The sequence below is a fragment of the Dermacentor silvarum genome, chromosome 9 (genome assembly GCF_013339745.2).
Source record: "Dermacentor silvarum isolate Dsil-2018 chromosome 9, BIME_Dsil_1.4, whole genome shotgun sequence".
NCBI lineage: Eukaryota > Metazoa > Arthropoda > Arachnida > Ixodida > Ixodidae > Dermacentor > Dermacentor silvarum.
Window position 1 is genome coordinate 128,070,760 of NC_051162.1, and position 72,089 is coordinate 128,142,848.

A 72,089-nucleotide genomic window follows, 5' to 3' on the forward strand; every position below is an offset into this window, starting at 1 on the left:
CCCCCATATCCAGGCAAGCATTTTTTTTAAGCACTTGCATTGAGAACTTCAGTTGCCTGTAATTCAGGCACACACTTGAAGACCTTGCCCTCGTATGACTCACGCTTTAAACGCTGCCTGCTTACAAAACTTTCCAGTACTTGTTTCAGAAATGCTTACAAACGCCCCAACTTCACCCACCGCGGTGGCTCAGTCAGCTAAGGCACGTACTGCTGAGCACGAGGTTGCGGGTTCGAATCCCGGCCGCGGCGGCCGCATTTCGTTGGCGGCGCAATGCAAAAACGCCCGTGTGCTTGCGTTGTAGTGCACGTTAAAGAACCCCAGGTGGTCAAAATTAATCCGGAGCCCTGCACTACGGCGTGCCTGTTAATCAGAACTGGTTTTGGAACTTGAAACCTCAGAAAGAAGACGGAGAACACCCACAGACTTCCAACTTTGCATGTACATCAACCGTATGGTAGCCAACGTGCGTGTCGGCGTGTTGATGATGATAATTTCCGCACAATGCCGGCCACGGGACATATGCTGCCAACGTCAACTGTATCTTTGAGGTGATCGTCGCGTGTTAATGATTATTTTTGTTTTCATACTATGACAGATACCCACAATGCGGCATTGGTCAGGAAGTAGCCGGTACATTTAAAATAAATAATAACTTAGCTCAACAGTGTTAGACATCGGGCTAGTTGGTATTCCATGATGTAATTTGGTGGCGCAGAAACAAAGGACGAGAGAGAAATGAGACTGATTTAGTTTGTTCTTTCGCTTCTGTGTCGTCCTTTTTTTCCCTGCTACGAAATTATATCCTCAAATAAAAATTGGTTTACGCTTAAGCTTCCCATTTAAGAGTGGAACGCGATAGCGTTATTGGACGCCGTTGACGACGACACCGACACCGTATTTTCTGCGACATGGGGCCCGATCAAAATTTAGAAAGCCTCGGTTTTCAACATTCCCCTCAATGTTGCCTAGAGCCAAAGTACAGCGAAACACCATCACAATTGGAGGACGCTTAAGCTTCGCCTTTAAGAGTGCAACGCTACTGCATTCAAAGATCCCTGGCTGCTTGTCAGGCTTTTCTCTCGTATATTCAAATTGCAATCCGACGCTACCACGCCTGTAAGTTGTGGTTAAGTCGTATTTTACGATTTTTTGGCGAATTTTACTTTGCGGAATTGAATTTTTGATCAGTAACGCCTTGCGCCACGCGAAGGGCTCGCCCTGTAGCGGTGATACGGGAAGATGTGGTTCGGCATGATTATTTCCGTCAGACGCCGATGCTTACGCCGACGGCGACACCGACGCCGACGCCGGATTTTCTGTGACACGGGACTCTTGACGCTACCGAGTTAATTAATGAAGAAAGACCAGCCAACAGAAGATTTGTCAGATTTGCGTAGCACGGGTACGCGAGAGCACATGCGCGCGCCAGTTTCCTTCACTCTAAAGACGCACGAATGAAAGCGGCAAATTTATAACGTTTCATTAACGGCATCTCGAAAGCATCACTTCACATAGATTCCAGCATGCGCGTTGAAACTGCATAGCTTTTATGGAATATTTCCTTGGCAAACTGTAAAGAAAGTCATCAGAGGACGCAACACTTGCACCAAGACACGCTTAAAGCCAAGCATCGAACCTGTTGCACGTGAACGAGTACGCCGATCTGATCCCTTTCAAGTAGTTGGCAATCGATTTTGCTGGACCTCTATATATGAGGTCTATATATATGTTCGTCAAAGGCCTACATTGTGTTATTTACTTGTGCCGTCACCAGAGCAGTACATCTTGAATTAGCCACCGGTCTGTCAGCAGAATGCTTTCTGCTCACGTTTCGGCGATATATATGGCGTCGTTGATTGCTTTACGTAATATACAAAGAAAATGCACAGGCTTTCAAGAAATGATCAAAGGAAATTGCCTCTTTGGTAAGAGTATTGTTCTGTGGAGCATTTTCTTTCACTTTTCTTTAACTTCGTGTCGACACAACTGCTCCGTCCAGTCAGTTTAACGTCAAGGATTTCAAACTAGTTTCATCGTATTTGCGCCGTTTAGCTTAGTAAATGTTTTGCAGATTTTCTAAGTTGAATCATCGCCTCAGTTAGGATGCAATGCAGACAAGCTTCGCCGATAAAAACATAAGTAGGCCTGAGCAAACGGCCTTAAAATCTGCGAGGTCACTGCGAGCTGGTGCGGGAACTTTTAGACAGCGTTGCCATCTGTCTATCACTTTTTGTGTCTTTTCTAGCCTACGAGAGATTTTCTCATGATAGGAGCACGTTTTTATTTTTTTTTTATTGGGAAGGGCTATTATATAGATAGAGGCGGTATAGTTCTTTCCATCTGGCGTCTTTTAAGTTTTCTTGTTCTAGAAAAGAGATGCGTCATACCGCGACTTCTTTCTGTAATGCGGTTGGGCAATACTAATTATAGTCGCAGAATTTGTTTTGATTATACTGATATGTTTCTACCTTTGACTTTGCAGCATAAAATGGGAAACCAACATGACACCAGTAAAAACTGGACAACATACTGAACCAAATGCCGTACGCTACGCATTCCTGCTGGGTAACATTTTTATCTCACTAAATTTCCTTTGTAAGCGCATGTCGGCAGTTATAGTGAAACAACAAATGAGTAGGAAATTTTCCGTCCGACGATACTGCTTCTGCAGAGTCAATCTCTAAGCAGGCAGTGAATAACAAAGTAGATTTTAAAAAACAAAGAAATGTTTGTCGTTCACAACACGATATAATTCCATCCTTGTTAGTCAATATACCTATATAAGCGAGTGCATCAATCATCTTTTTTGATACATTCACACATAAAACAGGTCCCCATGACAAAGCAAAGCGCCTACAAAAATATAAGATGAAGATGTGCTTACATAATTCATACAGTACGTATATGGGGCAAGTATACCCGCTCATTTTGAAAACAAAGCATGTTTATCGCACTGAAGGATCCGAGCCTTCAACTAAGGAGATGCAATCGACCAACGAGTATACTTTTAGCCACAACACATAAAACTCTTTTATTCAAGCAGCTGAACATTCAAATGAGGTCACGAGAACTTTGCCACAATGGCGAGAAATGGCTTTACACGGCAAAATCACAGCATAATGTTCTCGGCCGTCCGAGCAGCCGAGTTGTGCCAATATGTACACGTGACAAACAGTTAAATCCCAAGCCTTACCCGCACAAAAATGTCCTTCTTTATTAAGCAGTTCGTGGCAAACACTACATGGTCCCACGACAGGAATCTAGGGCATAAATAATCGCGCGGCTTCCACCTAGAGACCAGCTACAGTTGACGAAGCATTAAGGACCGCTGCCGCTCAAAAGTCATCTTCTTGAGTCCCTGTGGACTCTGCCGCGCGAGCCTTGCTCGACTCACATAGTGCGTCACCGTCAGTGAGCATGAATCAACCGAGATCCTAGCTCAATTGAACTCTCGCTTGATGCCCGCCCACCTGTCACTGTGAGTCATAAGCAAGTACGTTACTTATTAGCATGCAAAGAACGTGCCAGTTGCGCTCTTCAGCAGTTCACTATCGCTTTTCTCTGTGCAATGCACCGGAATTCGTACGCAGTGAAAACTAGCAACGTTAAATTCTTGCATTTCTGGAAACGGTTCTGGGCTCCTTGGATGGCGAGCTTCAAGTTTTGCGTCGAGATAAATTGCATGGCTATGTTGTTTCAAAAGCTAATTAATCTTACTTGCACAACAATTTTTCTAAATACTACATCGAGTCATCTTCAAATTTATGATTATATTGGTAAAAACGATGAAGATGAACTGAATTTGATATCTCACAGTATCTATTTTGCCTCAGAAAGGCTGGCCAACGTTTCGATAGGAGGACATATCTTCGTCAAAGGCCTTTGACGAAGATAGGTCCTCCTATCGAAATGTTGGCCAGCCTTTCTGAGGCACCTTATCCCTGTTTATAATCCTTATTCCTCGTGTGCTACTCCATTAGTCAGCCTTCATTTTTGATTTTGGATTATCTATTTTAAGGAATTTCGGACGCATTTCGTGAAACGCCCGCTGTGTATACCTCTATATATGGTATATATACAGAGTGATCAACGTTAAGTCGATTGGGCTGCTGAGCACGAGGTCGCGGGATCGAATCCCGGCCGCGGCGGCAGCATTTCAATGGGGGTGAAATGCGAAAACACCCGTGTACTTAGATTTAGGTGCACGGTGAAGAACTCCAGGTGGTCTAAATTATTCCAGAGTCCCCCACTACGGTATGCCTCATAATCAAATCGTGGTTTTGGCCCTTGAAACCCCATAATCTTTAAAGTAAAGTCGACACGGTTTTCTTTTTTAAGTTAGGCGCTTAGATGTACGTGAAGACCACCTCGACAGTAAGGTTATGAACCCAGAGAGACAAAGAATGAGGTGGTAATTATTGATGTCGGTGGCTTAATTAGCTAAAATTGAATAATTAACTTTTTAGTCGCTGCAGTAAACAGTTGTGTTTCTATTGAAAAGTTAGACGCAGTCGTGTTTCTGCACAGTTTCATTTGGCAGAATTCTTATAGCTCATTCGTACTCCGAGATATCGAACTGCAAAATTTAATTGCTGTTCGCAAGATTACGCATGCAACACAGTGAGGAACGGCGCAGAGCTCCTCATGTTGTGACGCTGCTCTTGCGTGCGGCGTTCGCGCTGTCATATCTTGATTTTGCCAGCAAAAAGGGGAAGGGAGACAGTTATCATGTTTGCTAATGTCTCCGCCTCGCTGTCAGACTAAACGCCGCACGCAACAGCCACCTCACATCAGGGAGGAGCTTTGCGCCGATCCTAACTCTCTTGCATCTCCGACTTCAAATTAAAATTTGAAGTCGGAGATCTCGGACCACTGACACGCATGAAGAATTCTTCCAACTGATACTGTGTAGAAACACGACTGCCTCTAACTTTTCAATACAAAGAGGCCTGCTTGCTGCAGCCACTAAAGAAGTTACTTATTCAATTTTAGTTAATTAAGTCACTGACATCAATAATTACCACCTCATTCTCTGTCCCCCTGGGCGCATAACCAGTAATTACTGTAGAGGTGGTCTTCACGCACATCTAAGTGACTTAACTTTGCTCACCCTATATATATATATATATATATATATATATATATATATATGTTTTACAACTAGAACTCACCCTGGGAGTGTAAGTACCACAGAAAGTGGATGGGAAAACGGCTCTGCGGTAGCTCAATGGTGAGAGCATCGCACGCGTAATGCGAAGACGTGGGTTCGTTCCCCACCTGCGGACAGTTGTTTTTTCATCCATTTTAATTTCTGTTAATTTATCATTTTCTTTATTTAAATTAGTAAGTACAAGTGATTTCCCCTATGTTGTTCTTGGTGTCAATGTTTGTTGGCTTCTTATGATATGATTTATAAAGATCGGGCCCCTCGGTTCCCTTTTTCTCGTTCATATATATATATATATATATATATATATATGTGTGTGTGTGTGTGTGTGTGTGTGTGTGTGTGTGTGTGTGTGTGTGTGTGTGTGTGTGTGTGTGTGTGTGTGTGCGTGCGTGTGTGTGTGTGTGTAAAAACATACCTGTTCTTTGCGTTTGAAAATGTACAAATCATAAGAAAAGGGCAATGAATGGCTGTGGGCTATGGCCCCATTCAACTACGCCTATCCCATCCATGGGATCCATCGCTGGACAGGCCATGTAATGCGTAGGATGGATAACCTGTGGACCATTAGAGCTACCGAATGGGTACCAAGAGAATGTAAGCGCAGTCGAAGACGGAAGAAAACTAGGTGGGGTGGTGAAGTTGGGAAATTCGCAGGCGCGAGTTGAAATCAGCTAGCGCAAAACAGGGGCAATTGGAGATCGCAGGGATCGAGAGGCCTTCGTCCTGCAGTGGACATAAATATAGGCTGATGATGATGAGTATTATTATTATTATGATCCCATCTATGGTACCCTGAGGTTATTTTTATGTCTATTTTAGGGGGACCTGCAGTGGAAAGCAAGCTTATGACCGTCCAGCCTAAAGATGGTTGTGCTGTGGTGGTTACCACCATGTATACCATGAGAGGTAAGAAATTAACAATCTTAACTCATTCGATATTTGCTAGATAACCCGTCTTAACGCAGCTATTGCAACGTAGGTCCAATGGCAGAGGCACAGGAAGTTAAGTACGTTACGGGTAGAAAACAAAAAGAAGCTAACCTGATACCTTTGGACGTGCTAATATCAGTATGAACCAAAGAATACAGCGAATTTTTTCGTAGCTTACTGCACAGTGTTTTTCATATGGTTCAATGTGCCGAGAATGCTGCATGCGAGGTAATAAGGCAAGGGAACGTGTAAGAGGAGATTCTCTGGCGAAAGGTGAATCCCCGACAATGTGCTTCCTCCTTTTTTTATTCTTTATCTTCGGTTTTTCTTTTTCGATGGCTTGTAAAATAATTCACGGACTGTTAGCAGACAACCCTATGACGTCGGCTTTGTGCGTTGCGGTCACAACAGCGCAACAGTATTAGCATGTGGGGATTGCTAGATGCGGCTACCAGGCCCGTACAATCTTTCGCCACAACAGACAACCTCCATATTGATCAATAGCGCCGCCGAAGGCCAATCGAGAGTGCAACCAAATGTCTAAGCTGCAGTCTCGTCTGCTGATCTTTTCTATTGATTGCGTCTTTCACCGATTCAATATCGCGCTCTCAAGCTTGCCTGCGATGTAACATTTAGCCTCAATAAGGCGCAGTTACGCTATGTTTCGAGAGCAGAAGTTCACTCCGCAACCACTTTGCATTTCTAATCTTGGCCCGCTTTCACGATCGAGTGACCATGGGAACAGGCTCAAGACGACTCTTATATAAAATGTAGCATAAGATGAGGCGGTTGGCCAACGACCGATGGTTCATACGACAAAAAGCTTTCTGAAGTAGGTTCCTCTTATGTAGCCGTCAGCAGAAGTAGAATGCTTCGTATGTACCAGGCAAAATAGTGCGCGACTGCCCCCGCATAACTTCAGATCCTGTACTTTCACAGCCGATATACGCGAGAGAAAAAAAAAAACGTGTTTTACGTATACAATATATTCCAGCGTACACGTTTGTTGATCCATTGAGATGTAAGAAGAAAAGCGCCTTATTCTGTGAGCTGCGTTTCTTGTCTGCGTTAGCTTTTATAAGTTGTCCTCTCTTAATGCTGAAGTATTCTATATATGCTCGGATATATATGTTCAGATCATGCCGTATATGACGCTGGCTAGTCTCAATAAAAGATAATGCCACAGCCAGGACAAGGCATATCACAAGCCGCAATGAAATGCGCATTGTGCTCGGAGACCCTGATTCAAGTTCTACCATGGCCCACGTAATTTATTTAATAAACGACAGCTTGAGTAAGACTTCGTGCTGCGTCGAGTCGACAAGACTGTCGCAGTCAGCGCCCGCAGATTGGGGGCAAGAGCCAAAGAAAGTTTCGTTTTAAAACTTCTGTTGACGCCGGCCATCAATTGCGTAAACGGGAACTTGCCTATTGGCAAAAGATGTGCATGTCTTAATGTCGACTGTCTAAAGTGATCCCATTTCCACAGTCCTTAAATTTATTTTCAGGGACGCATTTGTTTAGGATAAAACAAATTTATGGGAAGAGATAATTATTTCATTTTCTTTGAGGAGCAACATTTGCTTTTGCGATAGTATGTTTTGCTTACACAGCGGTTTCTTTAGTTACACTACCAAGCCTAAGAAATTATTTATTTATTTATTTATTTATTTATTTATTTATTTATTTATTTATTTATTTATTTATTTATTTATTTATTTATTTATTTATTTATTTATTTATTTACAAAGTACTGCAGGCCCAAGCTAGGGTCCATGCAGGAGGGGTATCAAAAGGTTCACACAAGCAAAAAAAAAAAAAAAACATCGAACAAAATTCATTACAGATCATGAAGAGAGGAAAAGAAATAATATATACATAAACGTTACACATCAATGAGCACCCTATGGCCGTGAAAACAATTATAAAGATTGCAACTTTAGGGAAAACAGTCCTATGGTTCACGACAAGGAAGAAAGAAAAAGGAAAGAAAAAAAGCAAGAAGAAAACAAAAGAAAGCGCGTCACATTATGACGTTAATGCGTCGAATAAGTCACTGTGCTGTAGCAAAGATAGCGGCAAAGCGTTCCAGTCTGTAATGGTTTGCGGAAAAAATGAAAACTTGAATGTATTAGTACGTGTTCTAAATGGTGTTAGCGATTCAGCATGACGATTTCGAGTCAGTCGTGGCATCAGAGGTTGGATGTACGGAGCAGGGTCTAATGCGAGATGGTTGTTTTTCAAGTGAAAAACAAACTTTAGTCTCAGAATTTTGCGACGGAGCTTAAGTTCCTGGGTATTATTTTGTTGCATCATAACAGTTGGGGAGTCCGTCATGCGGTATTTAGAAAAGATAAACAGAATGGATTTACGCTGAATCATTTCTAGAGCATCAATGTTTTTCTTAGTGTGTGGGTCCCAAATAATACATGCATATTCGAGGGCAGGTCTAATGATTGAATTATAGGCCAACAGCTTGACGGATGGAGAGGCTTGTCGAAGTTTATATCTGAGGAAGCATAGCTTGCGGAAGGCGGATGCGCATATGTTAGATACGTGGTTATTCCAACTGAGATTCTTTGTTATTGTTACGCCAAGGTACCTATATTCGCTTACTTTGAGTAGGTGAGATGATAGCATATATGGAAACGAGAAGTAATTTTTCTTTCTCGTTACATTCATGTACACTGTTTTTTCAGAGTTTAGCTTCATACCCCATTCGTTGCACCATTGATAAACGTTACTCACGCAGTTGTTTAGAAGCACCTGATCGTCTACGCTATCAATTTTTTTAAACATAAAGCAATCGTCAGCGAATAGCCTTATTTCGACAGGTTCAGGGATAACATTAACAATGTCATTAATATATATTAAAAAAGCAATGGTCCTAAAACACTTCCCTGAGGAACACCTGATGTAACCGGAAGTTTGGATGAGGAGTAACCGTTTATATTGACGAACTGTGTGCGATTAGATAAGTAAGCGGAAACCCAATCCACAATAAAACTTGGAAGACCGATATGTTTAAGTTTGAAAATGAGTTTAGCATGAGGAACTAAATCAAAGGCTTTCTTGAAGTCCAAAAAAATAACATCAATTTGCCCGGATTTATCTAGAATAGATGCGAAAGTATGTATGACTGAGACCAATTGAGCAAGAGTGGAAAAATCCTTCCTAAAACCATGTTGAAAAGGGGTTAGTATATTCCTATTGTTTAGAAAGTCAGTGATATAGTTGGCTACGATATGCTCAAGAATTTTGCAACAGGACGAAGTGAGAGATATGGGGCGATAATTTGAGGGGCGATAATTAGGCTTCTCTGTTGTTTCTTTTTGATCTAATAACGCCCAATGTGAAACATTTGCGATGAGTATGCACAATTCATGAAATAAATTTGGTGAAGAGTCATATTTGATAGAAATTATAATCTCTCACTATTCACTTTCCACAGTGTGTATGCTCCTACAGACAGCATCAACGGTTACACGAGCAACAATCCCCCCAAAGTGCTTGGAGGTCTACAACCACCACTGCCCGCACCTCGGAGATGACGTTCAAATGTGGGAGTCAGGGTGCGAATAGTGGCCGTAGAAAAATTGTAGATGTAGACTTATGAGAAAAGAAATAAACGCATAATGCACAATAACAGTTTCATGTCAGTATTTAAACTGATACCCGCCAACCAGTCAACACATCTAAACAAAGCTGCGAAGAAAAGGTGACTTGTTTTCCGAGAGTTTCGGGCAAAGGCGTCCGTTGTCTAAACAGGGGGGACAGTATTGCAGAAGGGTTGAGGGAGGGAGGGAGGGAGGGAGGGAGGGAGGAGGGAGGGAGGGAGGGGGGAGGAGTACGAGGTGAGACGGCACGCAAGCTTGTATGCGAAAGCTTGCAGGGAACAGAAGCATCGCGCCAGCGTCAATACGCATCACAACTTAGAGAAGGGCTTTTTCAAATATGCGTCCGAGTCGCCGACGGCGACAGAAGCAAAAACAAAGAAGTGAAATGGGGGGGGGGGGGGGGGAGAGACAGCAAGGGAAGGGGAACGGGGGCGAAGGCGCCGCCGAGGTAATAAAAAATCACAAGGCATAAGGGGGGAGTGATTCCGCCGCCGTATTTCCGCACGACGGATACCAGCGGCATAGAACCGCAGTTAAGCGAAGAAGCGAGACAAACTTCCGAGCAACTCAGTCTTTTAAGGACAGAATTGTGGTAGGCGCGTTGCTTCTAAATGTACCGTACTTGCAATCAGCGAAGTCATTTTCAAAATACTGCTTTATTGTTAAATTCGAGGCTCTGACTTACTAATTTTTGAACGTGGGCTGGTTGGTTCTTCGGCATATTTTGACAAAAAAGAGCCCTTAGACGAAAAATCGCTCTATTTTGGAAAAAAAAACACGTAATTCCATTCCCATTATAATTCCAGGCAAAAGGCGCTTAATTTCATTCCCATTCCATTCCGCCAAGCGTTGATTCCCATTCCATTCCGGGGTCATGAAAATGTGGAATGATTCCGGAGTCATTCCAGTTCCGGAGGGGTTACTCCGCAACACTGGTGTGAAGTAAGCACAACCGGTGGACGTTGCTATTTCTTTCTTTTTTTTTTTTTGTCCCACCACAGATATTTTATTCGTGCCACTGCAGGGAGTCTCTGCAACCTGCACGCTGCTCTTTATACACTGCAGACTTCGGAAAACCACGTGCAGCACCTTTCGCACCAAGCATATCCACCGAGCACGTGCACCTAAGTGCACGTGTCCCTCTAAGCGACTAACTATATCACAAATACATAAACTCTCTTGTGTCGAGATGCACATTTACTTTCAGTCACACTGTTCTGTTTTACTGCGCTGTACTGTTACACAAAGAACAAAAGAGAGACTAACACACATGTGCCTATCCTTTTTTTCTTTGTCCTATCTGTAGCAGTATAGCGCTATAAAAGAGCACACTGTCATACCAACTAGCCCCAGTGGAAGCCTTATTGTGGTCTGACGTTTAACACCGGCACGTGAACACAAGCTCGAATACGTATATTTACTCTAGAGCACGTATAAGCACTGAGTCCGTTGAAATAGTTTTGCTTCGGGCACTCAACGTGTTTGACAGTCGTTTTCAACGCGCGCCACTTCCGCGAAGGAACACAAAACCAAGTGAAAAACCTGGAGACGTTTCGTCTGTGGTTCTTTGCTGCGAAGTTTCACAACGAAGCGGTGACTCAGCAACACCATGCACAAACTCACATGAGTTTGCTAGTAAGATAAGTCTAGTTTGCTAGTAAGATAAATGTAGACTGTCAGCCCACGTACACCTTGGCGTTGTGCAGGGTAAGATAGATGCACATCAGATTGAGCAATAACATTTTGGGATAAATTATACAGAAAATAATCCGTCCCAAAATTAGAAACAATAAAGGAATGCTACACGTTCGAAAGTAAAACTCGCTCGAAATATTGTTTTTAATTTGCCTTTTTTAATTTATTTCCTTTGATAAAAATCATTCCAGTCATCTAGCAATACTTTTAGACTAAAGTGCGCATAGCATCACCCTGAGGCGCCATCTGAAACTGCGCCCATTTAGTAAGCATAACAATTTCCTGATAATTCCGATTGATTCGTATATAAGCTGTGATCCCATGCTCATTAGATAATATCCAATAAGTTCAAGTTGCTAATCCTTGTTTCAGACTAACAGCTAATCTGTATGTATTGACATGCATGCATTAAAGCGATACCTGTAAGAAATCATTATAAGTATTTGAAAAATAACCCTAATCAAATAAATTAATACCAGTGCAGTCCTTGTACTTTATTGTTTATATACCCAAGGTTTAGGTAGCTAAATTCAAGATATACCAGGAATTGAAGTGGCAACTTTGTCCCAACAATCACCATTCATGGCTTTCCGCATTCTCCTCTCCTGCACGTCTGAAAAAGAAGAACGTGAAACTTTAGTGGCTTGAGGCGGTGCTTCAATGACGTCACTTATTCACTTTCTCATGGGCACACTTTCCAGACATTACGAATTCCCATGCATTTACGCTACCTTGCACTGAAAATAGGCGCTGAAACGCCATCCTTCGCGAGTATTCAATCGTGCCAGCAGCAAAGCTTATTTATGCAACTGAAATGATTCCGTTTATATAGCTGGACAATACTCTTCGTTGCGCTCTTTATTTCTTGGAGTCAAACTTTTTTCAGAATCATTTTGGAAAAGAAATCTATCGGAGTCATTTGAAGTAGCGAATTTTTTCACATATATGAGGATTTCAGCAGGGCTCATTGGCGTGAAATTCACAATGGGTGTGCTGACTGTGCTCTGTGCTAATGCTTAGAATTTTTTTTTCGAACACCTCAGTCCGAAGCCGATAATCGCTGTCCGTGATCTGTAGTTTTCAGAATGATGCCACAAAATATCGAGAGAGTGTAGATTGAAAGCACTCGTGCCACTGGCCCTGTTGTTTTGGCAGGCGACAGATGTAGCTCATTATTTAAGCAGTCACAAAGAAGCCTGAGCACAAGAGAGGCATTAAAGGATCATACGAGAGCTAATAGCCCAAATATTGCACTATCGTTAAATATGAAGAAAACATAAAAAATATCGGCGCATGGAATAAGAAGGCAGAGTGAATCCTTCAATCGTAGACATACATATTTATTCTCGAACATTGCGGTTCAAGCATGGCAGTTCTTCATGGAAATTATCCGAAATTAATTGCTGGTACAAGCGCATACGGTCGCTGTTATTGATATCTCATGTCTCTCATAAAACACACGCATTTCTACTAGTGTCTGGAAAGAAACTCAGTACAGACGAAGTTGAGCTCACGACATTGTAAGGCAAAGTCAGACGGAAGTTCGCCAGTGAACGACGGTTTGTGCTCATTCAAGACATGATTGAGGCAATGGCCTGTCTACATAAAACTGAATCACTACGGCATTCTCAAACCCTTTAGTCGGTGGTTTGGTACGGACCAGTAGCGCACCCAGGATCTCTGCCTCTCTGCCAAAGGGGGGGGGGGGGGGGGGCACTTTGCATAATATGCAATTTCCTTGCTTTAGCCAGAGGAATCCAACAGCAAATAAAATGTCTAATAACTATAATAGTATAATGACACCAAGGGGTATGCCGATGTGTATTTCTTCAGCGTTTTACTCAAAGTAATTTAAGAGTGAATGAATAAATACAAGTCAATCAGAAAAATTCGACCTCAACCCACCTCTTGAATTGTAATGACAATGTGAGCAAAGCACTGAAGGTGCACGTTGGACTGGTGGGGCTGGTCGCGTGGGGTGGGGGGGGGGGGGGATTAACTCGGCCGCAGGGGGGGTTACAACACCCGAACTCCCCCCCGTCGGTGCGCCACTGGTATGCCCTTCTCATTGATCTTGCGAGCGTCTTTTTACGCCCGATTATTAAAGCCATTATTCAGTGCCAATTCGCCCAGCTTTCTGTCATTTAGCGCAACATGAGAACTGTCACAATACTACCGTGAGCTCTCTGGTAAATTGGTGACGTCGCCAGGCTACTTTTCTGGCGATAGTAAATATATGGACACTCCAGTGCATTTTGCCATAGGTGTCAGTGTCAGCGTTGTCGTCGCCGTGATGTTCCGTTAAACTCCAATGGCGATAATGACACGTACACACTAGCGCAAAGCGCGCGCGGTGCGCCGCCGGCGGCAAAACGCAGCTGCGGCAGAGCGGCCACACCAACCGGCGGCGCGCCGCTGCGGCACTCACGTGACAGCATAGACTCCTCTCCCCTTCTCGAACTATTCATCAGCTCCGTCCGGGACCAGACACGTACAGACTATAGTGCGAAACGAGTTTTCGGCTTACACCAGACGCGAGTACGAAACGAGCGGTCGGGCGGGTTCGCATGACACCAGTTTACCGCGCGCACATCACGGAAGCGGGCCGCTCTCATTGGTCTCCTTCATCCGCGGCACGCGGCAGACCGCAAAAAATCGGTCCAAGAGCGATACCTCCCGCGGTAAGAAAAACCTGCTTCGCGTCTGCTATTGCAGCACGCGTCTTGCCGCCGGCGGCGCGCCGCGCGTGTTTTGCCGCTAGTGTGTACGTGCCATAACGCCGTTACCACGAAACGTATGCAGTATGTGCGAGTGAAAGCGTGCGAGGGGAACCGACGATCACGGCTCAATCTGGCGCGCGCGAGGAAGCGGCAAGCAAGCGCGCCGTCTTCCATCGCGCGCTAGGTTCCGGGGGGCGCTGTACTGCTGCAGCAACGGCCTATTCCGCGGCCGCGCGTGCCATGTCTTGAAAGCGATCTGCGTTGAAGGCAGAGTCTAGGCGCTTTGACGGCTCATATCTTTGTGCGTGCTGCATTCTTGCCGCTCAGTTTGCGTTGAAGCGATAGACAGCACGAAGGTCACTTCGCTCACTGCTGCAGCCACGCTTCCTCACGCCAGCGTTTCGACAGCGAGTGTCCGCTGTCATCGAGTGTGCTGTGTTCATGTTTGCCTGTGCGCGCTGACACCATGCTTGGTAATTCAGTTAGTAAGCTAATGTTTGCAAGTTTATACGGCCCATAATACTATTATCCTTATTTTGTACAACTGTCTAACAATTTGCTATTGCAATCGATGTTTTCCATTTCGGCCGAAATTGCGCCTTTTTTCTCACTGTTGCTGAATAATTCCCCTTTGGTCAGTCGCAGTGATCTAAGTGACTTGTTGTCTCATTATGGAAATCTCAAATCTCGGAGTTTTAGTTGAGTGGAGGTGAAGGAAATTACGGCCCTCGTGGCAGTAGAGTGAACGAGGTCATAGACAGATAGAGATTAATGGGGTTTTACGATTATGATCTGATTATGAGGCACAACATGGTGTGGGAGTCCGGAATAATTTGGACCACCTGGAGTTCTTTAACGTGCACCTAAATCTAAGTACACGGGCGTTTTCGCATTTCGTCCCCATCGAAATGCGGCCGCCGTGGCCGGGATTTGATCTCGCGACTTCGTGCTTAGCAGCCCAACCCCATAGCCGCTAAGCAACCACGACAGGCATGTGAACGAGGTCATCTAGGTGTGCAAGATTCTGACTGGTGCTAGTTACAGCAACATTCAGTTTCATGTACTAGAAACATGCTTTAAAAGTATACGCACCTTTCCCTTAGTGCATTCCATGCCTTCTAGTATAGCTGCACCCCAGCAAGTTCTCATATTTCCTTTCCAATAGCAGCATTGCATTTTGCACTTCTTGGCTTGGTCCGTAGGCTGTAATTAAAAGCATAGAATAGGTAAATAGGGTCTGCTGGATGGGCAATATGGTGTAACAGTGTTTCGTTGGCTCTTCCAATAGGGGCCCGTTTAAACACATGAATTCGTTTTCGCTACTGAATTCGCTACTGCATTAAATTCCTTCTTTTGTTCCGTTCTTACAAGTGAACATCCTGTTCCCGCCAATATTGACTTGGGTTCCGTTATCACCATCATGAATTATATCGTAATGATTCAGAAGGGCATAGAAGCTGCTATTGATCGTCTTTCTAACAGCTCGGCTCCCGGTCCAGACAGAATCTGTCCAAAACTGCTAAAAATAACTAAACCAGTGATATCTCGCATTTTCGCCTGTCTTTTTAAACAATGTATTGATTTAGGGTGTGTTCCTGACGGATGAAAAATAGCTCAAGTAATTCCAACCTTCCAGTCCGGTGACGCATCGTCTGTTTCTAACTACAGACCTATTTCACTGACCAGCATTGCATGTAAACTACTAGAACACATTATTTAATCAGCAATTATGACATACCTAACAGAGCACAATCTTCTTTTCATTAACCAACATGGGTTCCAGCCGGGTCATTCATGCTAGACGTAGTTATTCGAGCTAGTCTCCGACCTATATCACGCTATTAATGACTCATCACAAATAGACGCCATGTTCATTGATTTTGCGAAGGTGTTCGACAAGGTAGCTCATAACCGTTTAATAATGAAAGTTCGCTATTTTAATCTAAATAGTAGGACTACTAAATGGATTAGCAACTTTTTAACTAACCGGTACAAATTTGTAACTGCTAATGAATTTTCTTCTCCGCGATCCCTAGTTAAAGCAGCGGTGCCGCAGGGCTCTGTATTGGGACCTATTTTATTCCTTCTATACGTCAACGATATCAGCCGTAACATTAGATCCACAGTTGGACTATTTGCAGATGATTGCGCTATTTAGAGACGAATAATTAGCCGTTCCGACGCTGACACTTTGCAATCTGGCCTCGAGAAAATTATGGACTGGTGTCGACAGTGGCAAATGGAAATAAATGTTTCAAACACTAATACTACAGCTTTCACCAGAGCTTCTAACCCGCAGCTTACCCATTACTCGATGAACGGCATTGCCATTGCACATGCTCACACAGTAAAATGCTTAGGAATTCATTTATCTTCAAACGTTTCATAGAATCAATACACCGATGCGATTACTAGCAGCGCGTGCGAAACCCTTGGCTACATCAGGCGGAACCTAAACTCGGCAAATCAGTCCACTAATTTATTAGGCTATATGACACTGGTTCGTTCAGAAATGGAGTACGCGTCTTTTATTTGGAACCCGCATCGGTCATACGTCATAAACAAGCTCGAGTCAGTGCAGAAAAAAGCAGCCCGTTTCATTACGAAAAATTACTCACGAACGTCCAGCATCACCAACATTACAAATTCTCTAAATCTTCCCTCTCTAGAAAGTCGTAGACACATAGCACTTCTTTCCCATTTTCACAGGCTTTATCACTGCAAGTCGTCTTTCAGCGCATGCCACATCAGGCCCGCCCATCGTATCTTCCCGCGCCTTGGTCATCCGTTTAAAGTGCAGCCCGTTCTGGCGCGCACTAACTTCTTGAGCCATTCGCCTCTCTTTCTCGCAATATATCACTGTAATAAGTTATTAAATGAAATCTTATCCGCTTTAAGTCATGATAATTTCCTAGCAAAACTAAAACACTATTTTAAAGTAAACACATATGATTTTCTTGCTCAATCACTCAAGACGTCATTGTGGACTAGTGCTCTTTTTTTCGTGTCACATTATTGAAATTTTTTTCATCGACATACTTTGATGTCCCTTGTGCAATTGGCTTTGTTGTAGGTGATCATTTTATACTGGTTATTTGTTATTATTATTATTTTTTGTTACATGCTGTATCTGCTGTTATGTATACCTATTTTAACAAGCATTTTTCTTTTGAACTACTCTAAGTAAACTTGATATTGTGTAACACCCCTTTTAATGGCTATAGCTGCCTTCAAGGTTTAGGATGTGTCGTTTTAACTGCGTTTATGGCTTGTCTTTCCTTGTGTTGTTTTTTATTTTAACACGCATTACCTGTTTGAATGCGTCTACTGTCACTATTATTCATTTATTGTAACACCCCTATGCAATGAGCCTTTAAAGTACTTGAATAAAAAAAATGTGATGGCCCGTATCACCGCCAGAGATCTATCTGGAGGAGGAAAGAAAGCCGTAATTACCTTCGGTGACCACGAACCCTGTCTTGAATGGCAACACCATTACAGCGGCGGTGCTTGCCGTTTCCACTTCCGGCCGTAACGGTAACGATCATCTAACCCTCAGTGCTGGGCGCCGCGGGACGATGCTCTAGACTGCAATCTGCTACGTTTCATCTGTACTACTTCCTTTGCTCAGTGAAATGCGTGGAACCCATGTGCTTCTATCATGCATCAGTTTAATATCCGCATAGGCCACAGGTTTCACACTCCGGATGTTGTAATTGGTGAAAGTCATTGGGGCGCTGGTTCTGATGATCGTCGTCTCACCTATGGACTACAAAGCTAGCTATAAAGCGTTGCTTTTTCTCCCACAAACCCGCAATACTAGACGCGGTATATACTTGCACTACCTGTGGGTGTTATCGTTCGAGTAATTTTATAGATATTCGAAGAAACACGAATTGCACGATTTTTCACAATCATACATTATAATAGTCACTTCGTTTTTCCGAGACTGCGCTGTTATTAAGTGTTGTACATCCAACTCAGAAATACACGGTAACGCAATACTTCTTAAACAAGAAGTTACGTTTATTCACTGACAAATGTGTTAATCACTAATCAACGTTTACTCATTGATCCAGTAGTGAACACACCCTCTGGAGTCCACGAGACTCTGAGTAATTGTGAAACATTGCCACATTATCAACATAGTACTGTCAAACTTAGCAGAATGCCAGTTTAATTCGTTGTCACGAACAATGCAAACGAGCACGTAATCACGCTTAACAATATCATGGTTTTAGCTCACCTTCATGGGGAAGACCTTCAGTCCCTTGCCTTTGTCACCAACCACCTTCCTGCAATAGTACTTCTCACGCACTGTCTGTCCCGGATATTCCTTGTGTTTTTTCATTAAGTTCGTGTTCGTGAGCAAGCTTTTGCACGCTTTCGTTAGCCTCCTGCGTGGAACAGAAGCGAAATGCATAAATTATATTGTAGTACTTATAGAAAATTTCTTGGTATGATGATTCGCGCGCTTCAACAGCCTCAGTTATGGAGCAGCTGATGAGTTCATCAGCTGTTCCATCATAATTACAGGCGAACGCGAACCGCAGTGGAAGTTCTAATAGCATTTTGTGAGCCTCAGTCTTCCAGACGCGTATATGGACATTACTTAGGGGCAGGAAAAGTAGCCGCAATGGAGGGGCTTGATGGTGCTCTTCTCCGTCGGTATCATATGCGGCTCTGTTTGTTATCAAGAGCAACTGCCTGAATTTATTTCTGCCATGATTGGATGTCTCCTTCGTTACCAAACAAAATTCGCATTGCAAATCTTGATACTCAACATTAAACAGCCTGCTCTTCAGATTCATTGATTGCATAGTGCTCTTTTACTGGCATGAACATTAACCAGCGGCTTTATATAACATTGCTCATATACGGTTCGTTGACTCATAAAATATGTGATTAGAGAATCTTTAAATGTGTAATATGACGATTTATTACAAGACACTAACGTTCTCACACAATCGAGGTCACACCGGTAGTCCACGAACGCTGATCGCGCGCACAGCTAGTGACAGACGCAAGAGCGTTTCTTCGTCCTCTTCTTCATTACAATGGGCCCCGGGAGAGAAGATGAGCCATCCTGGCGACTTACGGCGTAGGTAGGATCAGGGGGTCATAATATGGCCTTAGTCGCTGGCATGAACCGTGTCACGCCCGCGATGTCTAAGGTGGTATCATGGCATCACAGGTTACGAAACAATGGAACCAGTCGGAAAACGTGGTGTAGGCACGCCAATGTCATGCCGCAGCTTTTGGCGGCCTTGAGCGGTGGTCGTAACGGAACGAACGAGCTGCCTACAGTCGTGTGAGTATTTGGTGGCTTCAGACACGGGCGTACATTCAGAAGCGTAGGGTCAGTATGGGAACAGTGTGTCCATTGTACGCGAGGGTTCTCAGCCGTATTGCAGAAAGAATGGCGAAAAGCCAATGGTAGCTTGTGTGGCCGTATTATAGGCATACGTTACGAACGGCAAAATAGTGCCCCAGTTACGGTTGACCCACTCGTGACTACCGTAACTGGTTGTCCCAGTTACGGTAGTGTGCGGTTGAACCTGTCGGTCAAGCCGTTCGTTTGCGGGTGATAGGCGGCAGACTTGCGGTGAACGATGCTGCTTGCAGCGAGAAAGGCTTGTATTACTGTCGAACAGGAACACACGCCCCTGATCGATGAGTAGTTCGCGTGGTGATACATGTCGAAGAACGAAATTTCGCAAGGTGAAAAATGCAACTCCGTGCGCAGAGGCCGCCGGGAGTGCGGCAGTCTCGGCGTAGCGCGTCAAGTGGTGAACACCTACAATTATCCATCGGTTACCCGAGGAGCTGCAGGGAAGTGGTGCGTATAGTTCTATGCCGACGCGATCAAAGGCCGGGTCGGACAGGGCAGTGGCTGTAACTCGCCAGGAGGGCGCTGTTGAATTTTACGCCGTTGGCACGCCGTGCAAGCGCGTACGTACTGGCGCACGAAGTGATACATGCCATATCAGTAGGAACACTGCCTGAGCCGAGTATACGTTTTCAGAGCGCCGGCGGGACCATTATGAGGAAAAAAAGGCATGAAAATAAGTGCATATGTCAGTACGCATGTGTCGTGGTATCACAAGCAGCCATTTGCGACCACCTGGCAAATAATTTCTGCGGTAAAGAACCTTGTCGCATACAGCAAAGTGAGCGGCTTGGTGACGAAGTGTTCGAGAAGAGGGTGTGACGAAATGACTTCCGCGAATGCTGCCTTGAAAGCGGGCCAGGTTTGCAGTTCGCGCTCATGGTTGTGGAACCAGAGGTTCGCAACGTCAGCAAGATAGAAGGTGAGGGTACGTAACTTCGTCGGGTCATCTCACTTCTGATCACTGACCTGCTCATAGGTAGAGAGCCAATCTTCCACCTCAGTCTCACTTGTACCGCTAAAAACAGGAGGGTCCCGTTACCGCTGGACGGCGCCGCAAATGATGGGAGCGGCGGATACGCCAGGCTGAGTGTCGGTAGTCTCGAGCATGGTAGCGGCTGAAGTAGTTGGCAACGTTTGGCTGCAAAGTTTCAGAGTGAGGTCTGGGATTGCAGCACCTCCAGCAAATGTAATATGACGGTTTATTACAAGACGCTAACGTCTCACACAATCGAGGTCGCACCGGTAGTCCAGGAACGCTGATCGCGCTCACTGCGACAGGCACAAGAGCATTTCTTCGTCCTCGTCTTCACTACAAATAAAATATAAGTAGCTATAGGTCGCTCCCCACCCCCTTTCTCTCCTCTAGGAATCCGGAGCTGCGCGCACGACAGGTGGTGCGACAGCTGCATACTCCGCTGGGGGCGCCACCGTAGTTCCGCGGTATGAAAATGACGGAGCGCGCGAGCCTCATTCTCTCTCCTGTGCAACGCCGCGATTAGCGCTCGAGCCGCTGCCGTGAAACCATCTCCCGGCTGCTTCGCATCCACACATGGTTCCCTTTAGCTGAAGATGGAGTAATTTTTTTTATTGCGATAGCAATTATATGGACACTTCAACCGGATTTCTGCCGTCGCCGTTGCCGTCGCCGTCGCAGTCGTCGTCGCCGTCGTCGTCGCCGTCGCCGTGAGGTTCCCTATAGATAAAATCTTCACCGCGCGCCGTATGCCCGAGCGTAAGCGTGCGGGGACGCGCGCTATCACGGAGAGCGAACGCACTCAATCTCCCACGCGCACGCAAGGAAGCAGGAAGCCAGCGCCGGAGGAAGCGGGGGGGGGGGGGGGGGGGCGCACTTCTACTCTGCCAACAACCGCGCTCGTCGCTCGCTCGCACCGTCGCTTATCTCCACACGGCTCTGACCTTTATGCGCCGTGCATTCGCCGCTCAGTTTCCGTTGAAGCGCTAGACCGCACCTTCGCCGCCTGCTGCGGCGTATGCGCTTGCTGCCAGCGTTTTGACAGTCGTTGTCTGCAGTCATTCAGTGTGATCTATTCATGTTTGTTTGTGCGCGCTCACACCACGCTTGTTCAATCAGTTAGTAATAGTCGGGCCACATTTTCTAACGCACGCTACACATGCAATGCTGCCCGGGTTGGCAGTGCAGCGCTACAGGTGTGTCCCTTCGCACGCGCTGCCCACGGGAAGCGCTTCTCATCAACACCACCGTTTCACACGCGCCTTCTCGTGGTCATCGAGTCTCTCTTCATGTCGGTCTACTTACGCCGTAGCACACCTGCTTACTTAATCAGCTCATGTTTACTACAATTCATATTGCTACGAAAGCCGCTCACCTTGCTTCGTATGACATTGCTGTGTTGCTATCGCATTCATTGCTTCGCCCTTAAGGCGAAACTGTGGCATTTTTTTTTCTCTCGCTCTTACTCCCGCCCGTACTCATTCCTTTGGCTGAAGGATCACCGGCCTAACGCTACCCGAGTCTAAAAAGTACCCACGTCAGAACCCATTTCTGTGGCTTTTGAGTGTTAATCTTTTTTCGCTGAGTCATTGACATTTTTGCTGAGTCATGCTCATGACTATGACTTCTACCACCATCCGTTAGTGTTTCCTTCACTTAGTACCCACGTCCGAACTCATTTCAGTGGTTTCTGAGTGTTAATTTTTTTGGCTGAGTCAATGTCATTTTTGCTCAGTCATTGACTATGACTTCTACCATCATCCTTTAGTGCTTCCTTCACTTAGCACCCACGTCAGAACCCATTTCTGTGGTTCCCGAGTGTTAATCATTTTCGCTGGGTCGTTGTCATCACATACATGACATGCGTCTCATGGCATAAATGACCAAGGTCATGACATTTATGTCATGACCTATCACTTATGTTCGTCATACACTCCTGTCATACTATGCCAATTTTGGTATCTACCAAGTTAACGAAGTGACCATGAGAGCACAAACAAAGATGTAGGCGGCTAGATAGATAGATAGATAGATAGATAGATAGATAGATAGATAGATAGATAGATAGATAGATAGATAGATAGATAGATAGATAGATAGATAGATAGATAGATAGATAGATAGATAGATAGATAGATAGATAGATAGATAGATAGATAGATAGATAGATAGATAGATAGATAGATAGATAGATAGATAGATAGATAGATAGATAGATAGATAGATAGATAGATAGATAGATAGATAGATAGATAGATAGATAGATAGATAGATAGATAGATAGATAGATAGATAGATAGATAGATACTGTCAAAGTAACAAACCCTTGCCATGAACTGCTTCGCATTTAACACTCATCTGCAACCATATTTACATTCACGGGGGTATTTGTCAGCGCAGGTCAAACTAAGTTTTGAGACCTTGTTTAAAGTACTTTCCGCACTGGTAAACGCCGAATAAAAGTGAACAGTTTCTGCAACAGATAACCGAATCCCGCGTTATTCATAATGCGAGCTTCTAAGCCCGATTCAATATAACGTTTGAAATTCCAGTGTCAGAACCACTATTTGATTGTGAGGCACAAATTAAGTAGGCGAACTCCGGAATAAGACTGACTCCTTAGGCCAATTTAGAGTGCGCCTAATTCTAAGCACGCGAGCCTTTTTGTGATTTCGCCGACATCGAAGTGCCGCTGCCGCGATCAGATCCACGACATCGAGCTCAGTGGCGCAACGCCATAACAACTAAGCTACTGCGGCGGTTTGAGCCTGATTACGATCGAATGCGATTGTATGTAATCAAGTGTCGTCAAATCAAGCGCAAGTACAGGAATAGGTTGGCGTACTCACTCGCGAATGCAATGACGCCTACTTGCTCTTTAGTCCTTTCACAGGCGTGAGTTGACCTGAGTATAAACCCGAGTGAGTGCCGAATAATTTGAGTGGAAGTGAGTGCTGACGAATCTCACTGACGGTGATTTTGAGTGGAAGTGGCTATAAACTTTGGTGACATGTTGGCGACTGCGAGTGGAGGTATGTGTTCGTCTTCTTTCGGGAGTTTTACGTGCCAAAACCAGTTCTCATTATGAGGCACGCCGTAGTGGAGGGCTCCGGCTGAATTTCGACCACCTGGGGTTCTTTAACGGTATGTGTGTGAGTGAATGCCGGTGAGAGGGATTGGACGCGAGGGCGTGAGTGAAGTGATTGCCAGTAAGTGGGAATGGAAGTGACTATAAACGCCAGTGAGTGTTGGTGAACATGAATGAGCATGAGTAGGAACTTGAGCGAGTACCAACGCGTGTGAGTGCACATGAGCGTGAGTGCATACAGAGCCTGCGAAAAATATTGGGGAGTGAGTATGATTCAGGGCTCGTTTATCCCGCCGAGCTATGATAAAGGTAAGGCCCAGAAAAAACCCAGGCCTATAGTTGAAGATGGCTGAAGCGCTGCGGCTCACCCGTAGACTTGTCGGATGCTGTCTTCAGTGCATGGAGAAAGTCGGTATTTCTTCAATCCTCCGTCCACATAACTCATGAGATAACCCTCGCTCCACGGACACCTCGCGCTAGTGTCGTGATCCGATCCCATTCTGCGCCATAGAACCACGTGTCAATTTGTAAACAATGTTTGTGCTAATGGCGCACAAAATGCACTTACAAATGGCCTAGCTCGTGTGCCATGGTATTGACTCCACTGTAAGCGGTAGCTTTGTCTTCACCGACGCCGACGCCGTGCTTGCTGCATACCGCACCAATGTATGCGCGCCCTGAAAGTAGAAAAAAAATTATTATGCGAAAGCATTATAGTATGCCTCACGAGGCAGAAAGTCCGGCGTTGTCCGCATCAAGTGGTATCAAAAATCCATGTGACGTCATCAGCGTCTTGTATGACGTCAGTAGTAATACATAAGATATTAAATGGTGTAAGAACGTTAAATGGTAGTAATTATGGGTATCTCATGTGAAATAAAGAGAATTAAGGTAGATTAAAGTCATGTAAAGTGATTAAAGTTAGAACAAGCGAGAATAAGGTGATTTAAGGTGGAGTAAAGTGGGTATTAAGGTGAAATAAGGTTAATGAAAGTGAATGAAAGTGGATTAAGGTGGATTATAGTGGATTAAGGTTGGTAAAAATTATAGACAGGTGGATTAAGGGGATTAAGAGGTGGATTAAGATGAATTAAGATTGGTACAAATTAGAGCAAGGTGAATTAAGGTGGACTAAAAGTGGATTAAGGTTGGTATAAATTAGAGCAAGAGGGATTAAGGTGAATTAAGGTTGGTACAAATTTGCATAAGAGGCATTAAGGTGGAGTAAACTAAAGTTGTGTAGGACACACGACAATGTATGACATCACGTATCATGTACTTTAGCAATATTTAAAGAACTCGAAATGATTTCGCATTAAGATGACGTAAGGATACTTTACTGACTGTCAATTTTGTATAAAGATAAGATAGCGGCGATTCCTGATTTAGAATCTTGGATTTGCATATACTCACGTAGTTATTGATTATTAATGTGTGTTTTCTTGCTAAGCTCTATCTTCCGCTTTCATTTGCCAAAGGGGTGTAAAGCAGGTCCTGTATGAAAAAGCTCAAACTTTTTAAAGCTTTCTGTAATTCCTGTGTGAAACGTTTTAGGAGTGTGGTCTCAAAGGTGTATTGTAAATGATGCCATTATACAGTATCGGGCTTCAACTACTCGTTGGTATCCACGAGGTGGCTACATGACAAAACAAGTCCTTCATTCTCGCTGACTAATTAGTGAACTGGTAGAATAGCTACATCAACGGCGATTCAGGCACTCTCCGTTTTTACCAAGAGACATCGCGTTCGAATGATGCTCGAAGATTTCGTGCGTGTAGTTGAGAAAGAAAGACCGAATCCCATGGTCAGGTTGCGGTCGCTGCGGGGTCTCTCTAGGGTGTTAGTGTTTTTATTGCGATAGCAATTATATGGACACTCAAAGCGGATTTCTGCTGTTGGTGTCGTCGTCACTGTCGCCGTGAGGCTCCGTATGACGTCCAACGGTGAGGAAATCGTCGCCGCGCGCTGTATGCTGTATGTGCGAGGAGCGAACGCATGGAGAACGAACGCACGGCGGAGAGCAAACGCGCGTTCGGCGCCGTGCTCCCTGAAGGGCAGCAGAATTAAGCGTATCTTTCCTCCTTTACAATCAGCATATATACAGAGGAAACGCGATTTCTTCCGTCGCGCGAGAGGCCGTGGTGGACGGGAGAGAGGGAGGTGAGGCGACGTTTAGCTACGGCACCCTAATGTGTATTTATGTAAAAACGTTGGGAGGCGACAAGGTGGTAATACCTTCCGACGCAGCTCGATGAGGGTCCCGTTATGATCTCGTCGTAAACCTCCGAGCCGCCCCCAGAGGCACCGGCAACAGACACCGACGCCCCGCGCGTTCGGTGCGAACGCGGGCAAAACGGTGATGGCGTCGACAACAGTTCTGCGCGTTGCTGGTGCTGCTGCATGTCTAAGTTTATACAACTGATAAAACTACTATCCTTACTCCGTATAGCTCACTACTAATTTGCTATCCCAATTGATGGTTCACCTTTCGGGTGAAACTGCGGCATTTTTTACTCGGAGGTAAAGACGGAATGACAAAAAGGGTAGACCAATAGCAGGCCGATCTAACTATACTGTGAGGCGCTAAATATAATAAAAGATAAACTAAGGTGATTGACGCGATTAAGAAAAGGAAATTAACTCTGAAGACTGCAGGAAGCATGCGACAACGTTAAAGCACAAGTAATCATTCACTTCACGAGGAGCTTGATAGTGCTCATATGACAATGACGCGCTAAGTCCAACCTTGCCCCACCGCACTGGAATTTGTGCGCGCTGTGACCCTAGCTTTGTAACGCTAGGTCCTCTTCATAAACACTTATACTCTTAAAGCTTGTCGCACTGCTCACGTGTACGAGTATTTTCCTTCAGTAGCGCCTGTGGTTGATTGCGGATACTGACGAACGGCTATTCATCCCACACTGTAATAGCCAAGGGCGCTGCTTAGGACGAATATATATTGCTGAGAGGAGACAATCAATCCTCTTCTGTGTGACTGCATCTCACTCTAGTGTGCAAAGAGAGCATCTGGTTGTGCTATAAACTGGACCGTAGCCTCTTGTAGGATGAGGCTATCGTAAGACACCGGCGGATATTGTTGCCCCTAGAGAGCACTTTGAACTCTTTACTATCATTTCTCCTTGTGAAATGCATTCTTACACGCTAGTTGTCTTATGCTTGCTAATGAGCAAATCTTCTTGCCGTGCTATCCACGCGGGCTTCTTGATTTCAACGTGGAAGCGCTCGCAGAGCCAGATGACGTGTTTCTGCGTCACTCGGTTTTTGTACTCAGTGTAACATGTAGAAGCAGCCTGTATGACCTTAAACGAACATACATGGTGTATATAGATCCTGTTCTTACTTTGTAGATAAAAAAGTTAATGAATTATGCGCAGCTAAGTGTTTTTAGACCGCAGCGCTGGTGGAATGCTCGAAAAAATTGAGTGTGTTGGTTTTTAGCCGGAGCTCACTCGTGGTTGTCTACCTTCATGGTACTTAACTGGCAAGGACTCCCTTGTTGTAACGCCAACATGCGAGGTTATCCACTGAAACATTTTACTGATACCTTTGTAGGCGATTTCTTAATTTCAAGCCAGCGATTGACGACAGTACTTGTTTGGAGGCATTCCGTGAAATAGTAGCCAAATGTGCCCTTATTCTTCCAAGAAGGACAGTGTACAATGAACATAGGTGTGTCGATAATTCTTTTCACATTTCTGCTGAAAACTCCATTTAACGATTCATGGTTATTAATACTGATGACACCCCCCCTCCTTCCCCCCCAAAAAAAAACGTTTAAGTGGGGCAGTTTGCGAGCCAGTATAAGAGAGACACTCTGCTTTGACTGCCACCACCAGCACTTACCCGCTATGCCTTTCTCCACTCTTCCATTTTCCACCTTTATCAGATCTAGGCTGGAAGTAAATTGTAATTATAATTATTTAGGAAGCTGTGATGGTATCATGGCATAAGTAGTTACATAATAATAAAGGAGTGATGTCGAAAATCTTCCTCAAATGGCGTACCACTGTTAGACAGTTTCTAATAGTTGTTAACGCATTAATAAAGATTTATGATTTTAGTGTATCACCTCTTTGAGATTGCTTACGGTACTCGTTGCTGTTTAATAGTGATTCATTATATTTGCAACGCAAGAGTACCTTTTATTATTCGTGTCAAAAATGTATAATACTCGTAATGGAGATTTGAAAATTCATTCTTGTGTTCGTTTTATTTTATGTGTAGGTGTTACCGTATTTATAAGCTAATAAGACTACGAAAACGGTGTCGAGCTGGCCGCCAGGTGAACAAGTCAACACGCATGTACGGTGGGCTTAGGACAGCCTGAAGTATGTATAACTTGTATGAGAAAAGCAAATAAACATATACGTATGTAATGACGCCAAACCGTAGTGCAATGAAGTCTTCTGTTGAGCGCTATCTCATTAAGCGCCCACCAAATGACCAGCAATGGGATAACTTTCACAGTCGTCTGAGCACTTTAGAAGGGCGCCGTCTCTCTGTGCAGAAAGTACTTGGATCGTAATCGTGCCCCACCAAACAGAGATAAGCTCTAAAGGAAGTACGAGACATTCCCGTAGACAGTGACTGACAAATTTTTTCGGTAGCAGTAGTTTCTGTGCATCTTTGTTTCCTCTATACTCCCTACCTGTTCATGGTTATGTTCACAGTATTTTTTTTATTATTTTTATTCGTAATCCATGGACTTGCCATGCCAATGCTTTGCGAGTTTGTCATAGACTTCTGACGGTGTTAAGTATTTTCATAATCTTTTCCCAGCTATGATTTCTAGATAGCCAGCCTTATCAGTGGCCATGTTTCAAATATAATAAAGAAGATCAAGCCTTTCTTCAGGTCTTTTTATTAATGCGTAAGCATTCTTTGGCAAGTTCCTCAGCAAAAAAGTGTAATGCCTTGTATCTGCCCAAAATGCGTAATTTGCGAAGACATTTATACATTAAAATACTGCAAATTTAGGTGATTTCTAGCTTTATAAAGGATAAGGAACAATTGAAACCAAAAAATAAGATTGATAAGAGACAAAACCCTGTGATCAGATTTATGCACTCCGATAGGGATACATATGGCTGCTTAGAAAATGCAAATGGCAGTCTATAGTAGGGGTGAGCCAAGGTAAATTCGGAAGTGGGCTCACTTGAAATGTTGGGGTGGGCCAACCTAAATTTGAGGGTGGGCCATCTTGAAAATTAGGGGTGGGCCAACTGAAGTTTCGGGGTGGGCCAACTTGAAATTTAAGGGCGGACACACTGAAATTTGAGCGTGGGTAAACCTGAAATTTGGGGGTGTGCCAACTTGAAATTGGGGTGGGCCAACCTAACATTTGGGTGAGGGCTAGCTTAAATTGGGGTGGGTGAAGTTAAAATGTGTGGGTGGGCCAACTGAAATTTGGGGATATGCTTAAACACTTACAAAACTCCAATGGAGTTTCTGCATATTTTTTATACTAAATACGACGACTTACATCGATATACCGGAATAGCTGAAAGGTAATAGTCACCTACAATTGCTTACCCGGTCACAAGAAACACCAGATCAGGTTCCCCTGGTATCTTATCATCTTCATGATATTTCAGTATACCGTTCAATGTGGCACCCGTTTCTATGGTACCTTGAACGTTTTTAGCAAAAGGAGGTTCCTGTTACAAAAGGATGAACGTAAATAAGGAAGTCAGTGTGTCCGCAATATTATTTCTTTCGCACGAATGTTTTATTCTGCATTCTGCTACTGTCAAACTCATTCTTACTCGAGGTGAATGTTGCACAATCTTTATAATATTAAATGTCAGTCAATTGCATAAATAGCCGTTTTTTACTAATTTAGGAGCTACGTTTTCTTTCCCTTTTTTTCTTTTTTTTTTTGCACTGGCCTTTTTCAAATAATACACAAAGTACCGTGAGAAATAAGCTGCTTACTACAAAACAGTAAAATATCCGCGTCCCAGAAAACTTCTATTCGGGAGTCATGGTGGCTCGAGTTGCATGAACCTTTACTCGTACAATAAAACTCGAGAAACCCTATACCAAAATTTATTAGAAGTTGATGTTTCGGAGTCAGGCTGGTTCCTTTTTCAGGAGTGAGATGGCGAGAAGTGCATCGACGTTTATAATCGTTTTATGCTTATCGCCACCGGAGGATCGATAGGCATACAGCAACCTTGTTCAGAGCTTGGTAGTAGGTTTGAGAACAGTTTTTGAGCGACCTATACAACCACCCCGCGTCACTGACCATTCGGTAATGTTGCATGTCTTTTGCCTCGTCCAAAAGACCACATGTCCATAAAAAAAATCAAAATGTGTTGTGTACGTATGTATGTATTAACTACAACCAACTGTGCGCAATAGAAGCCTTCTGTTCAGCACTGTTTTAGTTATTGCCCACAACATAACCAACAGTGACGTCTTCTGCTGTCGTTTTAGCACTTAACGGCGTCTTTTGTTTGTGAACAAAGTACATGGACCATGTTGGTGCCCAAAATAGAGATTAGCTCTGTAAGCTCTACAAGATGTATTGCTCAACGTTGAAACGTCTAACGGTGGCATAGCAAAGCGTAATGGAAGAATTCGGCAGCACAAGAATGACCATCGCCATCTCGACAGGGACCGCAGTGCTATGGCTAAGTACTGCAGCCTACTGACCCCGATAACGTTAGGAGAGGCGTTGCCGGAGACGACCGGAAACATCAAATGCCCTTTGGAAAGAGTAAGCAAAAAGTTTTCATCATCTGCGCAGAGCCACTAGGAGCCAGCAATAAACATAAACACCGCAACCTCTCGCCCTCTCAATCCTGAAGGAATCAGACGAACTCCGAAACGTCGGATTTACGATAAATGTTAGTTGGAGTTTTCGCAGCATTAATCCATTTCTTCGTGGAATTAAACAGCGCAACTTTTCCGCAAACAATAGGCAAAGAAGACACACAGAAGCGCTTGCTCATCACAAAATTTTCAATGGGACCGTTGCGACATATATCAGGAAAAAATTATCGCGGTGCACAAATAAAACCTTCATGCAAACAACAGAACATCTGGCTGTTGCACACGCCACATTTATGTATTTTTGTTATGAAACATACACCCCACACCGAGCAAACCTTAGCGCAAACTCTCTTTATTTATTTATTTATTTATTTATTTATTTATTTATTTATTTATTTATTTTACAGCGTAAGCTGTTATGGGCTCATTATAATAGCCATTTCGGGTCGCGATGATGCCACCGCCGGCGGTGTCCGCCGCGTAACCGCTATCGCCGGAAACGCGAAAAAGGTACCCGATTCCCGAGGTCGAATCCGCGCCCGCTGCGTGGGAGCCGGATACTCTACCACTGAGCCACGCAAGCGCTTGCTATCGGACCGCGGAAAATGCCCTGTGAAGCAAGCACGCAGGGGGAGCAGCGCCGCTTCATTTTAAACCGCACGCTTATAAAATACGTCAAAGAAAGCCTCACACCCAGTTTAAGGAGATCTACATCGAGCGGTACAGAAGTAGGTGCATCAGCATAGTTTGGTAACATTAATGAACAAATTAATTGAATTTTAGAGGTATTTTTCTAATTGTAGGGCGTCGTGCATGGTGAATTGACGAGCGGATATAAATGTGCTTTCTACTAAATGTACGAGCACTTCACTTGTAGATCAGTGCTGGTTCTCTTTTATTGCGACAGCAATTATAGGGACACTCCAGGCGCATTTCTGCCGTCGCCGTCGCCGTGAGGTTCCTTAAACTGTCCAAGGGCGATAAAATCGTCGCCGCGCGCCATGTGCTGTATGTGCGAGTGACAGCGTGCGAGGGTGAGCCGGCGATTGCGGCTCAATCTCGCACACCCATCTTGCAAGGGAGGAAGGCGGGAAGGAAACGGGACGCCCTCCAGTCACGCGCAACGCTCCGGAGGGACAGTAGGGAGGGCGGGGGGCAGGGGGGGGGAGTTTACTCTGGGCAGCCCTAGTGGCCGTGCGGGCCCGCCGGGGTGGGTAGAGAGGGAGGGGGCGCGTTCTACGCCGTGCGTGTGTGTCCGGGTCGCTGTATCTTGAAAGCCATCTTCGGCGGGGAGAGAGTCCGCCCTGCGCTGTGTTTGCGCGGCTTAGTTCGCGTTGATGCGAGCGGCAGCACGAAGGTCAATTCGCTCGCTGCTGCTGCGGCGCTTACTCACTCCAGCGTTCTGACCACGAGTTTCCGCGTACATTGAGTGATATGCGTTTATGTTTTCTTGTGCGCGCGTGACACCATGCTCGTTAATTTAGTTGGTATGCCTATGTTTACAAGTTTATATGTTTACAAGTTTATACGGCCGATAAAACTATCATTACTTCGCATAGGGGTCCACTAATTTGCTATCACAATCGATGCTTCGCCTTTCGGGCGATGCTGCGACTTCTTTCAACGCTATTTGTCGTGTTCTTGTATACTTCGCGACAGATAATTAGCTTAACAGTGCGCCCCAGTACTTGTGAGAACAGTTATAGCATGTTAGGTAATTGCCTGCAAAATGATCATGCTTGCAGCTATGTCTTTCCCCTTTTTCCCCCTTCAACTCTCCGGAAGCGTTACATGGTACTTACAGTCCTTCTTGTTAGTCCGACGAGCTGGAAGCGTACTTTCGGTTCCGCCATATCGATATATCTCAAATTCACCTGTATAGATAATGGTATAAATAGGGCTTAATTTTGGCCAAAGAAAAAAAAATAGATGACTAGAAATGAACGCATGATCCTTCGCAAAATGATGATAGCTTGCAAATGAATACTGGAGGTTAGAACTTTAATTTTGTTGCTCAGGTCCATCTCTTTTTTTATTATTGAGACGGACGGGAAATGGCTTTCTGTGTCGACAAGCTATGTTTGAAGATGCTGCGAAACGATCGTCACATTGAGCGCAATAGAAAAATGTATATTCGACAAAATGTTGTAGTGGTCATCTTTTTTTTTTTTCGGAAAGTGAGCTTTTACACAGGTGGCAATGGTTGACCAAGTCGCTTGGCAACAATTCAGAAAGGCAAATAAAAAACATTGACGTGATAGTCTTCTCTTTTTGAATGTAATTTTCAACAATATGTACCTTCTTACATTGTAAACACATGCCACTTTGTTATTGACAGCTAGGGCTTTGAAAGGACATCAAATAGCAACACGGCTTGAGATATATGATTGAATTACCCTTCTACGATTCCAAAAAAGCCCCTTTTATAGTGAGAAAAGGCTTCATAAGAGAGAAATAAGGCAAGAACGAGAGAAGAGTGCCGACGCCACCTTGATGTCTCGCACCAGTTCGCCTTGACGTGCCTGATTTGGACAGCGTGTATTTGATCCTAGATAATGTTTTATCAGAAATGATGGACTATCAATGAATACCAATGAATATGACCGATATTATCAATGAATATTACCGATATTACCAATGAATTCCAAAAGCGACAAAGTCTTAACTTCGCCAGTTTTATCAACATTGCCTCAGCCCCATTAGCCCAAAGGAAAAAATAGTTTTAAATTTGTGATGTCCCACTGAAGTAACCGCATAGGGGTTTCGGTGCGAAAAGCAAAAGGTAAAACTGTATCCTTCATTTTTTTTCTTCTTATAATCAAGGCATCAAATCAACCAAATAAAATATACTTTTAAAAGAACACTTCATCAGGCTACGCTGATTTAGCGTTACTCTTCAGTGTCCTTTTATTCGAGCGGCCGACGCTTTTAAGTGGATATGTCTACTTCTCTTCACCAGGCAAGCAAAAATTTAAAGCCCGAAAGGAACTGAAAACACAAGAGACAGCCTCAAAACATAAAGCCACGCAAACTTCCACACACGAGTAACAAAAGGCGCAAAAGAAAACACTAGGGTACACAGAAATGTGTCTCGTTGGTGCATATTCATCTCCGACGGCGCTGTGATCGATTCTGATCAAGCAAAACCCTGCAGCTCCTGTTATATGAACTGCTCTTGTGTTTGTGGTTGTCATTCTAGCAAGTTTTTTTTTTTTTTTGCAAACGTAATTTAACAATATGAAGCTTGTTCATAGCTCAGCCCTTGAAGTGCGGCGTAAAAATTCAAGCAGGATATCAGTGCAGTAGAAACAAGTATAATTATTTTTGTATTGCCTCATTACGGTGTGCGAACAGATATCAAATACAAGCACAAGACAGTTACCGTATAAATTAACATACGAAGGAAAACAACGCAAAAGGCAATTTGCGGGTCCGCTAGCAACTGCACCTAAGGGTTAGGCAATTTTGAAAGTGAAGGGATGCAAATAGTACGGTGAAGGAAGGCAGCAAAATACCGGAGAAAGGTAAAACAAGTGAGAAAGGCGGGAACAACGAAGCTAAAGGTGTGAGAAAACAAACGTAATTACCGCATTGGTCGTGACTGCCATGTAACCAATTAAATCCTCGTTGGTTTCAAAGTGACTTTGATGATCCCGGTCACACACCACGTGAATTTCCACAATAAACAGATCAGCATTGTTGGCTTCACCTAAAAACACCCATCAGATTTCTTACTATTGGTGAATTTCACTTTCAAATATGCTTGTTACTAATGCACTTACTTGGCGGTCGAAGATGTATGATTCACATATATATGCACCTGAATGAGTTTGCCGTCATTTCGGTACGAGAATTGTAGCCCGAACTTCATGTGCTTATTGTGTGCTTCACACAATAATGCTTCACATATGTGCTTCATGTGCAACCATGTGCTTATTGTTCAATGGTGTCCGCTCAAGTCGTGCGAATATCGTTCTCGGTTCTATACAAGACGTACACGATATTGCCAAAGCCACATTGTAATGCCATATTTTACAAGAACCACCTATATTTATAGGTGTTCCTTCTTTCTGCGTACTGTATCTTACTTAATTAACCAGTTTTAATCTCGCAATAAACTGTATACATAGATCTGTTCTTTATTGTGTTTTTTGTACGGGTAAGTTTCTTTATTGCTACTATGTTATTGCCACATTACCCATATTTTTTTATTCTGTTTCGCATACTGCGTGGAGCAGTTTAGTCTTGGTTTGTAATAAACAAAATAAAATAATACAATATTATTATTGACACTCATTAAGGTGCATAGAAATAAAAGCCTGCAACTAATTTATTATGATATCTAGAAACTGGCCAGCTCTAACGGTAAAGAAACACTATGGCTCCCTTACTGCCAACTGGACGGACTGCAAAATGCAACTTACTTATGTCCTGAATTACTGTGGATAGCAGTAACTTGCAATTGTACACATTTTATTCTCAACATTTTATTTTTATCCTTAACCAGAGCCCGGGTTGTTAAACCTTGCGGGATTTTCAATAAATTTGTTTCCATCCATCCATTCCTCCCTCTAGCCCAGCGACTCTAAAATTTACACAAAGGTTTCCAGAAAGTAAGGTGTCAGAGTGATCTTACCGTTCCGCCTTCGACGTCGAGAGCCACCGTAATCGTCCTCACTCCTGTACGAGCTCTGGAGTCTCGGCTCTGAAAATTGTATGTGAGGCAGTGCAAAAGAAGCTACGAGTTCATAAGGCAATCAGACTATGGCAGTCGATTTACACAATAATGTGTTTTAGCTATCAACTCCGATTCATCATCATCAACTTCGTAAATAGATAATCGAATGAGAAAAACTGAAGGTGTGTTCTAGTGAACTTTTTTCCTGTCATTTTAAAAGATATCGTTTCCTATAACCTCCTAACATTTTCTTCGTACAATCATGTTAGAATATGGGGAAACTTGATAAATGTGGAAATGAGCAGTAAGACAAGTGGTCCTCACCCGCTACAGACTGTAGCGAGAAGTAAGTCGTTGGCAAACGAAATGATTATTGTTCTCATTTTCACAAATATGTAGGTGCAGCGGTATTGCACACAATATATCGAACCCTTTGAGCACTGCAATACCTATCAGACAGCTGTTGTCAACTATGTCGACAAGAACGTGGGATATGTGATATCAGTCGGTGGCTCCGGCGTGTCAACTATGCTGATGACACGTTTTTTTAATAGAACGGCGTTTCATTTTACGTGGTATTGTTGAGCCTATATTCATCGCATGAAAAATGTTAGAATTTCCCACAGATACTAACAGAGAGCTTCATTCAACTGTGTACTTGAAAGCAATACCACACCAATAGCATAAGCGACTAGCCAGAAGTGCAATGCCAATGGATCACAAGCGACACATATAAATATAAGCTGGTAATGGAAATACTGGTATCACTCAAACTGCAATTCAAATACAACTTGGAAATGTAAGGAAAATTGTCACTAAGAACTCTATTGTATCTCATCAGTGATGCGCAACCTAATATTTCTTGAGAAAGTATAGCAATTTCCACTTCAAGAACGGTTGTTCCGATTACGAGCAGAATTGTTCATTATGAGCATGAACTACTTCACTCCACTCATCTCGTTATAACAACCTTTGGAATTGTTTGCATATTTCTTTGTATCACAAATCAGCTTGACTTCAGGATAAAAAAGTTAGCAGGACTTTAGCATGAATAGACTTAATTAAAGTTTCCAGAAAACTTTAATGACTGGATATATTAAACGATAGTGATTAGGTTACTGCGCTGTTTGCCCTATGCTTCGGCCTTCTGTACTGGCTACCTGGGACGCTGCACTTCACAAAACCGAAGCAGAGGTGCAATATAGGTTGTCGAACGTTTGTTTTCTCACGTCTTTCGCCGTTCTGCTAACAGCAGATATTAACTTCACACATGTGTATTCCATTTTGAGGAACCCGATACTATAGTTCATGTAGAGGAACCATAGTGCTGTATAGGCATGTTCAGTATCCACAGAATATAGTGCAACGCGCGTATAAAAAAATACGACATGCTTGGGTTCCATGAGAGCCAAATCAGGAGGTTGTTATTGAGCTGTAACCTTTCTTTACATTCGATAAACCGGCTACCACTATCTAGTCATCTCGCATATTTAGCTATTACTTGTTAATTACGAATTATTTAGCTGGTTTGGATCATCCTAATTAAATACAGCAATTACCGGCATCCTGTGGTATAAAGTGTCCTTGCATTTCGTTGCACCTTGTATATTTATCACATATATCCGACCATGTCCTGAGTCAGGCATGCATGTTTTAATGATCTATTTCGCACGAGGAACGTATCTGCAATGGCGCGGAAACTAATCATTCCTATACTGTATAGTACGAAGGCGCTTTTTCTTAATTCGAAAGTTTGCCCTGAGGCACAAAACTTGTGAAGGATGTATAATATATGTACATGTACAATTTGTTGTGATCGATTAAGTCAAACAAGCATCTATGATGCGGTGATCTATCGACCATAAATATATATGTTAGTCAAGTGGGCGGCGTGGTCGTCGCCGGACTTCTGACAGGTAGTTGCACCTTTATGAGCGAAATGCGCGACCGTTCAAAAAGAGGTACGGTAAAGCTACAAGGGCAGCTGGGCCAGTGTAGAAGGGACAGGTTGCGCCGAAGGCCGGCTCGCGATACGGAGCTCAAATACAGGTTGCAGTGGGCGTCGATGAAGCAACCACACTGATCCTTCTTAACGCAGCCTCCTGGTCGAATAAGGCGCAGTGCCTCCATTTTTTCCCTTGCGTAATTCTGGATTTCAGACGGTCTTTACGAGATCTGCTGATTTCTAGAGAAGTCCACTGCTAGGTTACTGAAAGTGCTTCGAGCTTGACTCAGCCTGTCGCTGACGGCTCCATGCCGTAATGGCCGTGATGTGGATAGCCTAGCCAAAAGCAAGCGATGATTCCAGTGGCTGCGCTAAAGTTTCGGCACTCGTACCCAAGTGGAGAGAAATTGCTTACCCATATTAGCGAACCTTTCGTCAGTCTCTTTGACTTCGTAGATTTTGTGCAACATTTGCCCTTGCAAAGAACGCTCTCCTGTGGGCACAGGCTTGATTCTGAGATTGTGGCTCACAATTCCTTCCTGGAAGATAAAGTTTGTCAAAGATTGTGCCTTTAAAAACAAGGCAAGTACGAAGGCACTCCTTCTTGAGCATCAGAGTTGCTTGATCAAACAAATCGACGGCAACCATGATACCATATTCTACTAGACTTCCAGGTTCTTTTTTTTTCTAACGGCAAGTAGGTGGCTGTCACTAAAATTGAAGACAATATATCCCTAAAAACAACGTAAACGGAAACGAAGGGTTGCAGCTCCAGCTCCACTTTACTACTAAATTTGCCTGTGACATATCAGATTAAGGAGAGGCCTCATCGAGTGTGTTTAAGGAATTATTTAACATTAAAGCTAGTAAGAAATTAACAAGAACTAATCCATTTCAATTATTAGAAGACAGCGCTTCCGTGAACGCGCAGCCTTGCCAAAACATACGGGCATTTGAAATTGTATAGCAACGTCGTTGGTGCAGCCCTTCACAGCATTCTTTATTAGACAGTTTTAGCGTGTCCGCCATTCCGGCAAACGCAAGCGCGCTGGACGTTGAGCCGGATGGACGGAGGCTTAAACGTGAGCGTCCTACACGGTGCCGCCACATTGTGGTGCAGGACTCAATCAACCAGACACAGAGCTGTAACAAAGTGTTAAACATTTTAAACATTTAAAAGTACAACGTGTTCACGACTAAACTATTGCTAATAATTTACACCGGCAGCAAAATAGAATTCACTTGGTTAATGCTACGTTAGCTCTGTGTTTGTGTGGTGGAGCTCTGCGTCACCAAGTGGCTGCACCGTGGAGGCGACTCGCATTTGCACCTCCACTTACTCGGCAATATGCCCAGTCCACCTGCGTTTAGCGGAATATCGGCCACGGTAAAGGTCTATATTACTATGACAATGAATAGGAATGATAAACGCGTGATAACGCTTTTCTGTTAGCCGTATTCAGCAGAACTTTAAATGCATGATCGGAAAATGTAGCCAAATTTCTTTTCCAGCTATGCTTATGACCCTTTCAGGCAGGCACGATCTCATAAATATCGCTCTTACACTCATCGCGTTTTGCAGGTTATGTAAACACCCTAGAAATTGATATTTGATGCTTCTAGAATAATGTATTACAAAACTAGCATATATCATTCCAACTGTCAATCTTTCACACTGTGTTCACCAGACTTGGGTCAGTTGCATTTTTAAGAAATATCCTAATGTTTCCTGATCAGCGAGCTTGGCTTGTTTTGCAGTGATTGGCAGACGTAGTGGAATGAACTGTTAAACTATGTCATTTTTTATTTTGGTGTTCAAATCCGCATTTACAAACTTGCTGTGTTTGTCAACATTTGACTCAGCTCTATATATTTCGCATCCCACGGCGCACAAGTCGTGTGTGTATTTTCTTGTGGTGTCGACTTCGTGAACAGACTAGGTTCAGCACCATAACTAAGGAGTCTTGTTTCGCATGCAATTTGAATGTTGATACGCCTGTTTACAACGTTGCAAGTTCTGCGCCATTAAGACTTCGTACTTTGGTATTCGTGCGCGCAAATTTTCGAATGCAGTTTTACTGCGGCAGCATTTTCGAGCTTGAAAGTGGGTTTCGTTTCATGTGTCTGTTCATCCGTCTGCCCTTCCCTTTACGCCGTCGTTTTCATGCCGCCATCGGTCATCGTGCTATTTTCGTCGAAAACCTACTACTTGTAAGTACATAGCCTATCTATTCACTCTCTGAGAAAAGACATATGCTTCAGTTTGGCCTACTGACTTTTCTTAAGTGTTTGTCGAAACGTAAATTTCTTCCTGCTACCCTCCTAGGAAAAAACATTGCAAGAAATACTGCTATAGTAGATACACATTTAATCACGCTGTTATTGCTGCTATTTCTGTTATTTTCTTTCGTCCCGATCCATTTCTTTCTCTCTACGCTGTATTAAAATGTACGGCTCTGGTTGTTTTCTGCCCATTTTTAATTAGAGTTGTTACAGGAGTTTGAAAGATATTTCGCAGCTGAAAAAAAAATAAGGGAAAGCATTTCTATGAAGCGCCTATATTGTTCACTGGACCCCTGCGGTACCGAACTGCATTACAACTACCCTTTATGAAAGGTTATGAATTGTCGCGTGCATTTTCTTTTGACGTGAAATGTTGTTTTTTTGTTCCTAAATAAATAACACAATTATTTCGGTGGTGTGTTATTACCTTATGTCAAAGCCTCATTCTGCATCTCGTTGGGATCATTGACTTCAGGTGTAATTTCTGATTCCAAAGTGTGTTATTTATCTCTAAAGCCATATAAATTTTGCTTTCTTCTGCACTCTCATCATGTTAGACGGGTAAATGAAGAATTACTCTATTTGATAACCTTCTTCATCGTCTAGTGGCTGTTCTCAATAGCTTCAATAATATTCATGTTTCCCTTGACACCTGTTCTGCAGTTCACTCTTCGTTTTGATGATGTGCAGGGCAGTTAACGTGTCAAGCATGGGTAGGCCATTTTACATTTGTCCTAAGTCAGTTTTCTTCGTTATTTCAGATTTTAGAAACAGTTACTCCAGTCTGCCTGTCCGACGGTTTATTGACTGGGATGTTTCTTCAGCCCACCTTTTTTTACACGTAAAGAAAGAAATACACTTTAAGAATTTTAGGAGTACTATACTTTTATAGCCGGTTCAACAGCGACGCTGCCAAACATTTGTTATGTGGATGCAGCTATACCTACATTTATAAAAACGAATAACGGCGCTTAACTTTCTCCTAGATTGTTTTTTTTTTTGCTAGTTCTGGGGTGGTTATCTTAGGTATTGGAATGGTTCTCAAGGGTGAATTGTCGATCTTGTAATGCGCCCACTGCTATGACGTTTGAAGGCTTGAGGTCATACATATATGGTCGTGTTGAACATTGCCAGGCTGGCGGCCTGTCCGGGTCCAGAGATTATTTAGCACCTTCTGCTGCGTCGCAGTTCTGACCGCCGCCTTGGTCAGGTGCTCCGCAACCGCTGGAGACTGAGCACCATGGGTTAATTGCAAGGGTCATGAGGGCGGTAGTGCACCAAAGAGGCCAATTCCGGCTCTGGTGAGTCAGTACCTTTGTTGAAGCTTAGTGGGCCTTCCTAATTTGGTTGCACCTGCACTAGTGTAGCCCCACTGGCTCTCGGAAATTTTTTTGCCGGTGTCAGGCGCCACTCCAAGCCTGAAAACGTGCTGAACTGGAGGAGGATTCGAACCTACGACCTCCGGATTAGAAGACCATTGTTTTACCTCTGCTCCACGCCACCACCACGTTCACCGCAACACTAAGTTAGGAAATTTGCAGGCGCAAGTTGGAATCAGCTAGCGCAAGACAAGGGTAATTGGAGATCGCAGGGAGAGGTCTTCGTCCTGAAGTGGACATTAGTATAGGTTGATGATGATGATGATGATGATGATGATGATGATGATGATGATGATGATGGTAGTGGTGGTGGTGGTGGTGGTAGTATATAGCTGACACGAAAACGGTGAACAAGGGAAGTAGATCCAGCTGAGCGCTGCTCCCGATTACCAGCAGCACCGAACTACGCTCGGCGCTTTTACCTGTCTCGTCTTAGAAACATTGTGTTGTCCGACCAGAAAGCATGTCGTACAAAGAGAACTTACGACTTGCGTCGTTCCATCTCTCTCGCGCACCATAACAGAGGACTGGTAGTGTGTGTCGTGGTATATAGTCTTTTGAATAGAAGATGTGTCCACCTGCAAACGAAGGTTATTTTCTTGCTGTAAAGCATCGATCAGTGAAAGTATTCATCTGCACGTCCATGATACTTTTTGCATACTTATTTACTTTTATTGGCATATAAAAGCCAGCAAGTACTGTACAACGAATATTGGCAGAAATTCACTAGCCAATCTAGTCGCGTTTATGGTTCACATATTAAAAGCACGAAATTCTTTTTACACCATGTCCGTAATTCGTAGTGCATAACTCGTAATAAAAACTCAATTCTTTTTCACATAAATATGAACCATTGATCTTATCAATACTTCCATCCACAGAAAACATGTGAACATGCGAACTTTTACTCACAATTATCTCTCTGTGGTTTGCTATTTTGCATATAAAAACCAACCGGCATCCCTGTCATTGACAGATATTACAGACATCTACCAATATTTTTGCCTGCTTCAAATGATTCTGCTGGCGTAGTCAAGAAAATGCTTGCCACAATGAGGCAGCATGGCAGGACCTTCGACCGCCCTCTATGGTGTATTCAAATATGTGAAGCGTTTCATTCAGTTGGTCGACCAACTGCACCGGCTGGTTGAAGTTTCTCAGTTTACAGAGTGAACAAAAGTCATGCAGATCCCCCGCAATCTGGGAATCAGTGTAGGCGAAGCTTTGGCGAACCGGCAAGACGAAATGGTGCATGCGGCAAAGAAACGTGGCGCACAACCACCATCAAGCATGACAATGAAACAATCGAACGCCATTAAGCTCTCGCGCGCACGTGGTAAGAGTGGCGCACACACGTCCTACGAGAGGTGGCTCACACGCCCATCGTCTTAATGAGAGAGAGAGAGAGAGAGAGAGAGATGTGGCAATCCATAGAGGAAAACCGCAGTAGCTGCCTCATACACAGGTGTTCACCACTGTGTGAGACAGTTACCGTGGTTTGCCCTCCGATTCAACTCATAGAATTGTCATGTTGACTAAAAATGTTTTCAATCAATCGTCAACGAGCGGCTTGGAGTTGTCACGAGAGAAGCATGCGTGCAGTTATGGCCTAATAAAGGAAGTAATAAAACAAGAATTTTTGCCTTAATAGTTAACGACATCGGCCTATTGTGCTGGAAGACCAAGGTTCAGTCTCGTCATTGGATGCGCATTTTTTTTCTGTGTATGATTTATTCGCAGCAGCCATGGTCAGCAAACTAAGAGAGGGTTCGCTAAGAATATTTCGCTTTAAATTTCAAGTATTTCATGGCAAAACATTGACTCCCCCAGAAGGTACTGACGCAAAGTGTTATTTTCCAAAATCAACTGTGTCATGGTGCCTAATGAGGATGAATATTGACACGCATATCAATTGTTTATGATTTCTGTGAACATTGTTCACGAATCAATCTGTGCCAAGCGCAAGGCGTGCTTTTCTGCATCAGAAGTTTCTAGAATGTTATCGCTGGTTGTATCCTTTGTCGGTAGTCACCGAAGTTTGCGTAATCCGATTGTATGCGCCACTCGAATTGTGTACTACTTTTTGGAAGACACGCGGGCACCAGTGATTACGCTGGAACTTTCGACGAGCCATGTTTAAAAGCCGACGCTCGTGACCTGCAGATCGGATATTCGACGATCGACGAGTGTAATTGCTGTTATCAGTGTGCTTGTTTTGCTGGGCACAGGTTCACCCAATAAATATTTAGTTTCGTAATTTGCATTGTGCCACTCTGGTTCTTGCATGTCACGACAACATGACAATATTATATTTTCAAAGACGTTCATAATAAAGGGATTAGGGCAGAATATTTCCCTGAAGACGCGAGGTGAACAAAGTATGCGAAAATTTGTTTGAAATTATTACAATACGCACGTTGTTCGGTAACGACGAATGTGGTGATCAAAATAGCCTACAAGCTCATAATGTGCACACTATGCAAGAATGACGGGGCAGAAGAAAATCAGGAACTTATTCTACTGTGCCCTTTTTGCGGGTCTTTTCTCACATTTTTTCATACTCTTCCATGTCTCGTTACATTTAATGATACGGGAACTCATCACATGAAGATTTGTACACTTACAGCTTCCACCTGGTTCACTTTTTCGCCGCTTGTGACAAAGAGAAGTTTGTCGGCCAGCACAGAGCTCTTTTCAAGATTCAATGTTATCTTGTCATTCAGGCGTAGCACTAATTTTCCCTCAGCTGAGCGTTCTTGCAATATACTCGGATAAACAAAAAATTCAGTTTCTTCTGCAAGAAAATTAAGAAAAGAAAAAATTACATCAAGCAGTGAAGTTACACACTGAATTTTGAGTTCGTAGACAAGAAATTGAAATGTCTCGTGACTCAAAAATGAAGCGATACAACCATTGACTAAAATTATTCTGCATATAAAAGTTTTCAAATTTTATCACTCGTCATTCGCGTAAAGAAGGGGAATCGAGGGGCACGATTTTTTTTAAGTCACAGTGATATGAAGCCAACAAACATTGAAACCAAGACAAGCATTGGTAAATTGCTTGTTTTATAAATGTGAATGTAAATGTATAAATCATAATGTAGAGAGTAATGAAAGTTAGCGAAAATGCATGCTGCCACCAGTTGTTAGGTAGCCATATTTCACGTTGCATTAGTCCATGAAACATTCGGCATGAATTTCGTCCGGTGCACGCAGAATCGTGTGTATTCTATTCCTTTTCTGCCGTCCTTCAGAATATAAAGCAGACTAGATGATGCCTGAATATCAATTTTAGAATGCACCATAGTTCATAGAGTTTTGCGCTTTCATACCTCTCCGCAGACTGTCATGACTGCTGTTGTCATCTCATCTTTGGTAGCACTACTGTGCTGTTCAAGCAGTGGAAGAAGCTGTCGCGTGAAATGATGGAAACGAAAGTGCATGAAAAAACAACTTGCAATTTTTTGCATCCACTTTCATTTCCAGTTATTTATCATTTGAATTCATTTAATAAGTACATGCAATTTCCCTATGTTGTCCTTGGTGCCTGTGTTTGTTGGCTTCCTATGTTATGATTAATAAAATCGGACCCCTCGGTGCCCTTTCTTCTCGTATATATATATATATATATATATATATATATATATATATATATATAGTGCGGGAACGCCGACATGATTAGCGGCATCAGAGCCAACTGTAGACGAAGACTAGGAGGCACGCGCAAGCGACGGCAGGGCGCCCTCGCGCGGGCGGCCGAGACTGGAGCCTGCTGACGTAGATTGCGGGATCGAGCCGTTTCCCATATATATATATATATATATATATATATATATATATATATAACATATGAACAATTGTTTTTTATTTTTTACTTCTGTTCATTTCATTTCAATGTTTTTTTGCCTGTTTTTTCCCCCACTTAAAGCGCGTGGCACTTTCGAAGCTTTGCATGTTTAACTGGAAGGCCATTTTTTCATAGTGATATTTTGTGTAAGCCGAGGGGGCTAAGACCCTCAGGCTGTTTTCTTTTTTGTTTGTTTTTTTGCTGCAATACACTTCCGTCGAGACAGTGCCACGTGGTGTCCTCTTCTTTTTCTTGGTGCTTGTCTTTAATCACGCTGTTGCATCCCTGAAGTATCACGACCACTTACTCGGGCAAAAACATTCTCACCCTCGTTTTTTTCTTCGCACAGCAGCAGAATGGAACAGACTGGCGCCATTTTCCTACAAATTGTCAATGAATTTCTTGTTTTTTTTTTTATTTGCGTTTGAATAATATCACATTTGCCGTGACGGCTGCATTTTGATGTGGGCGGAATGCAAGAACGCCCGTGTACTTGTATTCGGTGCACGGTAAAGAACCCCATGTGGTCAATATGATTCTTGAGTCATCGTGGTTTTTGCAGGTAAAACCAAAAAGTTATTTAAATTTGAATAATGTCCATTTTCTGTGGCCCAAACATGTAACGCCACTAAGTTTGTGGTCTTTAAGGAAAATAAAGTGAACTGAACTGAACTTTGCATGATGTACGCCTTAAGCCTGCTTCGTGCCGTCTCTGGACAATCTTAGTTTCTATGCGAAAGCAACGTAATCTTCTGCACTAGACTGTCGTGCAAATGTTCGCTCGCTTGCACGCATGGTGAGACCATATTAAACAGGGTTTGTAAAACCCTGACACACAAAAAAGCCTAATGGCGACATCCGGACGATACGCGAAATGATGTATAACACATTTTAGCTATATGTTGGAGGTGGTGAAATTACCCTGAGGGAATTTCTAACAGCCTACACACATTAACACACTACACACAGCAGCATATGAAAAACTAAGAAAATCAGTTCAGCTGAAGCGAATAGGCTAGTTAAATGACAAAAATACATTAGATGCAGAAGGTATTCACTGAAATATTCAGGTGATGGTGCTCGAAAATATGTGTAGAGCATGGCGTAGCAAAATTGTATAGTGTATATTTATAGTAAACATTGCGAATTGTGAAATATCCTCGAAATTATTAGAAAATCGCTCGATGGGTGCCCGAGTTAATCAAAATCATGATGTGATGACCATTACCTGCATTACCGCGGAGAACAAATTGCAGTAGCAGGATGATGGCGATCATTCTTTTTACCGGTCCTTGATCGTCCGGCACACAAGTTGGGTGGTGGCGTTCTGCTTGTGCGCAAGTTTCAGCCGTAAATTTATACAAAGTTTGCTGCAGAAAAGAACATCCTCTTTTGCCATGTGCCCTACTGCAATACTGTGAAGCCTGAAAGCTGACCTTTGCGTCACTAGTTACGGGCGACTTTCGGAGCTTGGTTACCTACGCGTCACCTGGCATCACCTCTCAGTCTTACGATTTTGTCTTGCGGTTTGACGGCGCCCTGGCAACCGCACAGCGCAAAATGTCGCGCCGACAGAAGATACCATAGGTCACCCAACTAGTTAGCTCCCCGCCAGATGACAAGACAATAGGCTGATCTGCGACGTAGTGCGCAAGTATAGACCACTATCCACGCAACCGTGGATACACAAGGACACTCGCTCTTTTTTGCGAGCGCGCATTGGCCTAAATAAAAAGGACGACGATTGTTCCACGTAGGCATTGTTCGCTGCCCTATATGACGGCGAAAGAAGGAAAGGCATTGCTCAATTTTGTCACTACATGCTTTAGGTAGCGTCAAAGTATGTGTGACGCAGATAAGATTGTCATAAGAATGAAGTAAAGGCTTGTCGAGATCTAATATCAACCGCGATTGTCTAGGATGGATACAGAGCAGCAAAATAAAATATCTCAGTCATTGCTGGCGTACTAGAACTTAAACATTTCAATCGATTTTTTTTTCTTGCCTGGTACCATGAAAGAGCACTTTTAGATTTGGCGGCAGTCGTGTTTTAAATGCGTGAGCATTCCTATGCCTACCCGACGAGGATAACTGTCCGTCCATCAGACGGTCACGTAAGATCAATTGCTAGAAAGTAATTATAGTATAAAACAAAATAACGCCTAAAGGGAAAACATTGGTGGTGGCAAGTTTCGAACCTACGAGCCCACGCTCAGAAGCCGAGTGTCTTACCCACTGGGAACGTGGTCCAGAAATGCATCCCCGATGTGTTTCGGTGGCCGCAGCATGCGCCTTCCGTTGGGGCGTTCCTTCACCGACCGAAATACCACTGATCTAATAGGGCTCATGCGCCACACACTGCGCAACAGAGACAGATAAGCAGTCAATGAGTTGATCAGGCTGATAAGGAGTGATGAGGGGTTAAATGAGTCTTTTCGTGAAAGTAGTCGCTTTGAAAGTCCTAACTTGCGGTTACGTTTAGGGCTACACTTGAACTAGTCCACAGATATAGTAAGGGGTAGCATAAAGAAAATAACTTCCTGGCACCATCAATGGTTAATTTTGTACGTGTGTTGTGAAGTGGATCAACTAAAGCTAGCCGATTTCTCGGCCAGCCAAAACTAAACCCAAGTAAAAGTTGAACGCTTTTGTTTTTACTCACACATACGGTACTGGAAAAAAGACTGACCTCCACGCAGTGCGAAAATGACAATCTACAGAAGCAATTTTCATTCACAAGGGAAATTTGTACATCATGAGTGAAAACAGATTCCAGCAGATCCAAACCAATGCGAAAATTATTAACCTCCGTGGCTGCGTCTTTCTTTATTTTCTTTTTTTTTTACCTTGTCTGTGCACGTCGACAAAGAATGAACGAAATGTATAGCCCAAAAACGCTCAATCAAGCTCTTCATTACAAGTATTTCACCAGCAACAGATGGGCTGCCGTCATGACGAATGAGTCGAGTGACACTGCTCTTATGTCAGTCTACTCAGGCTTGCACAGAACTGGTTTACTCATGCAAAATGAATATCTGCTCGGAAAATAGAGGGAAATACTTGTGCTTACCCGTGGTCATTAGGAAACCTGAAAAACTTCGAAGAATTGGAAGTCCCGGTGTTCGAACACCACAGACCGCGCAACACATGTGATGCCCGATTTAGCCATCTTCGTCTAATGCTTCGTTGACCTGGTTTCCTGCGTCTTCCGTTCAGTTGCACGCCTGATCAAGCTTCTCTGTTTTATTTTTCTCATCTTCACACTTGGGACGACAGCCGAAACAGACGACCAAGCGCGATATGACGTGTGATATCGCTGAGCGAGTGGCAAGGGCGAGCGGAGGCAAGCTCGACGGACGCACGATGGCGACCACTTCCCGCGCTTCGCCCCATTTAATATTCACAAAAAGAAAAATAAGGAAAATAACATAAGATGTCCGGCAACCGCCAGGAGAGCGTATATGCCTTGAAACCGAAACTAGCTTTACTTTCCGGGGGCTGGTTTTATGCAGAAGCGCATGCACTTAGGCTACTTGGTTAATGGATTGAGCAGAAGAAGCGCAGAATAACAGGATGTGAGAATGACACAGACAATAGCGCTGACTAACACTCAAATTTTGATTCTGTCAAGCATTATACTGTATATATAGTGCATCACTTTGCAAGGCAAACCGAAAATGCGGAAAGTACGCGTGCATGGGTGGTCGTAATATGGAACGTAATCACTAGGATAATAATTGTAACTCCTTCCGAAGAAGTGACACGGAGGGAAAGCTGACGCAAGCATTGCCACTCTTGGATGTGGAAGCCTTCAGACACCAGTCCTGCGCGCTCATCATGATATTTTGACAGTATGCGCAATCTTTAAAAAGTGGTTCAGAGGCCCCGCCCCATTCACCGCAATGCAATGACAGGTGGCTACATTTGGCTTGCTTACCGTCTTTATTTATAGTGTTCGCGCATGCGGTCATTCACACAGCGCCCCGTTTGTACGACATGGACACGGCCTGCAGGAAAGACAAATATGATAAGCAACATTACAAGCTGCACTTGACAAACTGCAGTCTACGCTGTTTCTCGCAAATTTCGAAATCATTTCTTTGCCTACCCAACGAGAAAAAATCATCCGTCCGTCACGCAAGACGGTCGATTTCAAGATAGGGCCCACAGCAGCGAGCAAATTGACCTATTGTGCTGCCTCTCGCTTTAACGCGAACTAAGCGGCGAGAACACAGCGCGCAAGAAGCTGTCAGCACCCGGCGCATTCTGTTCCCGTCGCAGATCGCTTTGAGGATATAGGGCCCACGCGGCCGCGCCATACGGAGCCGCCGCCGGGGTGGGGTTGATGACGGTGCTTAATGTTCGACGCGGATAGATAAGACGCTAAAGAGCGATAACGGCTTATAATGATCGGAACGTCCCCAACGCAACTGGTGCCGCCGCCTGCAGTAGTTTGCTTGGGTCATCAATTCACCTTGAACCGCGATTTGCAGTAGTTGGTATCACAGCAGCGCTGTCGTTTATACTGGTCGGATCAGGTGAGTGAGTGAGTGAGTGAGTGAGTGAGTGAAATAACTTGTCATAACATTCATAAGGGCACCGGGCTTTGTGGACGTGAGCAAGTGGCACAATGTTTACGCATGCTTACACAATTCCCTGAGCAGTTCCTACGCGAATTTGTTTTCTTTTAACACGAAAGTGTTTTATGCCGGGGTCCACCAAGACTTCACTGACGTATTTCCGTCACGGAAATACGTCATACGGAAATACGGAATAACGTTCTTACAATGTACACGAACATAATACAAAGAAAGAAACCAAGAAAAAGTTCCACAAACATGCAAAATTTGGAAATCGAACCCACGACCTCTCGGTCCGCGACGATAGATCGCCGAGCGTTTAACCCATTGCGCCACAAACGCATTTGCAGAGAGCTACACAGACGCGCCTTATATATCTAACACTCCTCCGTGTACCCGCGCTCTTGCTCGGGGCGGTGCCGCCGCCTACGAGCAGAAAAGAGAAGTACTGCATTATGACACTAACGCGCACCGACAGTGAACGCTTCGGTGGTCTCAGCACTACGACGCCTCGATGCCAGCATTCGAAGGGACGCTAGCATCAAGAAGCACTACCAACGCCACCTAGGTGGCGTTCACCGTACTCAGCACAGCGGAGCGTGGCCTCCGCAATTAGCTCTGAAAATGTTTCTGAAGTTGATCGCGGAGGCTGCAATTACGACTGATTTGACTCGGTGACCAGTTATGGGCGTTGTATTACCGGGCTGTTAGCGTGTGCAGCGTGATGCGACGGTTGCTCATGGTCAGAAGTCGTGATGGAGGAGACGTGCCACCAGGCGTCAGCGTGTTTAAGCAATAGACATTATTACAACAATTCCCTGAAGCACGTTCCTACGCGAATTCCTATATTTCTTTTTTTTTAGTCTCAGTCTCACGATTGACTTTTTGGCAGAGGCTACCAAGCTTATTTGGGGCTGTGGACAGCAACGTAATGTCGGCCCTGTGAACGACCTCCTTCAGATTGTTCGATATCTTGTGCACGTACAGATCTACCACAACCTTTTGCTGCGGGTGGCTCTCAGGCTGAGCAGCCCTAGAATACTCGGTTTTGAAATCACCTATAAGGTACTTGACGAGGCTCGTCTAAGGTGTACCCTGCTAGTTTCACGAAGCATACATTCAGTCGGCATGGCGAAGAGGGCGATTAGGGGCGGACAGTGGAGGAGCCTTCCTTTTGGTGTGTTGACGGTGACCTGTACCTTTCGGTGCATTGCATGACATTGGTGGTAGTACGCGGCTAGGAGAAGGTGGCACCAGTGGAGAGAGTAGTGAAAGCTGGCGACAAACCACGGTGGCCACGTAGTCGTTCATCAGAGGCCTGTCTCTTTGCTATTAAGGTATTTAAAATTTATTTGCAGCTGTACGTTCATTCTACACTGGTACACAGCAGTCACTATGTAATAAAAAGGTCGCAGTTTCACCCCGAAAGGCGAAGCATCGATTGCGATAGCAAATTAGTAGAGAGTTATGCGGAGTAAGGATGGTAGTTTTTTTAGCTGTATAAACTTGGACATGTATAACAGCCCCAGCGACGCGCAGAACTGTTGTCGACGCCCTCGGCGTTTTGCCCGCGTTCGCACAGAACGCACGCGCTGTTGGTGGCTGTTGCCGGTGCCTCTGGCGGCGGCTCGGAGGTTTTCGACGAGATCAGAAGTAGTAGTGATTTATTGATGAAAATGACGCCTATTTCTGCTGCCCAATAGGGAGCACGGCGCACCGTCAGGGGAAGGGGAAGTAGGAGATAAAGATTTGAGGAAGGGAAGAGAAGGTGATGAAGGCGATGGCCTGCTGGGGGCGAGCACTCAGCGATGGGCAGTGATCTCGTTTGAGTCCACAAACTCCAAGAGGCTATTGAGAGCTCGGAGGTGGGGAGGCGACGGGAACAGGAGGTCGTTGGTTGTCGCAGCAGGTAGACCCTGTTGTCTGTAGGCAGTGATGACTTTTGAGCGGTCCTGTGCCAAGATCAGAACGGGACACTCGTCGAGCAGCGTCGGAAGTCTTTACCACTTTCTCGCCTCGCAATGTTTTTATATAAATACGCATTGGGTTCCGCAGCTAAACATCGCCTCCCCTCCCTCCTTCCCGTCCCCCCATGTCCTTTTGCGCGACGGAAGAAGTCGCGTTTGCTCTCCGCCGTGCGTTCGCTCCCCGTGAAAGCGCGAGTCCCTCGCGCGCTTTCACTCGCACACACAGCCCACGGCGCGCGGCGACGGTTTCATCGCCGTTGGACTTCATACGGAAGTTCACGGCGACGGCGACGACGACGCCGACGGCAGAAATACGCTTGGAGTGTCCATATAATTGCTATCGCAATAAAGTTTAGAGCTCAGATTGAGGTTTAGGGGGTTGCATTTCAAGTCCGTTTTCATAGCCCTTATGGGGGGTTTAAAGAGTCCCCAAATCACACATGCGTAGAAAGAAAGCATGCACAGCTTCCTATGGCATAGAATTTCTGGAGCTCTTAAAGACCTTCTAGGAGCGACTTACAGTCCAGTTTTCAATTACCTTATTTACTCGATTGTAACGCGCGTTTTACAGCGAAGCTGTTAAGGGCTCACTCTTCGATGGCCGCGTCCAGGCAATAGAAAAAATGTCACAGTTTCGCCCTAAGGGCGAAGCAATGAATGCGTATAGCAACACAGTGAAATGTCTTACGAAGTAGGTGAATGGCTTTGGTAGCAATATTAATTGTAGTAAACATGAGCTGATTAAGTAAGCATTGGGTTTTGTGGCTGCGCCGTAAGTAGGACCGACATGAAGAGAGACTCGATGACCCACGCTGAAGGCGCCTGGTGGACGTCTCCTCCAACGACTGGTCGATCATGAGCAAGCGCTTCCCGTCGTGCATATGGAAGCTGCACTACGCTGCACACGCTAGCACAACGCGAAAGACGAAGCACGTACTGAATCGTCACCGAGTCAAATCAGCGCGTACAGCGCGTCGTAATTGCAGCCTCCGCGATCAACTTCAGAAACATTTTCAGAGCTAATTGCGGAGGCCACGCTCCGCTGTGCTGAGTACGGTGAACGCCACCTAGGTGGCGTTGGTAGTGCTTCTTGATGCCAGCGTCCCTTCGAATGCTGGCATCGAGGCGTCGTAGTGCTGAGACCACCGAAGCGTTCACTGTCGGTGCGCGTTAGTGTCATAATGCAGTACTTCTCTTTTCTGCTCGTAGGCGGCGGCACCGCCCCGAGCAAGAGCGCGGGTACACGGAGGAGTGTTAGATATATAAGGCGCGTCTGTGTAGCTCTCTGCAAATGCGTTTGTGGCGCAATGGGTTAAACGCTCGGTGATAGCGCGCGTCCCCGCACGCTTCCGCCCGGGCATACGGCGCGCGGCGAAGATTTTATCTATAGGGAACCTGACAGCGACGGCGACGGCGACGGCAGAGATCCGGTTCAAGTGTCCATATAATTGCTATCGCAATACAAACTCTTATTGGCCGTGTGTTGTATGTGCGAGGGAAAGCGCACGAGGGCGAGGGACGCGCGCTTTCACGGGGAGCGAACGCACGGCGGAGAGCGAACGCGACTTCCCAGTGGAAGGGGAGCTGTATGCGAGGAAGGCATCAAGGCACCCTAGACTGCGTGTGCGTGCCCGCTCTCCCACTGCGGCACATGCGCGCAGCCCTGCCGGCCTCTGCCGCTGGCTCTCTCTGGGCTCTCGCCCGCCTCTCCCCTAAGAGTGTTGACAACGACGTTTAGCCGTTCCGTCCAACACCACCTAGACTTTTTGTTGTGTTGTTCCGTCACGTAGCCAGCGCTTTGACAGCGGTTGTGTGCGGTCACACAAACAACGCGCACAACTGTTGTCTACGGCGGCGGCGTTTTGTCCGCGTTCGCAGCGAACGCGTGCAGCGTTGGTGGCGTGTTTATGAAGAACGTGCCAACCTTTGGCGTTCCCCCTATGACGGTGTACCGTAGTTACCATAAGGTCATCGTCCATGTGGTCACCAAATAAATGAATACCAACGGATCATATATATTTCTCATTCTTTTTTCGTTAAATGGAAATACATAATTCCTACCACAGTACAGCTTCGCTGGTCTTCCATCTCCACCCCAGTGGAAGGGCTGACAGTTTTAGTTTTCATTATTTTCGTTGCTTGAACCGTTGCTTGAAAAAAAAGGACCTTTTTTTATCCAGCGGCCGTGCTTGAACTCATATTCTAAATTTCGCGGTTTTTAGCGTTCCATTCGCAACCTGTACAGGCATTTACGTCTCGATTTAATCCATAGAGAAGTCGACCGAAGACAATACTATTTTTCGTTTGAATAGACGCCATTTCCTCTGTGCTTGTGACTGGTGTTACGGTTACGGTGTTACATTACCCTGTGGCCTTTCCCGCTTCGACTACGCTCATTGGCAACGTTATGGCGACGCAGAGCATTCGGTATCCCGGCCGTTTCGAGAGACGATTAATTTTGGTGGCCGAGGAGCTGGGAAACTCCGCCGCGGCTCGACGTCAATGAGGACGATTCTCAGATGGCGGAACCAGTGGGAGGCCCTTTGTATATGCGGGGCCTATGGGATGGCCTCGTAGGGCACCGGTACTGTCCCCGAATGAAATGGTTGCGTGGTTTTTTAAGAAGTACCTAGGGTGTGTTCCAATTGTGGCCAGCAACGGAGACTGTCTACGTAGACAGCTAAGGAGACAACCAAGACAGCTTCGAGGCCACGTAATGGAACGCGTTTCGAACCGCCTGGATGACGTATAAAAGACGCGTCTGCGACGAGACGCCACCTCGCGGCGTCAAGAAAATGTTGAGAAAGGCACGCATTATTTCTGTATTTTATGTCCTTTCGCCTGCGAACCTATGAAAAACAAGATGTGACTTACAATAATGACGTAGGAAAGCACGTCTACGTTTTCTTGTGCACAGACGACCTTCCTGTCTGCTTTACAAGCATCCTGCTAAGCCGCCATCTTGTTTGGACAGGAAAGTAGCCTGCATCGTTTCTGACTTCGATGCTGTCTTCGCGACGCTGTCTACTTTGACGCCTTCGTGAGAATTGGAACGAGACTTAAGATGGCCGCTGTCCACTTAGCTGTTGCTGTCTTAGGCGTCTATTGGAACACAGCCTAAGATTCCGCTGTGTGCGTGTCTGTGCGCCCTTCTATGATCCATAAAAATTGTTCCAACACTGTACGCGTTGACTCAAGTTTAGTTGCTTGATCTGCGCGGTAGAGTCGGCACCGTGTTACGTTTTGGATATTTGGGCGGTAATGTAGCTGCGCGTTACAATCGATGGCGTGCTAGCATCGTGCAAATTACTACCGTAACTGTAACGCCATTACTTCTAGTTGGACACTTTGAAAATTAACAACTTGAAACTTACGCAGTCCTGTAAATCCGTTCCAAGTGAATACGCTTTGCGAACTCACCAGCTATATTTCGTAGGCTGAAATAAGTGCCATTATTTAATGAACCATTTTGATTTCTCGTGTAACTAATGGCCGCCTCATGGAATAATTTATATCAAGGGTTAGAATTGTGCTATCTGCCACAGACAATGTCTTTTAATATTTCTTGCCTTCTAAAAAAAATACCCGGTATTTGCAGCCTATAGGTACATGAACAATGGCCCAGTATGTGCTTTATACTGTACTCATGCTATGTGTGGAAATAAAAAAAAACATTTTTATCCGTTCTTGCTGTTTCCTTCTATATGAAGCAATGCTGGGATCTCACTTTATATATTTGCAGTTTACTTCTACCCACGTCCCCCATAATATGTATAATGGGAATATCTGTGCTACCAGTATGTATAGGCCAACAGTACTTATGGTATATAGACTTTAGGTTTCAATAAAATGTAAAAAAAAAGTTGTCCCCGGCCAGTGGCCCACTGCAGTCATGCAAACTCTCGACCGTGGACACCGCTCCCACGTGCTAGACATGTATGCCGAGGGCTGTGTGTGTGACTTATAGCTGGAGAAGTGGTAGACAGTAGACAAAGAAATGTAAAGTTCAAATGGCTGCTGAATATAACCATCACTGCCTGCTAATATTATAGAGAAATTGATACGCTGTACAAGGAGGAGTTTGCTTATTTATTTATTATATTTAATTATTCACTCATATATTCAGTGATGCCAGCAGTATCATGGTTTCAATAAAGATATGGCCTTAATTGGTGTGCTTTTTGGTTGAAAATAAAATTGTAAGTTGTTTTAGTTTTCATTGGATGTTTTTTTTTTCTTTTTTTAAGTACACAGTTGACCACCTGAGAGTGCGAGGGCGGTAAAGCTATTTATTGCAAACATTAATAATCAACGCACTATAAAGCACGAATAGAGCCCTAATGTAAATTTCGCGCCATTCACTTCTTGCTCCAATGACAGGCCACGTTATTTAAAACTGTATGCACTCCTTATAACGATACTGTTTTGTGCTTTTGTCTGCACGTACACAGACCTACATGAATTGCACAAGCGTCGTGAATAGAAGCAAGAAACGTTGTAGCTCGTTATTCTAACTGAATACGGCCTCCACAGTTGTCTCTATAACTCAATCAATGATAGAAAAATATTATAGTGCGGGTGTATGGGACTTATTGCTTCAGTTGCTTCGTAGATATTCAGAATTGTGACTGGAAATGCCACAAAGAAGATAGTGCTAGCCACTTGGCAGCACACACACACACAGACAGAGACAAAAGAAAGAGAACATCAACAAAAGATCAGCCGTGACAACCTGTGCTTGGCCCAGTAACCTTAGCTATGAGTTGAAGATGTAGGTCGCGGTCATCAAGCGCTGACAAGTGAAGCGGCATTGTGCAGCCAAAAAAAAAGCTGTCAAGCAGTCTCTTGGGCAAACAGAGAGCTATAGTGACAACCACAGAGACAAGACATACATCTTCACATAACATTGTTACTGCTTGACAGCCATTCACAAGAATCAGGAGCTCCTCGGCTACAAAAGAACAGTCCCTCCACTTGGCGATAAGGTGTACAAAAAAAAAAAGACTACCCGACGACGCCGTGTTGACAAGTGCAATGAGTACTCTTGTCTAACACCATCCTAACCTATAGGCTAGATCACATGTCACTCACTAACTTTTCCATAAAATTTCGCTCAACTGACTATGAAGGTGAATTACTTTGACATAGTACATAGGTTAAGCTGGTACAGCTTTTAAATAAAATAGTCAAATTGGGAGAAGTTAGTGGTGTTACGCAATGACGCGCAGACATCGCTCCGTAGTTTTTCTCAGCTTAAATGCGATTTTCACACTGAAATTCCGCCAGTCTGCTCGGCTAAGTGTGTCAAAGAGTGCTAGCTCATAAAATTTATTTCTTTGTCATTCATATTTCTGAAAACGTTTTTATAAATGGAGCGAAAGCGCAGTCGCGACGTCACATTGCAACGTGTCACCTACCCGTGGCTGCAACAATACACTCCCTTTAGCAAAAGCGTTGTGTTTGAGTCGCCCGAACTGCGCTAACCCTTACCGCAGCGACACTGTGGCAGTAAGTCGCAGTCGTGGATAAGTTTTATTGGGCGAGCGAACGCAGCGCCGTTTTATGTGGCTCCAGAAGCAGAAAATTTCTCAACTAAAAATATAGTCTCGCAGATTCCAAGCAGTAATCCATATTCATCATTAAGTGCATCTGTATATCATGACTGCACAATGTTAGAATGCACTGGCGGTGCCGTCTTGCTAATTCCAGCATTTGGTAAATCAAGTATAGGTAATGTGGCGTTATCCTTGCGCCAAATAATCTGTACTGGTTTCTTGCGTACTTACGCACATATAACAATGCCATATCTTAAATGTCGTCCTAGGGAAGCGCGTACAAAAATTCTATTTCAGACTTGCACTGAGTATAGGTGCACCTTACAAACAGGCGAAGTTCACGGGCAAGCCGCGGCTGCTCAAAACTAAAAAAGTAAGAGAGAGTTTGGCGCTCCACTTGCGGAACGTTCTGACATTTCTAGTGCCAGTTGCCTTTCTGACGTTCCAGAATACCATCGTAGTTATTAGGTTAGACGAAAGCCTTCCGAAACATCTACTCCTCTAAGCCATGGATGTCTGCGCATGTTGTTAGTATCGAAACCTTCAAGCCATAAAGCCTGGGCTATTATCTTACGTTTTGTGCTACTCGTTACTTACAAACGCAGCCGCCACACAGCCGACAGCGCTGATCTCTGCAAGGTTGCATTCCTTGTTTTGTCAGTTCAATTGCAGTCGAAAAACTTGACTGCGACGCTTCCTCCTCAAACCAGGTACGTCCCCTCTGTCGTCATGCAATGTCACTTACTTCAACAGACTCTATTACCAGCGAAACCCAAACACTTTATGGAAGTTATCGGAACATCCTTTCTCTTACCGCTATAGGTAGTCACCATTGCTTTAGATAATCACATTGTTTACAGAGATTTTCCAGTGACCCCAACGTCACTTTGCAGCAGCATTCTGCTTAATTTACTGCCTATCTACCTGCGAATTTGACCACTAATTACACGGCTATATAGAGGGGAAGATTTAGACGTAAGTAAACGACAGGCTTTTGACTACGCCTTCATAAAATGAAATACTCGTCATCCACCTAAGTGTACTCTGGAGCTATACAAATAAATCCCGAGGGGGAGGGGGGGGGGCAAGTTAACGCGTTTGTTCTACTCCGGCTGCACATGGCGGGGCTGTACGCACCCTGCCTTCGAGTTAACCAGCGGTGGGTGCAAATGTTAGGCAAGCCAAGATAATTGACCACTACGTGCGCGCTGTGCTCCTGCGCACCTAGTCCGCGTAGAAGTGAGAGGCAGGAGGAAGGGTGATTTGCTCGCCATTGCTGCCGCTCTTCTTCACGCCAGCGTCATGATCATGTCCGCAGTCATCGAGTGACGTGGGTTCATGTGTGCCTTGGCGCACATGGCACCATACTTGGTAACTTAGTAAGTGAACGCTTACATTGTGTACGTTGTTTACAACACTTTATACGGCCGATAAAACTACTATTCTAATAAGTCGTATCGCTGAATATTAATTCGTTATCGCAATCAATGCTTCGCTTTAGGGACCAAACTGCGACTTTTGATGCTACTATCTAAGATACATACGTGAACATATGCATTTGGGACCTAAGAACTCAAGTATGAGTTGCGAGAAGAGTGCTTGGGATGACCGTGATAATTACTGAAGATACAGTAACACATTGATAATTGATATAGTTATATTATCACACGTTATGCAGTGATAATTCTCCTATAAACCGACAATTGTGTATTATATGTAGTTATGTGGTAGTCTCAGGTCGATGTCACTTGTTTTATTTTAATAAAAATTGTCACATACAAATTTTCGCACAAGTGATTTGCCATAACTTAACTTTTTTCAGTAGGGTGCTGCACACATAGGAAGGAGGGCGAAGGAGTGAAAGAGGGAGAAATGGCCAACACAGCCGGGAAAGTTACGACGCGATCCTGAGGTAAATTAATTTACGCCTCGGGCAAGTCCGCCCTACGAAGAGGAATTAGATAACTTAAACTATATCAGCACGAAAGAAAGGCAACAATGTGGGTTTTTGTAATTGCTAAACACTCATTATCATTATCATTTTGTTTGTACTCGGCATAATTTAGTGGGCGCTTATGTTGGTCATGGTGGCGTATATGGGTCACTGTCTTAAAGGACAAGTGTCATTTGCAACGAATTTCAGGCAAGTAACGTTAAAATCTTCAAAGATAAACGTGAAATTGAGGTAGTCATTCGATGTCGTCATCGCGTGGTTTGCGCCGAGGGCCAGACCAGGTGCTTGATTTCGTGAGTTTTCCCAATGTTTGGCAAATATAAAGAAAGTAATGAATAAACTAAACTGAAATCAGGGCTAGTTTGCAGGGATTTATTACTAATTGGCACGTGAAAGGAAGACAACGTACAGAAATGTATTGAACATACAGAGCGCTGTGAGCTCACGTAGTCTTACTGTAGGACTATAGCTAATAATAAAATGAACGGGGAATGGCAGCTTTTATTGTTATTGATTACCGCGCAAAAACGACTTCAGAAAGCGTACAAGTAGAACTAAGGGGTCGGAAGGCACAGTAGGAATTTACACGTGCTTCGTATCAGGGAAACTGCGATATATTTTGGAGCGCGGAGTTCTTTTGCTTGCAAGTACAGCTTTGTGACTGTATGTGTGTGCCGGTTCGCTTTCTTTAGCTTTACTTATTATTCTTAATGAAACCTGGGAGTTATCTCGTGCATTACTGCGTACTGCTTTGCATACGTTATCACTTTTTCGAGCTGTAATCAACACCAGTCTTAACCAATTCGCCCAGCTGTTCCCCTAGCTGGGCGAGTTAGACAACGCCATTTGAAACGTGCTCCTGTGTTTCTCACGATTCGTAGTCAAGCAAGAACATTTTCCTGTCAACGAAATGCTGGCGTCAGCTCTGTGAATGTCACTTTGCTGCCTTCACTTGCAAGGCTTGTATTTTTGCCAAATAACAGCTCCGTTCTTTGCTCTCAACGCCAGATATTTCTGACCTACACCTACAAGCTTTGTCTGATGTTTCATCACAGGCCTTAGCTGGCATGAAGCAACATCTCCTTACCTTTTGTGCAACTGGGCGGTTGCTTGGTATACCTACTTTTTGGTGCCCTTATATTCGATAGCAAGAGAAAGCAGCCATCCAAAAGAGTAAACTTTTCGATGGCAAACGCACAGAATACATGTGCAAGCAGTGTTTTTGCTACTCATTGTATTGTTTGAAGGTAATGTTTATTCAAATGCTTCCATGTTCGCCGCATATACGTCACTTTTAGCGTAAGGTCTCAGTAGCGTTAGGTGCCCCGGCATAACCACTTTATTTGTTTTGATTCAGTCGTTTCATGAAACTTCATACACAAATCAAACCGTTCCCACCTTCTTGCCCAATGACGACATGAAAATCATCGAGGAGCTGTTGTGAACTGGCTACTGAAAATTGCAACAACTTGAAATAAAGTTAAGACTATTTGCATCAAATGTTCGAAGCAATGATCGTTCACTAAACAAGTTTATATAGTGTCAGACACTATGGCTTACGGAAATTTTTTGCAAGGCAGTGCGCCTTTACTCTGGGCGCAGGACAAGCAAGATTCTCATTTTTTTTCTTATCCAAAGTAGCACGTGGAAATCGCAACCGATTAAGAAGTCGACTGAAAATGGCTTTCTCAGTCAGCTGCCTCTCCTCAACAGGATATATTCCTTCGAAAATGTGCTGTAAATGCAGGATCTGTAAATTTGAACTTTGGAAAATTAAAAACCGCTATCGGAACTGGGACTGCAGACACAAACATAACGCCTAGCGTTTAATCATCGGATTGGATACTCAATTATCTGGGGAAGCATCAATCATTCCAAGCCATATGCATTCCTCATTAAACTGAGCCATACCTACAAGATGTAGATCAGGCAAATGAACAGCTGATAGCGATAAAACCGTAATGTGCTGTTTGCTGCGATGCAAACGATAGCGCCGACAAATATTAGGGTGGCGAAATTCAAAGACACAGGAAGAGATTGTCTTCGCATTATGATGCAAAGAAGCTGCAATAAAGCGATCGGCTGAATCTAGTTGCGACTTCTCTGTAATAAATGTCCTCTGGATTCACAGAACACCAGTGATCTCAAAACGTTTCTATTTATCACATATATTTAGACAAGACTCTTCTCTCTCCGTAACCACAATGTATATTTCTGAAATGTCTTATTAAGGAACCCAATATCGGCTCTGAAAAGCAAATAAAGAAATGATGGCATGGTGATCTTGAAGGTGGCTTGTCTGAGAACCTGGGTTTTACTTAAGCTCGTTTAAGCGGGAAGCCTGCTCTCAAGCTTTAGATGGTCGGAAACTCTTGAATGAGAATTTTGAAAGTTGTCAATAGTTGATTAATACTACAGCGGTATATTAATCCATATACTGCAAGGTTTGACCCCCTGCTGAAAAACATGTGAAACATTGTATAGAGCACAGACAGACAGACAGACAGAAGAACTTTATTTTATCCTGGGGGGAGGGTGGACTAGCGACCCTCCTTAGGCGTCACCCACGTCGGTACCGGGAGTCCAAGACCCCCTGCCACCTCGCAGGCCCCCTGGATCGCCCATAGCTGGCTCCGAAGGTCGGAGCTCGTGATGCAGGTGTAGAAGTCGGTCTCGTCGATGCGATGGACCCTGGAGTTGATTTGTAAGCGGGGGCAGCGCCACATGATGTGACCAAAGGTGGCTAATTCGCCACAGAGAGAGCACTGAGGGGAGATATCCATGTAGCTGGCCATAATGGCTGGCGACGGAAAGGTGTTCGTTTGAATTAGTCGGAAGGCTATCTCCTGGCCCCTGGAAAGTTCTTTGTGCGGAGTGGGGAGGGTTCTCCTACCTAGCTTGTAGTGATTCGTGATCTCATTAAAGGTGGTCAGTGCGTCTCCGCCGGTAGCATCTCCAACTCCCGCCCCACACCCGTCGGGGTGCGGGAGGCCCGGTCGAGAAGGACCCGACGCGCCGGGGCGGCACGCGAGTCCTCGCGCCCGGGCGTGAGCCATTTCGTTGGGGTTGGGGATGCCGTCGACGGCCCCACCCAGATGGGCGGGAAACCACACCAACTCGTGAGAGTACACTTTGCAGTGAGTCAGAATCATGGCGGCCTTTTCCGCGATGTGATTCGAGTCGAAAGCCCTTACGGCAGACATGGAGTCGGTGAAGATGGTGAAGGTACCTTCCATTGTCATAGCGAGCGAAATGGCTACTTGCTCAGCGATGCTGGCGGACTTGGTTTGAACTGTAGCAGCATTGAGTAGCCGCCCTTCCCTGTTAACTACCGCTAGCGTGTATTTGTCTGCAGTCATTCTAGCGGCGTCTACAAAGATTGCGCCATCCCCCCGGCTGTCTAGCTTCTCTAGCATGGCCTTAGCCCTGGCTTTGCGTCGGCCCACATTGTGAATCGGGTGCATGTTTCTGGGTAGCTGATGAACTACGATAATTTCTCTAATTGCTTGTGGCAGTGGAGTTGCCCTTTCAAAAATAAGAGGCGAGTTGATGCCTGCCTTTTCGAGAATCGTTTTGCCTACAGTGGTGTTAGAGAGTCTGGCGACCTGTGCCATACGCTGAGCCTCGATCAGTTCGTCTATAGTGTTGTGAACACCCAGAGATAGTAATTTAGCTGTGCTAGTTCTCAAGGGGAGACCTAGCACCCGCTTGACCGTTTTCCTGACGAGTACCTCGAGTTTTTTCTTCTCTGCCGTGCTCCAATTGTGCATGGAGGCCACATAGTTTATGTGACTGAGAAGGAACGCATGAAAAAGACGAAGAAGATTGTCTTCTTTGATGCCGCCCTTCTTCCCTGAGACCCTTTGTATGAGGCGGATGGTGGCCGCTGTGTGTTGTTGCAGCTTCTCTATCGTGGCTGTGTTTCTCCCGTTTGCAGAGACTAGCATGCCCAGAATACGTAGTGTGTTTGCCCGAGGGATTTCCTCGCCGTCTGTCGTTCTTAGGTGTATATCCACCTCCTCTACCGGAATCCAGCCTTTAGGTCGGCGCCCCATACGTATAGGCTGGTATACCAGCAGCTCTGATTTGCTGCTGGATAACCGAAGGTTCATTAGTCTTATGTGGTATTCGATGATTTCGACCGCCTCTTGTAGTGTCTGTTCCGTTTCTCCCGTCGATCCCTGAAGCGACCATAAAGTAATGTCGTCGGCGTAGATGGCTGAGCCTAGCTTTTTCATCGAGTCAAGTTTCCTGGCAAGGGGGGACATGCCGATGTTAAATAGCAGTGGAGAGATCACTGCGCCTTGCGGCGTCCCCGTACTACCGAGCGTGTACTCCTTGGATTGAACGTCCCCTATCTTAATGGTCGCCGTCCTGTCTTTCAGGAAGGCCTTAATGAAGTTATGAAAGCGGTATCCAAGCCTCATGTGAGAAATGGATGCCAGTATATGACTGTGGTCAATTGTGTCGAAAGCCTTAGTCAGGTCCAGGGCCAATATGACCCTGGGGTCCCTGGCCGAGGCGTCCAACACCTGAGTCTTAATGAGTAGCATGGCATCTTGCGTCGAAAGGTGCGGGCGAAAGCCTAGCATATTCGACGGGAAGATGTCACTCTGTTCGATGAATCTCGAGACCCGGTCGTTGATTACATGTTCAAAGATTTTTCCGACGCATGATGTTAGTGAGATAGGTCTGAAGTTTTCCAGTGTGGATTTCTTGCCTGGTTTGGGTATGAGGATTACCGAAGCGTGTTTCCATTCCTTGGGGTAAGTGCCCGCGCGCCAGTGTTTGTTGAACATGTCGGTGAGAAAGTCTACCGAATCATCGTCCAGGTTTCTCAGCATGCGATTGTTAAGTCCGTCCGCCCCAGGGGCCGACGTACTGTTGAGCTTGTGGAGTGCGTGCCTCACCTCCCATGATGTGATATCGCCATCTATTTCCTGTACCTCCCCTCCTTCGTAGGTGGACTGCTCGGGCTCGTCTCTCCCGACTGCTATTGGCAGGTAGCGTTGTGCGAGTTCGTCCATGAGTTCATATTTGTCCCTGCCCTCTAGTTCCCTGTGAACAAGGCGCTCAATGGCTGACCGTTGTGCACTGCGGGTGTTTCCTGCCTTGAGGAAATGTTTAAGCAGATTCCATTTACCCCCTACCCTCATCTGTCCGTCGACTTTGTCGCACACCTCAATCCATTGTTTCCTCTCCAGCTCCTGCGCGTACTGGGCTATCTGCGTATTAAGCCGCGCAATACGTTTCCTGAGCGTTCGGTTCAGTTTGTTCTTTTCCCATCGCTGTTTGATGGAGCGCTTAGCTTCCATAAGATGTGCAAGGTGGCTGTCCATAACCTCAATGTCGGCGTCTGTTTCTACTTCTTTGGTGGCGGCAGCGACGTCAGAGAGGAGTTTATCCCTCCAGTCGTCATAGCCACCCTCGCAAAGAAGATCCTTCCTGCTGACTCTGAATTTGTTCCAGTCTACTATTCTGTGAGACCTCGTACCTTTGCAACTAGCGTATAAGCACGTCTCCACAATGTAATGGTCCGAGCCTAGGTCTTCCCCCCTATTCGTCCATGTTTTGTGGCCTGTGTAGTTGATAAAAGTGAGATCGGGTGAAGAGGGTTTGGTCACCGAGTTACCCATGCGAGTGGGGAAATGTGGATCTGTAAGAAGAGTGAAGCCATGATCGTGAAGGGATTTCACGACCGATTCTCCCTTCGGTGTGTTCGCCCCATAGCCCCATGTGGTATGTGGTGCGTTAAAGTCTCCTGCTACAAGTAGGGGAATCCCCGCCTTCGCCGCTATACTGGCTGCCTTGGCTATGAGCGCGTAGAAGCGTTCTCCCTTCTTCTTGGGTGAGCTATATACATTGAGTATAAGGAAGCCCGTTCTAAAGTGTCTACCCGGTAGGAGTTCCACGCACATGTATTCCGCGTTCGATCGTTTATCCAGAATTCCATGGTCTATGGTGGTTATGCCGCGCTTGACACAGGTCGCCACACCTCTGCCATTCTCCCCTTTGCGAACCGAGACTTCGTATCCGTTAATAGTTACGTCCTCTATTATGGTTTCTTGCAGGAGTATCACCTGCGGTTTCTCTTCCTGAGTGCGCAGGTATTGAGCCAGTATTGCTTTTTTGCCTCTGTATCCGCGGCAATTCCACTGCCACACGCGCAGATCCCTGTGTTTTTTATCGTCCCCCGCCATTTTTACTGAACGGTTTTGACTGGCCATCCGGCTTCCCGCTGGCCATGAGTATGTTGGGTTGTGAATTTGTGCGTTGCAGCAAGCCCTGTTTTTTCTCCAATTCACATATTCTTTGATTCTGCTCCGTTCCCTGTTTCTTAAGATCGACAATATCCGTGCCGATTCTGGTTATTGCCTCTGATATCCTGGCTAGTGTCTGGCTAATCTGCTGTTGGAATGCCTCGAAGCCATCCGGCTCCGGGGTATCTCCTATCGCCCTTCTTTTGCGGCCCACCATGCTGGCCTGATCCCGCTCCTGTCGCGGCGCGGAGATAGCCGCCCGTAGTTCCGCCATTTCTTTTCTCATCTCACCCACGAGCTCTCTAAGCTGAGCATTTTCCTCCTTAATCTTTTCCAGCTCCTCACTCTCTCTTTTTTGTTCTTGCAAACTGCCCCCGCTTACCTGCGATTTGGGTGCCGCACTCTGTTCTTTTTGAAGATGTTGCTGCCTAGCTCTCGTAGTCTCTGGTGGCGAGGGTCTGCCGGCCCACGTTGCCGTGGCGGGCAGGATCGGACTACCGCCCACTGTGAAGGGCTGAACCCAGCCTTGCTGCGTCATCGCTGCACCGCTGGGCATGAGTTGAGGGAAGTCCATGGGGTTTGACTTGAAGGCGCGCGCCTCGGCGCGCTCTCTTCTTCTTTGTCTGATGATGAACGGCGTTTGGTATCGCTGCTTACATACTTTGTCGCCGGTGGGGTGGCCTTTAATTCCGCAGAGCTTGCATCTTTCTTGACATTCGTGGCCGTCCGCGGGGTTTGTAATTCCGCAGCCGCGGCATACCTTGAGCGTAGGCGTCGGGCAGACATCGGCACGATGTCCAATGCGGGCGCAGTTGTAGCAAACCTCGATCTGCTTCTTGTACAGGTAGCATCTGTACAGGGTCTGGCCAACTCGCACGTAGTCCGGCACTTCGTCCCCATCGAAGAGGACAATCACCGAACCCGTTTCCTTGATACGATTGGCTTGTCGCGCCGAGGGATTTCTCCGGTTTACTATGAGGGCGTTGAGATCCACCTCGCTGATTCCCGGCTCTACGTTGCGTAGCACTCCCTTGACGAACCCGTTTCCGGCAGCAGCATACACGTTGACTTCGTGTTCTTTGCCGTTGACCAAAATTGACTTGATTCTCAGTAGCTTCTTTGCGTTGGATTCCTTTTCCGTACAGACGACCACGATGTTCTGAACAACGTTCGGGCACACCACGTCGGTCTCCGCTTCCATACTGGAAATCCCCGCCGCTCTGAAGATAGCCGTAGAAACGCCGTAATGGCTGGCTTTTCTCAAGTCGAGACCGTTGCGCGGCCTCACAATGATCTTCTGATGCTCTTCCGGTAGCTCCGGCATTCTAGAAGCTGCGAAAACCTTCCTTCTCAGCGCCGGTATGCGCCGACCACTTTTGCCACCAACGCGGCCACCATCTTCAGCTATCCGAGGGCGATTCAGAAACTCGAACGCGTCCGTCTTTTTTCTGCCCGTAGATTTCCTTTGAACGAGGTTCCAAGCACCATCGTTCGCGTCGTCCTCCCGAAAATCTTCGCCGTCGATTTCGATCGGCTGCATGCTTTCTCTAAGTGGCGCCGAGACGCTCCTTGCCGTGTTAAGCTTAGCTGCTCCGCCGCCGCCGGCGACGGGCGTACTCGTCGTCAAGCCTAACCCGGAGTGCGACCTTCCGAGTCGAAAAGGATCGAAAAATTGTCAAAAACTCACTCAAATCCGTCAGTCCGCACCTCCCCGTGATCGGAGAATCTTGCTGGGTCCGTAGAGATGAAAATCCGGGTGAAAATCGGCACATGCGAGATTGAGAAAGGCGAAAAAGCTGGAGCGACGCGCTGGTCCTCCGCTATGCGTCTCCTCCCAAGCGTTCCTCCTTGTATAGAGCACCGTTGTAACCATTAAAGTGCTGCGCCAAATGTGCTCATAGCTGTAACAGACAAATGTACTAAATATGCTACTTTCTTGTTTTGAGGTTTGTATTTGAGTTTCCTCGTAGCAGAATTAGATTTTCTCGTACATTCAAATTACAATCCGACGCCGATTGGTAAACAATCCGACGGCGAATCCGACGCGGAATGGTAAAGTCGTACTTTACAATTTTCCTGACGGATTTCACTGTGAGAAATTCAATTTTCGTTCACCAAAACCTTGCACCACGTGGAGGGCCTCCGCGGTCAGGGTTGGGGATGATTTTCTCCGGCACCCGCATAGCACGCCGGTACGCTGGTTGCCGGCGCCGGATTTTGTTCGACATGGGGCCCTTAACGCTGTCGCGTTAAAATTCGCTGATTGTCACTCGTATGCTATCGGACGCGTCGAGAGTGTTGACCTTGAGGCCTTCGCCATGAAGGCTAAGCTAAATAAGCTTGATTTTAGGAGAACGACTTGAATAAACTTGATTCTATGGGAACGACTGGCATTTCAAAGCCAAGAAAGGCCCAGCGGAAATAGGCGTAACTTGACAGCACGCCTGTTATGGTCGCCACACCTCTGTGTCCACTTTCCCGTGCCCACTTTCCCGTATTCGCGCTGTCCGCCATCACGTTGATATTAGTCTAGAGTAGTTACTTAAATAGATTTCCGTTATTGCTACTTCATCGCTACCCCTTACCAATGCCATTTTCTTAAGCTTGTGTAGGCGGAGAATGAGGAAGACTCAACGGCGGTAATTTCACATCCATCGAAGTTCTCACCTTCGCACATGTCAGTAATATCATAGTGTAATATCCACTAATAAAGATGTGGATACTAATATTCCAACCCTTGAATTCCATTCTACTGATGACATTCCAGCACAATGACATATTGTGTCAGTGCATTTTGCGTTTGCTCGAAAGATGCACTGCTTCAACGTTTTCTATAGCAGCAAAAGCATCATGAAAGATCACAACATTGCCTTTCCTTCACCCGTCACACCATGCCGCATACTCAGTAAGTAGAGGGGAAAACGTACATATTTCCGGCATCAAGAAAAAAATATTGAGCAGATTATAAAGATTCCTCGCGCTCTTATATATTTAATGTAACAGCAGCAGGCTCTTACAGCGAATACCTCCATCTCGCTTCACGCTACAGAAGATGCTACAGAGTACATCATTTCAAGATCAGCTACGCGCTGTCCAGAGGGCCCACGATGTCGCTGAAGGGCTCGGCCTAACGGTGCCATTGTGGGTGCCGCGCACCTCGGTTTGGAAGAGTCGAGCCTCAGAACTTCTGTAAGAAGGAGAAGAAATAAACTTTATTTAAAGAGTCGGCACTTTGCTTTTAGTGGCCTCAGGTGTCGGCTCGAAGTCCTTGGACTCGGGTGGCATCTTCGGCTCGCCGGACGGCCCAGAGCTGGTCTTCCAGCTCCGAACTTTTCAAGGCCGCCTCCCAGCTGTGGCGACGCCGACGGAGAAGGTCCCCGGCGGCTCCAGCAGCCGGGGCAACGGCGGGAATAAGCGAGCTCGAGGATTCCTTTAATCTAGTAACGCCTGCCGTTATGGGCGCGTCGCGAACGGCGGCGGCGGTTTCTGTACCGTTGTTGCCGGCACATTCCCAGAGCATGTTTCGCAGCGTTGCTCCGAGTCCGCACGCTTTACACGCATCAGTCGGATATAAGCTAGGGTAACAGTGGCGTAAGACTGCCGGACTTGGGTAACTGTGTGTTTGTAGTAAGCGTAAGTTTACGGCCTCTTTCCTGTTTAATTTACCGTTCTGTAACTAAAAAGTTTTCACATACACGCACACACACCCGGACAGAACCAAAGCTCGAATTCACGAATATAAATAAAAACAGTCATTCTGCACAAATGTGTGTATTAAAAGTGTGATGGCTTTGAAGAAAAAGCACCCATCTGAGTTTACGGCTTGCAATCGAATCTCCGTAATTTTCAATTTAATTAAATTCAATTCACTTTATTTCAACACCAAAATTTTGAGGACCGCCTTTTCATGGCTTTGACGTGGTCCGCAGCCCTTTTTTAACAGGCAGTGAACAAGGCAGTCGACAAGCACAGCAAACCCTCAGCATTTCGTGATCACCAAGATCTGGTCGACAATATCGCAATTTAGCAGCTGAAATATCATTTCTATCCACATGCAAAAATATACGGTATTTTATGTGCTGCCCGCTAACATTTTTCGTTAACTAACTTTTGTTAACTAACATTTTTTTAGGCCGACAATTGCGGCACGACAGAAAGCATGTTTTCTGCAGTTACTGTAGAAAACATTTTAGCAAGACGCTTGTTCACAGACACAAAGAAACGTAGAGTCCAAATGAATAAACCAGTAGCTGTCCTCAAAAGCACAAGGAAACAGAAGACGAGCGTGTATACAAATCTAAGGCAGTCTAAGCGACACGAGCCCTGTCGCCCAACTGCCTATTTTTGAACGAAGCAGCTAATAGGTTAAAGAAACAAAAGTTTAACAGACTCAGAATATTACAAAAGAGGCGCTCTGCCACCACCTCGCAGGACGTGACCACTTTTTCTCTAGGTATAACGGTATCAGTACCATATTCTTGCATCGAATTCCTAGCACAATCGTCCAAGGCATACCTCAGTTGCTTGTAATGAAATTTTATTCTGTGGTTTTACGAGACAAAACAACGATATCATTATGATGCATGCCGTACTGGGGAACCCCACATCAATTTTGACCACCTAGGGCTTTTTAACATGCACCTAAGTCTAAGTGCGCGAGCAGCTTTCACATTACACCCCCGTCGAAATGCGCTGCCGCGACCAGGATCGAAATAGCGAGCTCGAGCTCAGGAGTGCAACGCCACAGCCAGAAATCTACCATGGCGCGTATATCTTACTTCAAAAGCATGCGCTTAATTTAGCCACTGGCAACACCGTCGCCACAGGATTGGGTTGAAAATTCAGCCGACTAATAGCACGACTTGCGAGCAAGCTCTGAGCTGTGACAAGCCGGCCTTTTCATGAAGGTGTAAGTCATACGTTCAACAAATAGGCCAGGGCTAGATCTACCTGAAGTTTGAAAACAGCTTGTCCCGTCAAAGAGACAGCCACAGCGAAGCTACTGATATTCAGAGGGTTGGGGGCAAGCTTCTCCTTTACATTTTGTATCTGAGCTCTTGATAAATGTCGGCGCAAATGTGACCCTCAATTCCGTTTTCTCTTCTTCGATATTTTCTTTAATCAGCCAGATTCAATGCACATGTTAGAATTAATGCGAAGCGAAGCTTTATTGAAGCGAGTAAATAAATTCTGTAGAAATAAAGGCAAAGCGTAAAATTTTCTTTATTTTCATCCTATGCCACGTACAATCTCACGCAATGTTTATGTCCATGCATAACCTATTCACAAGCTAAGCCGACATGCCAGCACCAAATTTAGCGGATGCACTCTGTGAGACGTCGACGCACGGCGCACATCCTTTGTTGCCGATAAACATAGTACAAGATTACAAGATTTACAGGATAAATTTGCACAGCAATTCATTAACCACTTCACTAAATCTTTGCTTCCTATAGATACCAACACGTGCGTTGTAACTGTACATTTTTTGCATAGTGAAGTAATATATACAAGCAAAACTCGAAATGATGAGAAGATTAGATAGAACACACTCTGCGATGGCCTTGCACGCATGCGCGCCGTCTCTCTAGGTCTGATAGTATCAGTAGTCATGCATCGAATCTCAAGCGGAATCGTGCCAGGCGTATCTTGCTTTAACTACACGGATTTGATTGTGCAATTCGGACTACAGGTCGGATTTCGCCATAGGACTAGGTCGTTGATCCGGCCTACTGATAGCTCAAAGGGCGAGCAAACGCGCAGCGCTCACATGTTGGCCTTTTCATAAAGGTCTGAGTCATACTTGCAATATGTAGGTCAAGGTTGCATGTACGGGTAGCCTGAAAACAGTTTGTCTTGTCAAAAAGGTGAGATAGGCGAGTCGTAAACGACCACAGCAAGGTACTCATATTTAGAGGGCTCGGGGCAAACTTCTTTTTTTTTTTACATTTTCCCGCCGAGCTCTTCTCTATAGTATCCAGAGCAAATGTGACCCTGATTTCTATATTATCCGATTCGGTAAAATAATAAAGATGAGGCAGGTCGCATGCACATGTTGTCAATGCGAAAAGGTTTACTGAATTGAATAACTCAATGCTAAACGAAATGGGATGCGTAAAATGCTGTTTCACGTCATGCAATGCCTAATCTCATGCCTTCACAAGCTATGCTGAAATACAAGCACCACATCAGGCGGATGCACTCTGTGAGATTTAGACAGACTGACGTAACGAGGACGAACGCGTTGTGTGATGCTTGTTTAGGAAGATTTGCGACGAAAAGTGTAAGGCATAACCATGTACGGCATATACATTTGCATGGCCGCATTTTTGTCGTCATTGTTGTTTCCGTTGCTTCTAAACAATGGTTTTTGCACACTACGAGTATTTGGCGAAGGATCAGGAGAGAGAGAGAGAGAGAAAGGATGCATAGAAAGGTAGGGAGGTTAACCAGAGGTAGTTCCGGTTGGCTACCCTGCATGGGGGGAAGGAGTAGGGGTATAAGTAGAGGCAGAGAATGGAAGGGGGGAGATAGAGAAAGAGAGACACTCACAAAAACGCCGCGTACACTATAGAGCGGTAGGGGGCGGCGTTCTTAAAGTCTGTCGGGAAGACCCGTAGACTGGAGGAACTTTAGTAGCACGAGTAAGGCCTTCAGCGCGGATGTTCTTTCGGAGCACTGAGCTAAAGCTTTTAGTTCCGTTAGTGGACGATTGTCCAATTGGTCCAGCGCTCTGCACAGCACTTGTCTCTCCGCACTATAACGTCGGCAGACACAGATGATGTTCCAATTCCAATAAGGAAGGTAAATGAGTTCGTAAATGCAACGCCCACCCACAGACGGTACAGCATGGTCTGTTCCCGTCGTGGTAATCCAAGCGGGAGATGAATCTGTATTTCCGGAGACAACGAACGCAAGCGACACATGGTGAACGTGTTTGAGTTCCACCGGGGCTAAGCACATTCACAGGACATAAATCGCAGCCCAGCCGCCACGTCTGTTCGCGAAAGTGGAATCAAGACGCATGGGCCACTTTCATGTGCAGATCGGGCGGCTTCGTCGGCGTGGTCATTCCCGCTGATGTTGCAATGTCCTGGAAGCCATTGATAGATTATGCTGTGCCCCTTGTCATGGCTTTGATGATATATCTCGTTATTCTGAAGCCAGCTGTTAATTGGGTCCGTGGCGCATTGGGCTTTGTATGCGCTGAAGGGCTACCTTGGAATCACTAAAAACTGTCCATTGTTGCGGTG

General features: G+C 45.0%; 1 protein-coding gene and 1 long non-coding RNA gene across 2 annotated transcripts in view; one reads left to right on the forward strand and one right to left on the reverse strand.

The window, feature by feature from the left end:
• Positions 1-6,033, forward strand: part of LOC119463892 (uncharacterized) — a 6,534-nt gene extending 501 nt beyond the window's left edge. The window contains exons 2-3 of the long non-coding RNA XR_007463488.1: positions 2,486-2,568; positions 5,993-6,033. This is a non-coding gene — a long non-coding RNA (uncharacterized LOC119463892). The remainder of the gene's footprint in view (positions 1-2,485; positions 2,569-5,992) is intronic.
• A 5,861-nt stretch (positions 6,034-11,894) lies between these two features.
• LOC119464276 (venom metalloproteinase antarease-like TtrivMP_A) lies at positions 11,895-45,900 on the reverse strand. The gene is made up of 14 exons (XM_037725182.2): positions 45,749-45,900; positions 43,296-43,465; positions 41,157-41,249; positions 37,425-37,548; positions 35,023-35,091; positions 33,974-34,095; positions 32,189-32,260; positions 29,142-29,266; positions 27,453-27,502; positions 24,157-24,265; positions 23,957-24,088; positions 18,382-18,532; positions 15,228-15,338; positions 11,895-12,028 (listed from the first exon to the last, which is right to left on the reverse strand). The coding sequence occupies exons 1-14, from the start codon at positions 45,795-45,797 to the stop codon at positions 11,996-11,998; spliced, it is 1,410 nt and encodes a 469-aa protein (XP_037581110.1). The 5' UTR covers positions 45,798-45,900; the 3' UTR covers positions 11,895-11,995.
• Positions 45,901-72,089: the final 26,189 nt, after the last annotated feature.

Coding starts and splice junctions, on each gene's coding strand:
- LOC119464276 (XM_037725182.2), bottom strand. CDS start 45,797: ATGATCGCCATCATCCTGCTACTGCAATTTGTTCTCCGCGGTAATGCA. Junction 43,466..45,748: donor TGTTCTCCGCGGTAATGCAG/GTAATGGTCATC, acceptor ATTTTCTTGCAG/AAGAAACTGAATTTTTTGTT. Junction 12,029..15,227: donor TGGAATGCACTAAGGGAAAG/GTGCGTATACTT, acceptor CTTCTTTTTCAG/ACGTGCAGGAGAGGAGAATG.